The sequence below is a fragment of the Cricetulus griseus genome, chromosome 4, assembly GCF_003668045.3.
Source record: "Cricetulus griseus strain 17A/GY chromosome 4, alternate assembly CriGri-PICRH-1.0, whole genome shotgun sequence".
Taxonomy (NCBI): Eukaryota; Metazoa; Chordata; class Mammalia; order Rodentia; family Cricetidae; genus Cricetulus; species Cricetulus griseus.
In genome coordinates this window covers 184,643,837-184,715,925 of record NC_048597.1, presented here as the reverse complement: position 1 = coordinate 184,715,925, position 72,089 = coordinate 184,643,837, and the positions used below count along the sequence as shown (strand labels likewise).

General features: G+C 43.1%; 1 pseudogene; it reads left to right on the top strand.

Annotated features, from left to right (window-relative positions):
• Positions 1–31,699: 31,699 nt before the first annotated feature.
• On the top strand, positions 31,700–32,375 carry LOC103160970 (annotated as a pseudogene).
• The last annotated feature ends 39,714 nt before the right edge of the window (positions 32,376–72,089 follow it).

Below are 72,089 nucleotides of genomic sequence, written 5' to 3'. Positions count from 1 at the left end.
AGCCTGGGTGATATTTGCAGCATGCTGCCATTACAAGGCCATAGCTAACCTCATTCTTCATTCTGCTTATTTCTTTTCCTTGCTTTCTAGGGACTAGACAGAACAGCATGAGGCTTGCTACAAGGCAGCAATGATAAAATTGACTTTTGCTAACAGAGAAAGCAATTTTCTACTACAGAATGGTAAATGCATAGGACTCTTCGAACTTTCAGAACAAGGTCCTTCAGTACCTCAAATCCCTCGGAGCCTCCCTTAAACCAGTGTCCAGAGTTTTCATTATAAAATTCACAACTTCAGGCTTCCTGGACACTCAAGTCCTTCTGCTCGCCAGCCAGCAGATAGCTGTAGCGGCTTCCTGTTTTCAATTGACACACAAGTCAAAACAAGATCCCACCTTTGTGACCCGTACTGCCATCTCCAGTTAAAATTAGGAGCTCTGAAGCCAAGCCTCTTTGATTTCATTCCGAACTTGGCATTTGCAAGGCTCTTTCTCTTTGTGTGTGACATTTGGTCTTCCTGTGCCTCAGTTTCCTCATCTGTGAAGTGGGCATAACATGGTAAACAATGCCATAGGTTATTATGGCATTAAGTCAACACATGTCTGGTACCTAGATGGGTGTTGATGAGCATGTCTCTATGCAAGCATTAAACAACAGAGGGTAAGAGCACTCACTGTGGCAAGATTTATGATAGGATGAAGATTTTAAATAAATCTAAATGTCCAGCCATCTCTCCAAATCTAAATGGAGAGATGGCTCAGTGGTTAAAGTGCTTATGCTCTTGCAGAGGACAAGGGTTCAGATCCCAGCACTATGTCTCAGCTCACAGCCAGCTGAAACTCCAGCCCAGAGGACTCCACAGGCTCCTGTACACATGAGGTACACGAATGCTCATGCAGGCAAACATATGTACACATAATCAAATAAATGAATATTTTTACATCTAAATGTCCATTCATTTGACTAAATAATGGACTACTAAAGAGCTGTTTAAAGCAACGGCATGTAGCAGTGTTGTTTAAGGGTGGCAAGAAGTATGGCGCCCATCCTCAGGCTGAGAATGCCATGATGGAGAAAGACTACATCCCTGAGTACTAGTGCTCCATGGTATCATTGTCCATATCTTACTGAAGTCAGAATGGAAGAAATTTGAATATCTAGGGATTTAAAGTTATCTGCCATATGCAATTTCTAACAAAACTACTAAGGGTTGTATTCCAAGAAACAGAAGAATTTTAAATTAATGGAAAATATGTGTGCTGGCTGGTCTTTGACAACTTGACACTAACCTAGACATATCTGAGAAGAGAGAACCTTAATTGAGAAAATTGCCTCTGTAAGATTGGCCTGCAGGTAAGTCTGCCAGGCATTTCCTACATTAAAGAGTGATGTGGGAAGGTCCAGCCCTTGGTGTTTCCACCTCTGGGTGAATGGTCCTGGGATATACAAGAAAGCAGACTGGGCAAGGCATGAGGAGAAAGCCAGCCAGCAGTGTTTCTCCGTGGCCTCTACCTTGAGCTCCTGCTCTGGCTTCCCTCAATGAACTGTAAGCCAGATAAATCCTTTCCTCACATAGATGAATCATTGGGAGATCCAGAACTATTTATAACTAAAGGGTAGTAAAGGCAGAAGGTCCCACAAGTCACTGGAAAATAGAACCTGCTCCAGTCCGGACACCTAAATCTGCTCTTGCAGGCCTCCAGTTCCATTTCCTGTGACTTATGAAGAAATTTGTACATAGAGTACATACACGACTTTATAAAAATCTAGACCCATTTTTTTAATCACCAAGTTATGGAATGCTAAATTGTTGGTTTTATTATGGATTATAATTATTTTTTTTATTTTTTCCCATTGGTTGTATCTGTATCGGCTGCCGTGGTCAAAACTGACTGTGCTAAAAGTCATTTTAAGAAATTGCTAATAACCTGTAAACCCCTTCTGGCATGCCCAAATGTTTATCTTCCAAGTGAGGCTGGATTTTTTCAAGATGGCATTGTATGTCCTATGAGCAACTCCAAGTCTCTGCTAATCTGAAGATTATACATGGTTTGGGAAGATCATTTCCTAAACCTAAATTCAGTCAGGAATTCCGATGGTACAGAATGATGGACTTCCTTGAGAGCATTCCCACCCAGCATCATGAACCAGGCTTCCTGTATACCCAACACCAGCTGATTCTCCTCTCATTCCCCATCTGAGTCCTGCTCCATGCACAAAGGGCCTGAAAAACCCCTGCTAGCATTCTCCACCTAAAACTGAACATTAAGACAAGAACCTCAGGGGGGTGTCTCGATGCCTTTGAAACCGTGATCAAGGGTTGTAATAACTCTAATACCATTAGAGACAGGCAATCAACCACTCATTACTTTGTACTGAAAAGCCACTCTGTATCTCATAAACATTCGTAGTTGGTGCATCAATTAGAATAGAAAGAATTCGGCAGCCATGTTCCCATTGTCTCCTAAGGATTCCACTCTGAACAGCTTTATTATTGTGCAGAGAGATGCTCTTTTGGGTCCCACTGGAAAGATCTGAATCCTCTGAAAAACACTTCTCATATTACATCTCAAAAAGACTATTTTAGTGGAGCCGGAGCCTAACTCTTTCTTTGTTCAGAGTTAGCTTTATAATTGTCGATCTGAATTCTTATTCTCCTCCCTTACTTCTTACACTTCCACAGTCTTCTCCAAGGAGGACATGGTGGTGCACCTGTAATGACAGCATTCAGGAGACTAAGGCCAAAGGATTCGGTCATAGTGGCTACCCTAGGATACCAGGTAGGACCTTCTCAAAACCATAACAAAAAAAGCACAGATTCTCAGGACTGCATCAGATTTTCTTTGAAAGATGTGCCTCTGTGTGTGAGTGTGTGTGTGTGTGTGTGTGTGTGTGTGTGTGTGTGTGTGTGTGTGTTCCACATGTGTATGGATGCCCACAGAGGCCAGAAAAGGCATTTGATCACCTGGAGCTGGAGATACAGATGGTTGTGAAAGACTCCCAGAGGCTCAGGCCCCCAGGATCTCAGGACCTCGATGACACCAATCACCAGGCGGAGTTGAAAGCTTGATGCAAACAGCATGAGGCTTTATTGCAGTTGTTTAACGAGCTAACCCCATGTTAGCTCGGGCCTTTCATCCACCCACCATGGCAGATGGCTAGGAAAGACGGCGAGAAGCCACGACATAGAGATCTTATAGAGCAGCATAAGGGGAGTGTCTAGGGTACGCACAGGCTCAGGATTGGTGTGCCTCCAGACTTGCCCTGTGTTGATTGGTCAACTGGTTGTTATGGTCCATAGGCCCTCCCAGGGTGATTGCTATGCTCTGTGTGTCATTGCTGTGCACTTGTCCGTAAAGCACACCCAGAGCCATAAAGCATAGCACCACCAGCTAACTTCTGATTGGTTCCTTGCCACAAGGCAGGCATCTGACCTCCTAGTGACCAGGACAAGGTCAGGCAAGCATGTGCTAGGCTGTTATGGCTGACAAAATGGGGAGCTGGTCCTTTCATTTGAGAGCCGCTGGGTGTGGAAGCTGACTACTGAAGTCAGATCCTCTGTAAGCAAAGCAAGCACTCTTAACCTCTGAGCCATCTCTTTAGCCTCAAGACCTGTTTCTAATTTACTTGTGTCGGGAAAGTTTCTACAGGTGATGGAAACATCCTTGATGGGCAACCGGCAGTTTGAAGGATGGGATTTTAAAGTAAAGGCAAAGAAAGACAGAGCTATAAATTCCAAAGTATTCATGTAATAGCACTAGGGTATACTGGACTCGGAGAGGATGTGAAGAAAAGGGAACATGCCTCCATTGCTGGTGGGAGTGTAAACTTGTACAGCCACTTTGGAAATCAGTATGGCAGTTCCTCAGAAAAATGGGAGTCAGTCTACCTCAAGATCCAGCAATTCCACTTTGGGGCATATACCCAAAAGATGCACATTCATACCACAAAAACATCTGTTCAACTATGCTCATAGCAGCATTGTTTGTAATAGCCAGAACTCGGAAGCAACCTAGATGCCCCTCAACTGAAGAATGGATAGAGTAAATACACAATGGAGTACTACTCTGCGGGGGGTGGGGGGGGAGAGACAATGACATCTTAAAATTCACAGGCAAATGGATGGAACTAGAAGAAACCATCCTGAGCGAGGTAACCCAGTCACAAAAAGATAAACATGGTATGTACTCACTCATATATGGAGATTAGACATAAAACAAAGGGTTACCAGCAATCCACAACCCCAGAACCTCATACTTGGAATTAGCAACAGAGTCCAAAACCTTCATAAAAAAAAAAAAAAACAGACCCCGAAGAGGTCTTGCAGGACTACTGCCATGAGTCAAAATGTGGGAACAAGCTGCAGTCCGGGCACACAAGCTGCCCTTCTCACTGCTGGCCCAGCTTGGTGCAGTGGAAGAACATGTTTTATTAGTATAGAGTAGGGAGAGGAGGTGTGTGCAGGCTTGTCTGGAAGAAATATGGTGAGAAAGGAAATGGGTCAGGTGTGTCTGCTTTTAAAGGTCTTTTAGTGCATTTGTATGGGGGCTTACTTAGCTATGCCGTGCATACGAATGGGTTACGTGGCTCCAGAGACACTCCAAATATCATTCTAATGACAAAACGAGGCTACTTGTGTTAGACCCCCGAAAACTCAAGTATCCGGGGTCTCAGGCCAGGTTCGCAGTCACCCCAATCACCAGGCGGATTCGAGAGCTTGCTGCAAACTGCATGAGGCTTTATTGTAATTTAACGAGCTAACCCCATGTTAGCTCGGGTCTTTCACCCACCCGCCATGGCGGACGGCTAGAAAAGACGGCTCCTTGGGTCTCCCAAAAGATCTTTTTTTTTTTTTTTTTTTTTTTTGGTTTTTTCGAGACAGGGTTTCTCTGTGGCTTTGGAGGCTGCCTGGAACTAGCTCTTGTAGACCAGGCTGGTCTCGAACTCACAGAGATCCGCCTGCCTCTGCCTCCTGAGTGCTGGGATTAAAGGCGTGCGCCACCAACGCCCGGCCTCCCAAAAGATCTTATAGGGCAGCGTAAGGGGAGTGTCTAGGGGTACGCACAGGCTTACGCACAGGCTCACGATTGGTGTGCTTCCAGGCTTGGAGGGCTTGCCCTGTGTTGATTGGTCAACTGGTTGTTATGGCCCATAGGCCCTCCCAGGGTGGTTGCTATGCTCTCTACGTCATTGTCGTGCGCTTGTCCGTAAAGCACACCCAGGGTCGTAAAGCATAGCGCCACCAGCTAACTTCTGATTGGTTCCTTGTCACAAGACAGGCATCTGACCTCTAAGTGACTAAGGTTCCTTGTCACAAGACAGGCATCTGACCTCTAAGTGACCAAGGCAGGTTTATGGCAAGCACGTGTTCGGCTGTTATGGCTGCCAAAAGGGAAGCCGGTTCCTTCACTTGACAATTACACAGAGGGTAAGAAAAGCTCACCACAGGCTGGCACACCTGCTCACTCCCTTGGTGTACTGCTTGAGTCCCCGAAAAAAAATGCTATCGACTTAAGTCTGATGGGTGAGCTCCATCTTTCTCTGTTTGTGAAACCATCACCCTCGAATTTGGGCTTGACAAGAAAAGACATAGATGCTTTGGTTTTTGAAAGGAGATTGAAGGATAAACCCAGGGTGAAGATGAAAGCTGGCAAAATTCAGCAGAACTGGGTAATGTAATATGAATAATAAAAACCTAGAGACAGATATTGGGGTTCAAGCTGAAAGATCAGAGAAGCAAAGCAGCTGGCCACTAGCTCTTACCTCTACCACAGGCTGAAAGGGCTGTCCTGTCCTCAGCGTGGCTGGAGAATAAGTCTCTGAGACTGACTTTATTTCTTCCTTTTATACCTCTCAAAGTTTGGGACTAAAGACGTGTAATCCCAAGTGCTGAGATCACCTTTGTGTGAACTGATTCTTTGGGGGACTGGATCAATTTGGTGTGGCCTTGAACTAACAGAGATCCATCTGCCTGTCTTCTGAGTCCTGGGATTAAAGGTGTGTACGTACCACTAGCACCTAGTTCTACGGCTAGCTAGTATGGCTGCTGGGATTAAAAGTGTGTATCACCACTGCCTGGCTCTGTGGCTTGTGGCTAGCTTTGCTTTCTGTACCCTCAGGCAAGCTTTAATAAATCATAGATAATATATCACCATAGGGTAAAGGCCAAAGACAGGCTCTCTGTGGGGAAACATAGTATAAGAGGGGGCTACAAGAGTTTAAGAGCAGAGGTCAGGAAGGACTGGGATATAACAGTGTCTTGTGGACATGACAGGACCGACGCACTTGTGAGATCACAGCAGCTATGCTTGACTGCACAAGACCTGCACAAGATCAGGCCAGTCAACACTCTAGCATGGAGTGGGAAGGGGTTCGTGAGCCCCCATCCCTAGCTGAAGAGCTGTGGATGGTTGATGGCCTCTAGGAAAGAGAAAGGTAGTTTTCATTAAGGCTATGACCCCTGGGAGGTCAGCCACGTTCCAGTGGATGGCCCCACACCCATGAGTACATGGACAGCACTAACTGGACTCAGTGAATTACCTTTTAAGAGGATATGAAGTAGGGAGGAGGAAAGAATATGTAAGAATGTATGTCTCCAGGAGGAGTGGGGATGAAAGTGATCAAAATATATTATGTATGAAATTCTCCTTGGGAGAGCAGGCCCTGCACCTCGCCTGGACAGCACAATAGAGCCAGTCCTGTTGGTGGAGGTGTGGGTGAGCCAGCCCCAAAGTTGTGAGCATGGGAGAGTTGTCCCCATTATTCATCTGTCATGGCAGCATGGGCAAGGGGGAGATACCCTCCCCCACCCACTGCCAAGGCTCCAAAAACAAAACAGTCCACACTTAAAACTCTCCAAACTGAATCCAGCTGTTACAAGGGCAATAATAAAAGCAGACTTGGCTGGAAAACTGAGGAAGTGAGCTAGTCAGGGTGGTGGGTGGCACACAGCTTTAATCCCAGCACTCTGAACAAAAAGGCATGCAGATCTCTGTGACTTAAAAGCCAGCCTGGTCAGGCGTTGGTGGCGCACACCAACCCAGCACTCGGGAGGCAGAGGCAGGTGGATCTCTGTGAGTTCAAGGTCAGCCTGGTCTACAGAGTGAGTTCCAGGACAGCCAGAGATGCTATACAGAGAAACCCTATCTCAAAAAAAGAAAGTGAAAGACCCCCACACACAGGGTGGGACCCCAGAGTGACCACTCGGGAATGCGGCAACCCCAATCACCAGGTGGGGGCGCCGGGGCCCAACTTGTTACTCACAAAGGAGCAGAGCAGCTGGACCCCGAACTAGGGTCTAGGGGCTTCTTATAGGCAAAAACTGCAAACGGGTAGAGTCTGGGGTATGCGAGGGTCACGGTTCTGATTGGCTTGTTCCAGGTGGCCGACTACAATCTCCGGGTACATGGGGTCATGGAATGTTCAGGGCGGTTACTTCTCCATTTCTGGGAATCGTCAGCGGGTGGAACAGTTACCAGAACTAGAGATGCAATAACCCAACGACACCTTCTGGTAAAGGTCATAAGTTCAGGTTCCCATACATCTGTAAAGAAGACATCTCAGGCCAGGGTAGAAACACATTTTAGTCTGGGGCCCTTCTGAAAGGTTCAGGCTTTGATGCTGCTCGGCTCTACAGCCTTAAGAGACATATCCCTCCCCCTGACAACAGTCGGGGCATGCACAGGAAAACTTGCTAAGTCATCGCCACGTCACCGCCAAGCATTACGGCCTCCTGAGGACTCTGGGCATGCGTGGAATCTCAGTGAGCATGCGCAGTCTTCCCTTTAAAAGCTCCAACTTTCCTGCTTCACTCTCTCTCTCTGCTTCCTCTCTTTATGCTCTCTCTCTCTCTCTGCTCACTCCTTCTCTTCTCCCACCTGTGCACTCTCTCTGCCACTCTATGGCTACCGGCCATGGCGGTCAGCCATTACCCCTATTCCTCTTCTCTCCTTAGTCTCCCTACTCTGCTGGGCCATATAATAGACTAGTCAACGTGTCTCATCTTGCAGCTTTCTCTTTTCCTCTTTTTAAATAAAAACATAACACCTTCAAAAGAAAGAAAAGAAGGAAGGAAGGAAGGAAGGAAGGAAGGAAGGAAGGAAGGAAGGGGGAGAGAGAGAGAAGAAGAAGAAGAAAAGAAGAAGAAGGAGGAGGAGAGGAGAAGGAGGAGGAGGAGGAGGAGGAGGAGGAGGAGGAGGAGGAGGAGACAACAAAAGAAAAATGGGAAGGTTGGCCCAAACAACAGTTTCAGGAATATTATAAAATCACAAACAAGTTAAGATGTTCATAATCCACCCAGCATAAAATTCTAGATATTGACCCTGTAAACAAACCTGCACAACTGAAAAGCCATGTGTGGCTGACTGGAAGGAGATGGCAGTGTGCTCACTGGGGACCATCTGAAACACCTCAGTATTTCTTACCTGCTGGAAGAAAAATGCCGAGTTCCCCTCATCAAGGGGGATGTATTCTAAGACTCAGATCAGCCCTCACACTAGCCCCTGAATCTCTGTGTCTTTCTCACAGGGAAATAACATGTGGTGATGAATCTCCTGCCACCATGCATCAGTTCCAGAAGCCAGGTGACTGGGGGTATTGCCATCCATGTGAAACTCCTGGAGCCTTTTTCACTGATGTCCTCAATCAGTCACTGGTGAACATTATTTTTTTTCAAAAATCCAAACCAAAGAAAATGAATGAAGTTTCTGGATGTTGGAACTCTGTATCCATCATAGCAATTAGGGAAAAAATGTCTGGACAGAAAGGCTGGATGTGTCCCTGACCTGCACCCTCCCTCCTTGTAAGGGCAGGACAGCACAAGGTGGCCCGGAGGGGAGAGCGAGGAGCTGCAGAGACACGACATTGCAGCAGGTCAGGCGATACCAGGCAATATTGGCAGGGAAGCATTCCCAGCAGGCTCCTTCCCTGTTGCTTCCTCGGGCTTTCCAGTGAAGGAAAGGAAGCAGTGAAGTCCATGTCTGAAGCCTAGTAACTTTTGTTAAGTTTCCCTCAGGCCACTACCCCATTTAGGAAAAGAAAAATTTCATTTCTTTTCCAACTTTCATTACCACATTAAGACACATGGAGGCTTTAAGTCGGCATGAGGGTTACCCAAAGTGAATTAACTATTTGGAAAAATACAGCTGCTGATAATGAACGCCACAGAATGAGAGAGTTCTGAGATAGAGGCGCGTATCATGGTAACTACCATGACAGAGAGGCACGAAAGCTGTAGACCCATGGGTGTGGCTCCGTGTGCTAGCTAGCTACCGCTCTAAAGCTAGCTCTGAATGGGGCCCAACATGAAATAAAATGTTGCAAGAATTTTGAGTTGTGGTGGGTTTTTTTTGTTGTTGTTTTTTTGTTGTTGTTTTGTTCTAGTTAGGGAACAAGCTTATTTCAAGTCCCTTCTCCCTCTCCCTCCCCTCACCCCCAACCCTCCTCCCCCACCCCCACCCCATCCACTCGCCACTCCCCAGGCAGGGTAGGGCCCTCAACGGGGGCTCTGCAAAGTCCACCAAGACTTCCTATGCTGGTCCTGGGCCCTTCCCCATGTGTCCAGGGCGAGTTGTGGTGTTTTTATGGAACTTTATTTGTACCATCATTGAGCATTAACTTTAGAGATGACAGTGTCATGTGACAAAATAAAAAGGCCAGACACACCTGCTAAGATTACGATGAGCTCCAGATATACAGCTTTTCCCATCTTTTGTGAAACATGGAAAGACGTCAATATGTCTGAAGTTCCAAAACCACCTGAAATTAAAAGACATAGGAAGTAACACCTGATAGGAGGCTGAACAGAGAGAGAAGGTGGGGAGATGATAGACACTTTGAGGAAGTTTATGAGCTAAAATCTATACCTTCCAATATAGAAGGTTGGAATTACTCATTCTTACCAAGTTAGATCTAGCAGGAACCAGCCTGATGGGCTTTCGATTTATTCCCATCTTGTTAATCTCATCATGGATTTTGTTAGAGGAAAACATGGGTAAAACTAAGATTGGTAGCACATGCCTGTCAGCCCAACACATTCCAAGGTAAAGCAGAAAGATTGGGAATTCAAGGCTAGCTTGGGCTATGTACCAAGAGCCTATCTCAAAACCAAACAAAGAAACTAAGATAGGTATAGGTTGGATTAAAATGAGATGAAACATTCCATGGACTAATTATAAAAAGGAGAGTTGCTGGAGAGACGGCTCAGCAGTTAGGAGCATCTGTTGCTTTTACAGGGGATCCAGGTTCTGTCCTCAGAGCCTACATGGTGGTTCATAACTGTAACTCCAGTCTCAAGGGACCTGACACCTCTTCTGACCCATGTGGGCTTCAGCACACATGTGATGCATAAACATATACTCAGTTAACACACATGCATACACATTAGAAAAGAGGAAGAAAGAGGAAGGAACAAGCAAACAGGTTATCAGGTTATCGATGAAATGTCTTGTGGGGACGATTGGGGGGAGGAGGAGGAGGAGGAGGAGGAGGAGGAGAGAGAGGATCTTAGCTTAGCCCAGTCTGGCCTCAAACTCCCCATGTAGCTGAGGATAGTCTAGATCTCATGATTCTCCCAATTCCACCTCCCAAGTGCTAGTTTTACAGGTATCCACCACCATGCCCAGTGAATGCAACACTGGAATCAAACCCAAGGCTTCATGCACACTAGATAAGCACTCTACAAACTGAGCTACACCTCCAGCCCCAAAATGTCATACTTTCTATGTGAAAATAGCTGATGAGTTACCTGGTCTTAAATAACCTAAAACACCCAGTAGAGCCTGGAGAATGAGCTAGGACAATGTCCAAGTGGACATTCTGGTTTCGCTTGTGGGATGAGACGAACTGCTAAGTGGAAGTCATGGACTCAACCTAGTGACACTGTAGCTATTTCCATTAGCAAACGCAGGCAGTACACGATGTGTTGGAAACTAGCTAAATGACTGGCTCTGTGGGACAGTGCTACACATGCGCAGGTGAAATCCTGACTGACACAGTCAGAAGCCTCATCAAAACACACACTTAACATCCATGAAGTACTTCAGCACTTCAAACTGGAGACAAATATGTACTGGATGGATGCTGTTTTGGGGGAGTGGTTGTTTTGCTTTGGAGTCAAGGTCTCATGTAGCCCAGCTGGGCCTTGAACTCTGTAGTCCAGGATAACCTCGAGCATCTGGCACTCCTGCCTCTGCCCCCGCTCCAGTGCTGGCATTCCAGGAGCACCCCACCATGCCTGTTTTCTTTGCTGCTCAAACCCAGTGAGGCTTCTTGCAAAATAGGCAAGCAAACTAAGCTACATCCTCAGCCCCGTGTGGCTTTTGTTAGAATCGTTTTCTCATCAGCTTAAAATATATATGGATTTGAGACTGGTGAAATGGCTCTTTGGTAAAGAGCACTAGGTCTTCTCTGGAGGACCTAGGTTTGAGTCATATCTCCCACATGTTGGCTCACAACCATCTGTAACTCCAGTTTCAAGGAATCTACCACTCTCTTATAGTCTCTTCAGACACCAGAAATACACGTGATGCATAGACATACATACAAGTAAAACAGCCATTCACATAAAAAATTTGGTTATATACATATATTTGTTTTAATTATATATAATATATATATGTTTTAATTGCTTTGAAATAAAGCTTTTTTAAAGGACCTGATCAATTTCAACTTCATTTTATATAGACAGGAAAATAAATGAAAGGAGGATATAGATGATGGATGGATGGATGGATGGATGGATACTAGAGGTGGGTAATAAGATAGCACAGATGGATGATGAATTGACCAGTACTGTTCTGATGAGCTATGTATTAATGGCCTTTACTTCTGGAAACTGTGTCCTGCTCAGTCCCGTCTCCTGTCTATTCCACAAGGGCAAACACCAATAGGAATTTATCGCCATTTGTTTCCTAATGCACTTTCTGACACAGAGGAGAGACAGACAACATTCCTTATGCATCCAAGTTAAATCTGTCACTCCACCCAGGAAAATACAACTGAAAAAAATCCCAGCTCTTTTCAGAGTTCTGCCTGTCTAATCATTACTAGGCCTGCAGACATTTTGAGTTAAAGTGTTGGTGTGAGCCAAACTCCCCCAGGTGTGAGCTCCTGTAACTCAAGTTCATTCCAGAGTAAATTGTACACTACCTTCCAGTTTTTTCAACTGGCATGTATATATCAATTTCCAAAACACACCAAATTAGAAATAAAAATAATACCTCCAGAAACTTGCAATATCCTAAATGTGTATATCTTATCCCCCAAAATAGCAACCTTGTGATGGCTTGGCAGGACGGTTTCAAATACAAAACTAATCTAATAGATAATTCAGTTGGTTGGTTGGTTAGTTGTTTTTTGTTTTTTGGGTTTTTTTTTAGGTTTTGTTTTGTTTTGTTTTGTTTTTTGTTATTTTGTTTTTGTAAAGCACAACAGCATGGTGAAGGTTCCAATTGCCTCCTAGCCCCCAGCGGCCACCTTTCCTTTTCAAGGACATTTTTTTTTTCAAAGCTCCATGCTCTTGGGTGAAGGCTGCTCTCCATTAAATGCTATTGTGGAAGCCACTGGTAAATGATTCACACTCATCTTACCTGCTATTCCAGATTGGGTTGTCTCCCTACAAGTGATGGGGTGGTGAACCTTGCGGGGGGAATGTGGCCCTGCCGATGGCCTGATTTTGAAAGTCTAGTCTTCAGATCTATGAGAGAATAAATACTGTCTGAAGCTACTGAGCTCTGAGCTGTAGCAACCATAGAGAAACAGAGGCTGTGCCGTCCTCTCTATAGCGTGCCAGGAGCCCCTGTGCCATCCTCTCTATACAGTGGCAGGAGCTCCTGGATGCCTTGAAATTGACAGCATCTGAAGAGTTTATTTCTAATGAAACCTGGGCAGGCACAGTTTAAAAATTGCTAATATATCATCCCTCCAGAAGATTCTCTGAAAGCCATCTGTCTACACCTCATCTTTTTTTTTTTTTAACTTTTTTTTCACCTCATCTTTTTAACAGTTTCCTCTGTTAGCACTTGGCAGAACAAGAAAGGCTGCCTTCTTTTTATTAGGCTGGTTTGCGCCTTAGCACAAAACAATACTGAAACATACCTTATCTACATGAGCTCCAAATCAACCCAAAGGGTGTCCCCAAAGCCCCTTTATTCCCTCTTTAAAATAAGAAAGAACTGTTACCCACAATGGTCCTCAGCCCTTAGCTGGTTCCTCCCTTTTTCAAGTCCTGTTGCAGAGCACTCAAGTTCAGTTCCCAGCACCTATGTTGGGCGGCTCACAACCTATTGTAACCCCAGACTCTATCGTACCCAACAACTTCTTCCAACCTCCACAGACACATGCGGTCATGTTCACATACACCCACACAGACATACACACAGAAAGAGATGGCGATAATTAAAAATGAAAACCTTAAAACACAACAATAATTATGACATTCACACCCATATATACAATGGTTAGGCCTGTGCCTTTTTGTGCACACACAGCAAACCAAAATGGATTGCAGACAGTCATTCCTGTCGCCTTTACTCTATATCTACCACATTCCCTTATTGTTAAGACTGGTCACTGAGGCTTCAGAGACAGCTCCATCGGTAAAATGGCTGGCACACAAGCACGATGACCTGAATTGGGTCCCTAAAACCCACGTAAGCCAAGCCTGGTGATACATGCTTGGAATCCCACTGCTGGCTGCTAGAGACATGAAAATCCCTGGAGCTCACTGCCCAGCCAGTGTAACCAACCCACCAGTGAGAGAGCTCAACTCAAAAATTAAGGTAGAGCTTGCTATGGTGGCACATGACTGAAAAGTAGATAGTCTAAAGTTGAGGGGACAGAAGGGGGGTGAAACGGTGGACTGCTGAGTGATGGCTTTGGTGAGAGAGAAGCTGACAAGATTCAGAAATAGCCAGGAGGGTCAGCAGGGTTCAAGAGAGAAGAGGAATCCATGAGGCCAGTGTTTCAATAAGGGGACAGAGTTTAGAAACTCCAAGGCGTCTGACTTGTTTGTTTCTGTTGTAATAAACGCCATGACCAAAACAATTGAGGAAGGACGGGATTTGTTTGGCTTACACACCCATCGCAGTCCATCATTGAGGGAAACTGAGGCAGGAACTCAAACAGGAGCAGAGAAAGGAACCATGGTAGGACACTGCCGACTGGCTTGCTCAGCCTGCTTCCTTATACCCGTCCCCCAGGACCACGCACATGAAGCCTATAGCAGGAGAGTGCTGTACCCAAAGCTTACTCGCCCTCTGCCTGCTGAAATCTGAGGGACGATAAAACATGTTGGTGAGACGGGAGCTCTTCAGAAGCCAGTATGTTTAAAAAGCTTGTCTCCCTCCGATTTTCACTAAAATCCTCTAAACTCAATTCAAGATTGATTTGCTAGAGCTGTTCACACACTCACCTGCCACCCTAGCCCATGGCACCAGACAAGCTGCTCCTTGGGGATTCAGTGGAGAGGAAAAAGCACTGCTCTGCCCCCAATATGTCTATAATTTGACAAGTCAATTTCTCTCCCTCTGCTTTTTTCATCCGTCAAATTGGCAGGATAATTATCGCATGTTACTATAAGACAAACCAACATATTCATGTAACCAGCACAGAGATTTCTGTAACTATTCATTCTCCCTCATGCTGACATGCGTTCTCCTGTGCTCCTGAGTGATGTGTGTTAAAGGCTATGATGCCACGCCACACTAGATGCCATGTCCTTCAGGGAGAAAGCAGCCTCTCAAACCCATACCTAGTGGGTGCAGGGGATAAATGCTCTCTTCAGGGGTCACTCACGTCAGTGGATATTCTAAACATGAAGTTCAGGATATGCAGCTCATACCACTACAGATGAAGCTGGAAAGCCAGCTAGGGTACATCTTCTCGTCTAGTCAACAGCCTTAGTTCTGCTCAAGAACTTTATTCCCATCCCACATCCATTTGCATTGCTAAGCAACTCCACGGAGCCCCAGTGCTATTTCTGGTTCTGGGTTGATAGTCACAGACACCTACAAGGCTACCTCCCACACGCCAGGGTATCTTTGGGTTTCAGTTGTGAGCAGTCATATGCACCACCATGTCACAAGAACAATGCTTTGCATTTGTACAGAAACTGCTACCAACAAACACATAATAAACCTACTCCTCATTAATTTTGTGACGCCTCAAACTATCCCATGAGGTGGCCTCTGGTGCTGTCACTATACAGGGAACTGGTGTCCCTAGGGATGCACACCTGAGGAGGGAGAGAGTAAAGCAAAGACCACTTTCAAGTTTCCCATCCCTTTGCAGCTTAGTCACAACACAGTGTGCCTCAGTTTACCTATTCCTAAAATACATGGCTGGACTAAAATACATGGCTGGGCTCTGTGTTCTGAATCTACAATTGTGTGTGTGCCTATAAATTTGTGTGTATGCCAGTGTGTGTATGTGTACCTTGCCTGTCATTCCCCAGGTCTTGGCCAATGTTTTTCTTGAGACATGATTTCTCACTGGGAACTGAGGCTCACTGATTCACCCCTGTTGGCTACTCAGTGACCTCCAAGAACCTGGCCTGTCTCTCCCTCCCTCCTATGGGATTACATGCATGTACCATATGTTTGACTTTTACACCAGTTCTGGTCTTTGAACTTGGACCCTAACAAATACAAGGTAAACATTTCACTGACTGAGGCACCTCCCGAGTGCTGCAGCCATAACTTTTATGATACTGAACACTTTGTACGCCATGCAGAATTTTAATTTTCTTGCCTCCTAGTGACTCATAGCCTCCCTGTAACTAATTTTGAAACTGGAAGCGAAGAGAAATTGTACTATAAAAACAGATTAACATAAGTAGGAAGTCAGGGAGATAACATTATTCAGAGAGCTCCTGGAAAATTCCACACCAAACAAGGAGATACACTTGATTCAAAACTTTCCTTGTATCTTTCATCCCCACCTTCCTGGTAACCTCCTTACATGATTCCTGAGCACACTTAGAAGAAGTCACACATGAAGGAACAATAGGTATATGTAGCGGAGGCTGAGGGTACTCCCAGCATTTGAAAGTCTAAAGAGTCCTCAGAGACCAAGTAACGAGGAATAGTGCATTGCTTTTGTGACTCTTCTTAAAAATGTTCTCCACAGGTCAGAGAGACATCTCAGCTTTTAAGAAACACTTGGTGCTCTTCCAAATGACCCAGGTTCAACTCCCAGCATGCACATGGTGACTCACAACTGTTTGTAACCCCAGTCCCAGGAGATATGATGACCTCTTGTGACCTTGACAGGTACCAAATGCACATGGTACACATACACACATGCAGGCAAAACATCCATAAACATAAAACATTTTAAATGTGAAAAAGAAGAACTATTTGCGAGGAATTTTCCAGGAAAGAAAAGAAACTATAATTCAGGCTATGCATAAGGAATGTGACCTGGAGACCAGAGCAAAAGACTCCCCTTGCAAGTGGCTGTAGGAACTCTGAAGGAGAGATCTGGTCCAAGCGGCATGTAGGACTAGGGGAACAGCAAGAGGCTGCACACCCGGGCATCTGCAACTTTCCTCATTTGCATATAGGTTAATTCATTTATTTATATCCGGCCTTTTTCTAAAAACAACAGCAACAACAACAAAAAAAGGTATTTAAGGCAGTTCGCAAAAGGGCATACAAGACAGCAAATAGAAGGAACCTTGCAAAAGGAAAAGTTGCACTATTTTTAACAACATTTATTATTATCTATGAGCCCAGGAGATCCTTTCACTTTTGTGTGTCCTCTTCGATTTCTCTCATCTTGGTTTTGTAATTTTCACTTCAGAGGTCAGGAAGACTAATAGGAAAAAAGCAAAACCCCAGAAATAACCCCATGCATTGCAGCCAACTCACTTTCAACCAGCTTGCCAAAAACATATATTAAATAAAGGACAATCTCTTCACTATTTGCTGTCAGGAAAACTAAATATTCATATGCACAAGACAGAAACTTGACTCTTATCTTCCACCCCACTTAGGGAAAAAAAAACTCAAGGGGCTCAAGAGATGTTCAGATATTAAGAGCACTGGCTGCTGCTGCCAACGACTTGGGTTCCCAGCAGCCCTGTGGTGGTTCACACCCTACTGTAACTCTAGTTTCAGGAGATCTGGTGCCCTCTTCTGGCCTCTGTCAGCACTGCACTCATGTGGTACACAAGTCTCTGGCACCCGCCCCCCCACACACACACACACATAAACACACGTACACATAAGTGAATAAATCTTTAAAAATAAAAGAATTTGAAATATTAAAGACCTAAATGTCAGATCTAAAACCATCAGATTAGTAAAAGAAAATGTAAGGAACCACTTCAAACTTTAGTACAGGCAATGTACTTTTTACAAGAGCACAAAAGGACCATGATGCTGTGGATGTGCCCAGTAGAGGAGGACCATGATGCTTTGGATATACTCCTTAAGGGAGGGGCACAACTGCCATACTTGAGCCATTGCTCAGCCAGGGCATCTCTGGGGAAACATAATCCCAACCTTCTCTGGAGTGGATGTGCCTCCTAAGGAGGCTGTGGTTACACTTCTGAAGTCATCTGGTCTAGGTATAATTCCCAAAGGCACCTTTGATTACAATCCTGTCATCTTGCCACCACTCCTTGGCAGCCAGAACTTCCCAGCTCAGGGTACATTGAGTGGTTGTTCATCTAATTTCACTCTCAGCACTGTGATGAACGATGACAGGTGCCTTGGCAAGTGGTTGTGCCAGGTGTGATCATAAACATCTTATCTTTATTCATCAGCCAAGAACCTCGTCCAGGGTTACCTGTCACGGTCAAGGTCGGGAGGTCTGTTCTTGGTATATTAGGGACATTTCATACTATTGTGACACTGAGCTGTGGCTCCACTCTATCTAGAAGCCTTCGACATAGACTGTCTCAAGGAGATAGAGAAAGGGGTGAAATGGTGGACTGGCGAGTAATGGCTTTGGTGAGAGAGAAGCTGACAAGATTCAGAAACAGCCAGGAGGGTCAGCAGAATTCAAGAGAGAAGAGGAATTCATGAGGCCAGTGTTTCAATAAGGGGACAGAGTTTAGAAACTCCAAGGCGTCTGACTTGTTTGTTTCTGCTGTGATAAACGCCATGACCAAAACAATTGAGGAAGGACGGGATTTGTTTGGCTTACACACCCATCACAGTCCATCATTGAGGGGAACTGAAGCAGGAACTCAAACAGGAGCAGAGAAAGGAACCATGGCAGGACACTGCTGACTGGCTTGCTCAGCCTGCTTCCTTATACCCATCCCCCAGGACCACCTGTTCAAATGCCACCCCACATCAGTCATTAGTAAGGCATGCTCACTGGACAGTCTGATGGAGGCAGTTCCTCAGCTGAGATTCCCTCTCCCAAGACACGCCCAGGTTTGTGTCAGGCTGACAAAAACATCAATCAGCACAGCACACGAGGACAGAAGTATTCACGGAGTGTAGGTCATTTCTGAAGTTATCGAGGGTAGTGAGATAGCGCTGAGGGAATCCCAGACAGAACAGAGTGAGGGAGTGACTAAAAGCAGGTGTAAAACAGCTATGATTCTCTCTTACAGCAGCAAATCGAGGAAGTTCAGAGGTGCCAGCCAGTTGTTAGGGAGCGATGTCACTTGAAGGGAATGCTTTGACTTTAGTGCAAATTCAGCTTAATTGAAATAAAAACTTTGTCGTTCCCACCTCAGCAACACTGTCTCATTCTCACATCTAGTTAGTTGCTCCTTGTGCTCCTGTTTCTACCCTTCAACTCATTCCTCTCCCCTTTTCTACTGTCCACATAATAAAGCTCTTTGTCTAGTTTTTTGTTTTAATTTCTGTTTGTGTTATATGCCTGCCTGTGTACATATGTGTGTCTATGTCTGCATCTGCATTGTGTATGTGTATAAGCAAATGTGTGTGTGTGTGTGTGTGTGTGTGTGTGTGTGTGTGTGTGTGTGTGTGTGCAGGTGCTCACAGAGCCCAGAAGAGGGCTTTGGATCCCTAGAGCCAGAGCTGCCGGCAGTTGTACATCACCTGACATCAGTACAGGGAATCAAACTCCTGTCCTTTGGAAGAGTAGCAAGCTCCCCTAACTGCTGAGCCATCTTTCTGGCCCCTTCACATTTTTTTAATTTTATTTATTTATACAACATTCTGCTTCCATGTATATCTGCACACCAGAAGAGGGCACCAGATCTCATAAGGGATGGTTGTGAGCCACCATGTGGTTGCTGGGAATTAAACTCAGGACCTCTGGAAGAGCAGACGGTACTCTTAACCTCTGAGCCATCTCTCCAGCCCCCGCTTCACATTTTTTCCTAGTTTTTTTTTTTATTTAGAGAATACTTTATTAGTTTTTGTAATCAAACCCACGTAGATAAGACCTTACATATTTAATATAGTGTGTCACCCCTGTACAAATGGAAAAAAATTAAGTTCAACATTTCTAGACCAATATGGCTGTTAATTTCTGTACAATGCCAACTCAACACGGTAAACTGGGATACTTTTTTCCAAAGTTGACACAGCTAAAGTTTCCAAAAATTCAAATTTTATGTATATATGTGTGTGTGTGTGTGTGTGTGTGTGTGTGTGTGTGGAGAGAGAGAGAGAGAGAGAGAGAGAGAGAGAGAGAGAGAGAGAGACCAATAATAGAAGTATGTTATGCATCAATAGCAGCAACAGCTTTTCCAGGTTCTGCAGTCATTTGAACAAAATTGTAGAGACATCCAGCACACTACATTAAAATAAAAAAAAGTAAAAAACAAAATCCCAGAAAACAGCACAGTTCTGTTACTCTTGTGGTACCTGGCACCATTTTTTTCTTAATTAGCTTCTCAGTCATCATCTGGAAGGAAACCATTCTGAGCAACATCATTAAAAACAGCTCTGATAAAGTATGGTCACTACTATGTATCATAAAGCAGGTCCACATATGAGTGAGTATATATCATGTTTGTCTTTTTGTGATTGGGTCCTCACTCAGAATAGTTTCTTCTAGTTCCATCCATTTTTCCTGCAAATTTCAAGATTCCATTGCCTTTTTTTCTGAAGAGTAGTACTCCATTGTGTAAATGTACCACATTTTCTCTATCCATTCTTTGGTTGAGGGGCATCTAAACTGCTTCCAGTTTCTGGCTATTACAAATCCTGCTGCTGTGAACATGGTTGAACAGATGTCCTTGTTATAACAATGTGCTTCTTTTGGGTATATGCCTAGGAGTGGAATTGCTGGATCTTGTGGTAGACTCATTCCCATTTTCTAGAGGAGTCACCATACTGATTTCCAAAGTGGCTGTACAAGTTGGCACTCCACCAGCAGTAGAAGAGTGTTCCCCTTTCTCCACATCCTCTCCAGCATAAACTGTCATTGGCATTTTTGATTTTAGCCAATCTGAGAGGAGTAAGATGGTATCTCAGAGTTGCTTTGATTTGCATTTCCCTGATGGCTAAGGATGTTGAAAGCTTTCTTATGTGTCTTTCAGCCATTTTAGATTCCTCTATTGAGAATTGTCTATTTAGTTGTGTACCTCATTTTTTAATTGGATTATTTGGTGTTTTGGAGACTAGCTTCTTGAGTTCTTTGTATATTTTGGAGATCAGCCCCCTGTCAGATGTGAGGTTGGTGAATATTTTTCCCAGTATGTGGGCTGCCATTTTGTCTTGCTGACTATGTTCTTTGCCTTACAGAAGCTTCTCGGTTTCAGGAGGTCCCATTTATCAATTGTTGATTTCAGTGTCTGTGCTACTGGTGTTATGTTCAGGAATCGGTCTCCTGTACCGATTAATTCAAGGGTATTTCCCACTTTATCTTCTAGTAGGTTCAGTGTGGCTGGGTTTATATTGAAGTCTTTGATCCATTTTGACTTAAGTGTTGTGCACGGTGGTCTATCTGTAGTCTTCTACATATTTGCATCCAGTTATGCCAGCACCATTTGTTGAAGATGTTCTCTTTGTTCCAGCGTATAAACTTGGATTGTTTGTCAAAAATCAGGTGTTCATAGGTGTGTGGGTTAATATCAAGGTTTTCAACTCTATTCCATTGGTCTATTTTTGTGCCAATACCAAGCTGTTTTCAGGACTAGAGCTCTGTAATAGAGCTTAAAGTCCCCCTTCACATTTTTTAACAGAGCTTTTGTTATAGTATCCACCCAGTTATAGACAAGGTAGACACCCAGTCCCCAGGCCTTGCATATGGCAGCTCAAAGTCCTTAGAACAATTGCATGAGGCTCTAGAAAGCATAGCTTAACTGCAATCATGCATTGTATCATCTCACAAGCAAAACAATTCCACCAACCACATTTGCTAATGCAAATCACTCTAAGGCAGCATTTGTCAACCTGTGAGCTATGGCCCCTTTAGGGTTGAAAGACTCTTTCACAGGGATTAGAGATCAGATATCCTGCATATCTGACATTTGCCTTACTATTCATAATAGTAGCAAAATTACAGTTATGAGGTAGTAAAAAAATAATTTTATGGTTGGGAGTCACCACAACACAAGGAACTGTATTAAAGGGTCACAGCATTAGGAAGGTTGAGAACCACTGATCTGAGGACTTCCAGGATAACAAAACTACTTCCAAGGACAGAAGCTGAAAGCCCTTTGGTGTAGCACAGGACAGACCTCTTATTAGGGGACCCCTTTACCATAATACAGCATTGGGCCTTTTATTAGGAAGTCCTTTACTGTGTAACACAAGATGAGACTTTGCTGGGGAAGCACTTTGCTGTAACACAGGATGGGCATTTGCTGGGGAAGTCCTCTACTGTAACACAGGATGGGACTTTGCTGGAGGAGTCCTTTACTGTAACACAGGATGGGATTTTGCTGGGGAAGTACTTTGCTGTAACACAGGAATAGACACTTGCTTCATTTCTCCCAGCGTACTATTGACCTGGAAAACGCTGCAACTGAGAGAACAAATTTGTTCTTGGTAGAAAATGACTCTCTAGGACAGTGGTTCTGAAAGTTTAATGGCCATGACATTTACTTTTCTAGCTTATTAAAAATGCATTTTCTAAGTGCCTAGCTCTCAGACTGTGGCTCTCTGGGCTGAGTCCAGAATCTATCTGTTCTTAAGCCTTTTCATCACTCCAGAAAACTTGGCAGAGGTGGACCAAACCACACCATGCAGATGTCACTCTATGGAAGGGCCAGCTCAGGTTAGGACTGAGGACGGCTAGGAGTCATCTGAGGAGCCATAGTTCAGATCATTAGTGAAATAAGACCAAAAGAAAAATCCTCTAAAGTAAAATAGCTTCTAAAGAGAACAAAACTGAAAACTATAAATTAACACTTAAACATCTTCATTTTTTGTTTGTTTGTTTTCATGGTACTTACTGAGAAACTGGTGGGGGTTTTTTAGTTTGTTTGGTTTGGTTGGTTGGTTGGTTGGTTGGTTGGTTGGTTTGGTTATGAGGAGTTTTTTCCCCCAAATTATGGGTTATTGTTGGTTAGGGGGGTTGTTTTGGGGGTTTTTTCTATTTGTTTTGTTTTTAAGGCAGGTTCCATGTAGCTTAAGCTGGCATGGATCTCACTATATAGCCCAGAAAGACTTTGAACTTCTAATCCTCCTGCCTCTACTTCCCCAGTGCTGGGCTGCCAAACTGTCTGCCAGGTCTATGCAGTGATGGGGATCAAACACCAGGTTTCCTTTGTGCTAGGGAAGCCCTCTACCTACTAACCTACATTCCCATCCTGACTTTGTCCAGTCATAAGTGGGAAGTACTGTTGGAGAGTGTGATTGGAAAAGCACCTCCAGTCCAATCAAATTAGACTACTTATGTTTATTGTTCCAATAATATTGCAGAAAAGTAGGCATGGCCCTATTCTTCCTAACTGGGATGTTCAGACAAAGCCAAAGGGAGAGGCTGATTTCAACTCTATGAGCTCTGTAAAACAGATTTGGAAAGGTTTGCCTTTATTTATGTTTTAAGCCAAAGCGGAAGAAGCCATCTTTCCACTCAAAATGGAGCCAAAAGGCAGAGGCAACTCTGGTCCCCAGTAGTATCCTGAGCACATGTCAGCTCTGACTCTCCTATCAGAAATATTGCACCTAAGAATATCAACCCTAAACTTAAAGTCCGTTTTTCAGATTTGTTACCAATAACACAGTCATGACATGGTATGATAACATCTGATCTTTCTTCTTGGGATTCACATGAGTAATTCATAGTGGTGAGAAGATCTTGCCTATGGGTTTCCAGAGAACAAAATCAGTTCTGATTATTGAGAGAAAAAAAGCATCATCTGGTGTTTTCTGAGAGCTGAGTGTCAGGATGTTTACCGTCCTCCACCATGAAGTTCTGAGACTATCACACAAAAAAAATAAAACAGCAAACACCATAAAGCAGGGAGGACTCATTATAAACAAGGGTGTCTTAGTAGCTCTGCCTGATAAGTGGGTTTGTTACATTGCTAGGCAGTGGTTGCATTGATGATATCATCCCTATATAAAATAACTTGGCAGTAAATATGATGACAGAGGTCCCAATTGAAGACCTATGCCCAAAGAAGGCTGATTAGCCTACAGATGTTTAAGTGCTTAACAGTGTTTTATTAACACGCCAAAAAAAACTATATAAACTGTGCTTATCAACTTGATAAGCTACAGACAATCATTAATTTACCACAGGAAACACTCAAAACCGTCTCTCAAGGATCCCTAATTAAGAAAGAACATTGCTTTTATGATTAATGGAATAAAGCATCCATCCACTCATACATGTGTTGCAAAGCCAAGTTTCTCAGCAGTGTGTGTAAGATCAAGCTGAACTGCCCAAGAAAGCTAGCAGCATTCAGATGACGTCACAAAGGCCTGTTGTTATGAAGCTCAGTGATGGATGCATTTAATAAAGGTACAATGTGTTTGCATCTTGAGCAGCGTGTGGCTCCTTCTGAGAGGAATCTGGGCTTTCATTACCCTCATTCTCCCTAGAATGCTAAAGGCTTATCCCTTGTCCCACTTTTATCCCCACTGGGAAAGTGATACCACAACCTGGAGTGATGGGGTAGACTAGAGACAGAGATGCTGTGTTCCCACCTCCAGGGTATGAAAGGCTGTAAGAGTCAGGGACCATTTGTGCCTCTCACACACAATGAGAGGAGGTATCTTTCCCTGCTCTTACTCACCAGGGAGGAAGAAAAGATCTTGGAGCAGAAACAAGTGAGAAGGGCAGGTGCCTGAGCCACTCACTGTCTGTGGCAGTCAGATCGTCTCCCCACTCTTCCTGCCCTCAGCTCCCTTGTCAATCTGCCTTCCAGGTCCTGACAATTAGTAGGACACCCTGATGGTGGCTGTGCTTGTTGGCTTTGTCAACTTGACATAAACCTAGACATATCTGGGAAGAGGGGATCTTAATTGAGAAAAAGCCTTTATAAGATTGGCTTGTAAAGCAAGTCTGCCATGATTTTTCTTAATAACTAATGTAGGAGGGCCCAGACAACTTTGGATGGAGCCACCCCTGGGCAGATGGTCCTGAGTTTATAAGAAAGCAAGCTGAGCAAGCCAGGAGTACCAAGTCAGTAAGCAACACTCCTCTATAACCTCTGCATCAGCTCCTACTTCTAGGTTTCTGCCCTGCTTGGGTTCCTGTCCTGACTTCCTTTGATAAAAACTATGTAGTAGATTTTGGGAGGGAGGGACCCCAGCTCACAAAAATATTACAGGAAGGCTTATTATTAATTATGAAAGCTCAGCCTACAGCTTAGGCTTGTCCCACTATCTCTTATAACTTAAATTAACCCATTTCTAGTCATCTACATGCTGCCACACAGCCTGTGGCTTTTACCTCTCCTTCTGTATGTCTTGCTTCCTCTGTGTCTGACTGGCAACTCCACTTTTTTTCCTCTCTGAGTCCTCTCTGTCTCCAGAAGTCCTGCTTAACATCTTCCAGCCTAGCTAATAGCCATTCAGCTCTTTATTAAACCAATCACAGTGACACATCTTCACACAGTGTAAAGGAACATTCCCAATACCTCCCCAAGCTGCTTTTGGTCATGGTGTTTTACCACAGCAATAGAAACTCCAAGGCAGAGACCAAAGAAAGTGAGGCAGAAAACGAAACCACAGCTGCCTCCATTCCTACCTCAGTACCCCTTCCATTTTGACTGTCCCTTGGCTCTTCTGCCATTGAACATTCCTCTCTCTGCATCCCTCACTTGGTTCTAAACATCAACACCTGACTCTGCTTCCCAGCAGCCCAAGATGGCCCAGGAGCCACCTACATGACCAATGTCACAGGCTAAAGTGCTTCCATTAGATTCCCTAGCATGAGTCTGTTTCCTCTGAAGACTCTACTGACTAATTGACTATCCCCATTGCTGTCACCTAAATGAATGAGAGAGGATATTCTTTCTAATATTACACATGGACTCAGCAGATAAAGGCACTTGCTGCCAAGTCTGACTACCAAAGTTAGATCCCCAGAACCCACCTGAGTGAAGAAGAGAACCCATTTTCTAAGCTATATTCTGACTTCCACACTCATACCATGATGTGGTTATACCCACAAACAGACAGACAGACAGACATGCACAGAATACAAACAGGCCAGGAAGTAGAAGTAAAAACAAAACTCAACTTTTTCACTTCAGCAAAGTTTCTCAATCTGTGGCAGTAAAAGGCCATTGTCATTGTCAGTCCCATTAATTAGTAATTACTGTTCTCACTTGTCAAAACAAATGTGGAATTTAACGTCTTGTAACTAAAAATAAGTCAATACCACAACCTTCCATATAGCATTACTCCGAGTTTCTTCCCCTATGCACCTCATTGAAGACGTTATGATTAGTTGATAATCTTCTTCCAAGGAATTGTTTTCCTTATGCCATAATTTTTCACACCACAATATTAATTTTGCCTCTGTGACCATGTAACTCATCTTGAAAATGACTCTATGACACACACACACACTCATTCTACTGTGAGAAGCTGACCAACACATACATTTAAACATGCTCCCACCTAAAACCACCTTCAGAATGGTATATCAGTGCAAACTTTTGTGTCTACATACCTCAAATGGAAAGATAAAGTCAGAATACAGCCATTAATTTCATCCTGCCAGAAAATGTTAAAAAAAAAAAAACGTGAATTCTAAATGAGAAAAGGGATGGGGGACATTGGATTTTTGAGCCAGGGGTCTATACTGAGTATATACACCAGAATTACTCAGAGGTGTGTCCAACCCATGACCTTAGACCACTTACCACTAAGGACAGATGTGACCAAAGCCCAACACTTAAGCACAAACTTGCAACACTGAGTTTTCGCAAGGTTTTTTGGTTTTGTTAGGTTTGGCTTTTGGTTTGGTTTTGTTCCATTTTTGTAACCCTATATAGGTTGTTGGGCGTTAATTTTGTAGATGACATCATGTGACAGTGTCAAAAGGCTGGACACACCTACAAGGTTTGTTACATAACAGATCATTGGAGGCCCCAGGAACCAACAAGCTCTTCAGGCCTCTGTGGGCACTGCAATACTGTACACATACCTACACACAGATACATATGTATCAATTTCTTAAACTCAATAAAGGAATCACAACTAGATATTAAAATAATAAATAAAAATCCTTAAAAACCAAAACATTTTAAGAGCTAAATAAAGAGAAAACAAAGCTGAGATTCAAGCAGGAGAAAAAAGTTATTCAAAACAGAACAATCCAGTACCCCAAGTTATTAACTATCTCCTTTGACACTCTCCCTAACACATCAACCTCCTTCCTTCTCTTAAGAGAAACACCAGCGTTTTGTGGCTGAGGAGAAGGAGGCACAGGGCATAGGGAGTAATGGCTCTTTTCTTATTTGTGGAATGGGTGTGACACTTTCTTTCATGGAATGGGTATGCCCTGTGCTAGCCTGGTAACTACCCTGCTATTTCCCTTCCCTCATGCTAAATTGACAGTGTAGCTGGTTCACTCCTGTCCTGGAAAGTCATGGGCAAAGTTCTCAAGGGTGATAATGTCAACATGTTTCTGAAAGAAAAAAAAAACAGAATGTGATGATTTTCATATACAGAATGTAAGAGACATAAACCTATAAATAACCATCTCCAATTAACCTTCCTCTACCTTCCTTGTCTTTCAAATTGATCTAAGCTCTCCCTCCTCCAGGAACCAATTACAATTGGCACTTGCTTTTCTTCAAATGCACTTTTTCCAGTTTATGCTGCTTCTGCTGGCTTGTTATAACTCATTCCTGCAAATTCATGAGCCAGGCTGGGTTTTCAGTTTAACTAAATTTTACCTGCACTCTTTTAGATCTGCCCAACAATTCATCCTTCAGTCAATGGCATTTAAAGAAAAAAAAAATGTCCAACAAGACAGATTCAGACTAAAGAGTCAGAATTGGAACAAGCCCAAGTCCAATTCTAAGATTTAAGCTAGAGTACGTTTCTGGCATCCTGCAATTCTCTCCAGCTCCTAGAACTGCCTGCTGTTCAGAATCCATTCTCCTTCCCTGTCACCATGTGACTGATAATCTCCATTTCTGCACTATCATCTCATTGCCTCTCAAGTGCCTCATCCACACCAGCTTATGTCCAAATATTTCACATCTTAAGATGTTTGTGGTGCTCTCATTACCTTAGCACTACTGTGAGATCTTTTCCACGTCAGTCATGACAAAGTTAAAGGGTTTCCAACTGTCACCCCCACATCTCCATGGGGAACGTCTCTGAAACATAACAAGCCTGCTGTTCTCCCCTACCACAGAGAAGCAACTCTGGTCAAAATTACCAAATTCTCCCTTCCTGCTAAGACAAAGGAATGTTGTTCAACTGTGAAGAGAAAGGAAATCATGAGACCAATGAACAGTTCTTAGCCCCTGTCTTAGTCTCTTCGGAAGTCTACAGTGCCACCACCTCCTTCCTAAGTATGTCTTTGTCCCGGATGCTATGATACCAGGTTCCTTGTTTCTATTCTGCTTATTATTCCTTCATAGTTCCCTTTCTTGAGCCTTCTTCTGCTGCCTTCTGTCAGTTATTCTTCACCTACTTGTCTTAATTAAAATCCTCTCTTGAGAATATCACAGAGACCCAGACCCCATCTGGGTGTCAAGCATTCCCAAATGTACCTTTCTAACCATGACCTCTCCCCAGATTCAAGCCCAAATGTGCATTTGCAAACCCAGAAGATGCCTGCTTAAAATGTTTTACTATATATTTAATATTTGAAGCTAACGTTTGATATAGCTAAGACACAACACTTGCTTGTCCACCCCAAACCTGAGCCTATGTGAGTTTCCCAAACGTGCTTAGCTAGTGCTCTTGGGCCTTGATTTGTTTCCTTCCATTCATGATCTCATCTCACCTGCCATTCATCAGTCCTCAGTCTGATACTTTAGGGTCTAGCCATGGGACACTAGCTGTACAATGCACAGTACTTCCATCACTAATGCCTGAGGGTGAGATGCCGTCTTTGCACTGATATCATGGCCTCCTACATCACCTCTTTTGGTTTTAATCTTGCTTTCCCTACAGTCCATCCTCTACTCAGTAAATAGATCAAAAATAGGTTAATAAAAGAATATGTCTCCCTTGACTCACTTCCAGCATATGTCATTTGATTACACTTAGAATGGCATCTAACTCTTCACTCTGCCTACATTTCCCTGTGGCGGTCTTTACAGTGTCCCCTAGAATCCATTTGCTAGTTTTCATTGTTAATATCAATTGTACATGGCATTGGGCTACACAGGACATTTCCATACAAGTATACATTATAAACTGTGTACCCCACTGTTTCTCACCTCCCTTAGGCCCTTTCTTCACCCCAGAGAGTTTCACTTCTACTTTCATGTCATACATACATACATACATACATACATACATACATACATGATTTTAGGTATCTATATAAAAATATAGAAGTCACAAATCCTCCAACATATCTTTTCTTCAAATTATAAACTTAAATTAGTATCTGTCAAACTTGAGTGTCAACTGGACGATTCTAAGACAGGAACAGGAAATACAAGAAATGAGCCTAGAACATCTTGTAGTGCCATAAGAAAAGAGGCATTAACACACACATACAACATGTAGTAACATATATACACTATACATATGCAAACACACACATGCACACAACATATATACATACACACATACACACATACACACATACAATATATATTAACAAATAAACACTATACATATGCAAACACACATGCACACAACATATATACATACACACATACACACATACAACATACACCCACACATGCACACATACAACAAACACACAACACAACCTATACATATACACAACACACATACATGCATATGCACATGCCACATATACACACATATGTATACAACATACATGCATGCCACACACACAATAGGTCAAAGGAACAGAGGAGCCAGGTGGAAGAACTCCCAATAACCAATGCTAGAATCATTTAAGCAATAACAGAAAGTAAATGATAGAAAAAGTAAAATTAGATTCTATAACCCAAAGCTTAAAACTTACAAGTCAGCTTATGTAAGTCAATATTGAATAAATTAGTAAATGAGAAGAAACAGACTTTTCATGCAGAGACATTTCAAATGTGCCATGCAGGTTTCCTTCTTAGAAATCTGACACACTCAATTCAAGCCAGGGGATCAAGGTGAATGATATTTGATCACACTGTGAAACTCCGAGACTGTGTTAATAAAATTAACTGTGCATCAGGGAGTTGAGCTAGCAACTAGTTGACAGAAATTAGCCACAGAGAGTCTGGAGGAACCAGGAATATGATAGAAAGACACACAGGAAGGAGTAGGGAGGGACTTAGAAATTCAGTCTTTTTGGTTTGGGACAAGTGGAGAGATATGTCTCTTGCCAGGTCTCCAGTCAAAAAGGAAGGTCAGCTGGTTGCTTCTCAGCTTCTCTGATCTGGCAGGTTTTCACCCCAACATCTGACTTTGAGTCTTTGTTGGTAAATAGAATAGAGACTTAGTTAAAACCTCCATTTGGCAGCCACAGCTGAGCCGGTGATGGCAGGACCAGAAGTCCCACCAGGCCACCGTCTGAGGGGTGGGGTGCTGACTGTGGTGCAGCAGGGTGCAGATGGTAGTTGAAATATCAGAAGATTCAGGTGCAGCTGCTAAGCCAACAGAAAAACAGGTCATCCTCATGAATCCTGGTGACAGACACACCCCTGAAGAAAACAGCATTCAAGATCTGTGCTCTTCCTCATGTAACCACTAACCCTACCCTAATCATGAAATTAATGTTAGAGAAACTCCACTGTGGAGGTTCTTACTACGTTCTCTTCAAAATTATCCAAATCACAAAATCAGGAAAACCTGAGATGCTCTGACATTAAAGAGGAACCTAAGGAGGCATAACTGAGTGCAACTTGTCACCACAGGCAGGATTCTGCAATAGAAAGAAGATATTTGGGCCAGGCGTTGGTGGTGCACGCCTTTAATCCCAGCACTCAGGAGGCAGAGGCAGGTGGATCTCTGTGAGTTTGAGGCCAGCCTGGTCTCCAGAGCGAGTGCCAGGATAGGCTCCAAAGCTACACAGAGAAAACCTGTCTCAAAAAAACAAAAAAGGAAGGAAGGAAAGAAAGAGAAAGAAAAAGAAAGAAAGAAAGAAAGAAAGAAAGAAAGAAAGAAAGAAAGAAAGAAAAAAGAGAAAGAGAAAGAAAAGACATTTGGAAGGAGGAAGTCTAAGGTCTTACCATCATTCTGAATAGACTCTGGAAGCCTATGTCTTCATTTTACATAGAACATATACTTAAGACATCATTAGTGTGCATGAGTGTGTGGACCCCATCCCTACATAGCAGGTAGTTATGTTCCCTGTCCCTACATAGTAATTAGCTATGTTACCCACCTTGGAGGTCACAGCCTATGCCCCAGCCATCCAGCTTCAGCCGCCCATCCCAAATAAGCCAACTAAATAAGCCAATTAATAGTGAGGCATAGGAAAAGGAGATGTATTTAATGTGCCCACACTGGGAAAAGGGACAAAGAGATCCTGCAAAACCCAAACCATCTCCAGGGTCCTGACATAAGGCTAAGGTTTAGGTAGAAGGTAAGAAATATGCATAACTAAGTCGTCTGGCCAAGATGAGAGCCTGCCCACTGGCTCAGCTCCAAATCTCTCCTCTAAGGTCAAATGACTAGCTGTAAATCTTTCCCAGGGGAGCCAGGCTCCTTCTCTGGCTGTCTCAAGGGTTTCAAACTTTTCTTCTCCAGCATGAAAATCCTAGGGAAACCTATTTTTTTTTTCTTTTGAGATTGGTGTTTCAACAGTCTGAGAGCCAAAGAGAGGGGATGCAAGTGTTCCTTGAGAATATATTCATTCCTGCCACATGGCCTGTAGCAGTTAATCAGCCAGTTAGTTGGTTAGTTATTTAATTAGTTAGTAGTACCAGGAGGGACTCTTTTTTTCTCTTTCTATTTTTTTAGGTAGATAAACTTATTTATTTTTATGTAAAGAATTAAATCTTTTTTCCTTATTTTTTTATTAGTTCAAATTAGGAACAAGCTTGCTTCACATGTCAATCCCTTCTCCCTCTCTCCCTCCCCTCCCTCCCCCCAACCTCCCACCTGCCCCCACCCCATCCACCCTCCACTCCCCAGGCAGGGTAGGGTCCTTGACGGTGGTGACTCCTCTTTCTTTTTTTTATTTGAATTAGAAACAAGATAGTTGGCAGTACATTGAGCTCCATAGAGACAGCGCCGGGGCAAGCGTGAGCTGGACGGGCACTGGGCGACTCTGTGCCTCGCGGACGAAAATCAACTAAACATGGGCAAAGGAGATCCTAAGAGGCAAAATGTCCTCATATGCATTCTTTGTGCAAACTTGCCGAGAGGAACACAAGAAGAAGCACCCAGATGCTTCTGTCAACTTCTCAGAGTTCTCGAAGAAGTGCTCAGAAAGGAGGAAGACCATGTCTGCTAAAGAAAAGGGGAAATTTGAGGGCATGGCAAAGGCTGACAAGGCTCGTTATGAAAGAGAAATGAAAACCTACATCCCCCCCAAAGGGGAGACCAAAAAGAAGTTCAAGGACCCCATGCACCCAACAGTCCTCCTTCGGCCTTCTTCATGTTCTGTTCTGAGTATCGCCCAAAAATCAAAGGAGAACACCCAGGCTTGTCCATTGGTGATGCTGCAAAGAAACTGGGAGAGCTGCGGAACAGCACTGCTGCAGATGACAAGCAGCCCTACGAAAAGAAGGCTGCCAAGCCGAAGGAGAAGCACGAAAAGGATATTGCTGCTTACAGAGCTAAAGGAAAACCCGATGCAGCGAAAAAGAGGGTGGTTAAGGCAGAAAAGAGCAAGAAAAAGAAGGAAGAGGAAGATGAGGAGGAGGATGAAGAGGATGAGGAAGAGGAGGAAGAAGAGGAAGACGAAGATGAAGATGATGATGATGAATAAGTTGGTTCTAGCGCAGTTTTTTTTTTTTGTCTATAAAGCATTTAACCCCCTCCCCTGTACACAACTCACTCCTTTTAAAGAAAAAAAATTGAAATGTAAGGCTGTGTAAGATTTGTTTTAAACTGTACAGTGTCTTTTTTTGTATAGTTCACACACTACCGTATGTGTCTTTAGATAGCCCTGTCCTAGTGGTATTTTCAATAGCCGCTAACCTTGCCTGGTACAGTCTGGGGGTTGTAAATTGGCATGGAAATTTAAAGCAGGTTCTTGTTGGTGCACAGCACAAATTTGGGGACAGTAGGTTTTTTTTTTTCTTTCTTTTATTTTTGTTTTTGTTTTGGGTTTTTTTTCCATCTTCAATTGTCTTTGATGCAGCTTATATGAAGATAATTGTTCTATTAACTGAATACCACTCTGTAATTGCAAAAAAAAAAAAAAAAAGTTGCAGCTGTTTTGTTGACATTCTGAATGCTTCTAAGTAAATATATTTTTTTATTAAAAAATGATTGTTTTGCATGTCAATCCCAGTTCCCTCTCCCTCCCCTCTTCCCATTCAACCCCCCACAACTAAAACCCTACCTATCACATGTCCTTTCTGCTCCCCCCAGAGGGTGAGGCAGGAGGAACTCTTTAACTCAGCTACCAATGATACATGAAAGCACATCAGATATCAGACACAGACATCATTGCATGTTCTCGTGCGTTAACACTCAATCAGTTTCAGCCAACCTGAGGCCATGAAAGATGTGGTCAAAGGATGACAGAAAAGAGTTGAGAGACCCCTGCCTTTGAGCTACTAAGTTAGCCCAGCCCTGGAGCCCACACTCCACCAACATTCCTATGTGAGATTAGATATTTCCTTACTGTCTGAGCCAGTCTGAGCCCATGATTTTCAGTGGCTTACAGTTAAGGTCACGTGGAAACAGCCTTTCAGAGCCCATCTCCTTCTGCACAATCATCATCCACCAGCTCGAGCCATCTTGACATCAGCTTTCCCAAATATATGCAGCTTCTCTACATCAGGCTCTATCAAGGACAGTTCTTTACCCTGGTGTTCTGTCCCCAAGACTCCCCATGGCTGCCCACTTCTCACCTGAGCTTAGCTCAAAACATGACCCCCCTCAAAGTCAACTACACAGACTCTCCAGCCCAAGTGTGTTCCATGCTGCCACCCCCAGCTCTGGCCTGCTGCCCACAGCACTCTGGCCTGCCACCCTACTCTGCTTTCTTACAAGAATTTACACTGCCTGGTTCAATTCCCCACAGGCCTCTGCCATTTCACACTCTTGAGAATCATGGCCCTCTCTGTTCCTTGTCAGTTTCCATATCTTGAGTGCCTAGAAATTCGAGGGATGCTTGACAAATGTTTGCTTAACAGATGAATTAACTCAACAGCTAACATATGCCCACTTTAAAATAAATTCACACTTTGTCCAAATGTGAGAATTTCAAGATGATTGACAGCCTATGGTGTAAGGGTATCATCTTAACAACACTCTTAAAAAGGCATCACTCTGTAGGGAACCATATGTTGCATCTATACATAGTGCACTCGGATTCTCAGAAAAAAAAAAAAAAAGATCAAACCAGGTGTCACCAAAACAACAAGAGACAGAAGCCAACAGATAGAAACCAATCCACACACCAAGCTACAGCAATGCCAAGAGCATTGAAAGGAAATGACAACTTTGCAAAGTCACAAGGACCCAGAACAGGAAAAATACCCTGCCCTCAGGAGAGGAAGATTCATATTACCAAGACAAGACAGAGGATCATGCCATGCATTCGTGTCTTTATAAGATGCCATTTGATCTGGATACAGTTGCATATGCCAGTAATTCCAGCACTTGGGAGGCAAAAGGACTGTAGGAAGAGCTCAAGTCCAGGGTACTAGGACATCCTACACTACAGGGTAAAACCCTGTCTCAAATAAAAATAAATGCATAAACGGATGGATGGACGGACGGATGGATGGATGGATGGTTATGAAAGGCCTATGCACAAGGCATCCTGAAGAGAGGGCTACGCTGGCCAACTCAGCTGCCATCTGGGCCCAGATCCAGCACTTTGAGTTGGTCCTCCCCAACATCTATTCCACCTAGGAGCTGCTGGAGTGCATAGAGGAGCCAGTCCCGCAGAACTAGATGTCATTACTAAATAGGGACAGTCCTGGGCACACTGGCCAGCCCACAGCATGGAGCCGCTGTGGCTGCAGTCCTCACTGCCACCCCGCTGGGAGGCAGAAAGTATAGAGCAGTAGTGCTGCTTGCAGGTTATGAGCACAAAGGTTAAGCTCAGCTGAGCCTCGGGGTGGCCAGCATAGGATGGCAGCCTGGAGATCTCAGGGAACCTGCCCCCAGACACCCTGCCAAGTCACAGGATCACCCTGACTTTGTAACAGCAGAATATCTGAGACGAGTCTTAGTGATGGTCCAGTGTTTATGGTGTGTCAGAAACCAGAAACCTTGAACCAGACCAATGACTCATTGCAATGAATATTTTTATGTAAAGCTGTTTGGGCATAATACATGAGACGGAGAGATGGGAAAGTTGAAAGAACACAATGGTGTATGCCCTGTGGTGAGAGGAGGAACTAGAGACACAAAGGTCTGACCATATGCGAGAAGGCTGCAGTAGACAGGGAAACATGTCACTGCCAGTAGAGTTGGCAGGGTGGTGTACAGCAGAGTGGAGCTTGCGCAAACTCAGCCTCCAAACACACTGCCCAGCTGCATGATTGTCCTGGATCTGAGCAATGGCAGGATGTCCTGAGATGAAGAACAGTTTATTTTCTTAATTGGACCTCCTTGAAAGACCGCTATGGTCTGTGCTGCCCCTAGAAACTTGTTGGTATCTGTAGTCCCCACCGCTGTCCCAGGCCATGTTGAAACCTGAGGTTCATGTGGATGTCTATGATCTGTGCTGCCACTGGGGCCATGTGGATGTCCAAAGCCTATGCTACCACTAGAAGCCAGGACGACATTCATAGTCTATGCTACCTACCATAGGAGGCCATATTGGTGTCCATGGTCTGAGTTGACACCGGAGACCTTGTTAATGTGAGTGGCCTATACTGCTGCCTGAGGCCATGTTGATGTCCGTGACCTGTGCTTCCACCAAGGGGCATCACTGAAGGCCATGTGGATGTACGTAGTCTGTGCAGAAGCCATTTATTGATGCTGCCTCTGTTGGCCATGCCTGGGTCTATGGTCCTGCTGCAGCCAGAGGTTATGTTGATGTCCATGGACCATGTTTTATCACTGGAAGTCATGGAGATGTCTGTGGCCTATGCTACTACCTAAATCCATGTTAATGACCTTGGGCTAAGCATTGAGGAACCATAATGGTGTCCAGGCCTATGTTGCCCTGGAGGCCATGTTGATATCCTTGGCCTATGCTGCTGTCTAGAGCTATGCTGGTGCAGTGGAAGATGGCAGTATATATGTCTGTGATCTGTACTGCTACCAGACACCACGCTGAGATCCGTGGCATATGCTGAAGCTAGAGACGATACGGATACCCGTGGTCTGTGCTGTTGCCAGAAACCATGTGAAAGTCCATGATCCATGTTCCTGCTGGCTATAAAGGGCAAGGAAGCAACTTTTGCAGTGGCATTGATGACTGCAGACTCACAATTGACAAAGAGAAAGCTCCTGTGACAACACCTACTCCCCAACCCTTCCCCCTACCCCCACAAAAAAGTAACAGCCTAGTCAGAAAGCCCTTAGAAATCTACGGGACCTCCTGTAGTAGTTCAGTACTTATCCCTAACATAGGTGTGGGTTTTGGGAGCCCATTCCACATAGAGGAATACTCCCTGAGCCAAGACACACGGGGGTGGGCCTAGGCCCTATCCCAAAGGATACGACAGACTCTGATGACCCCCTATGGAAGGCCTCACCATCCAGGGGGAGCAGAAAGGATATGTGATAGGTAGGGTTTTAGTTGGGGGGGGGGTAGGGGAGGACAGGAGGGAGAGGGAACTGGGATTGACATGTAAAACAATCTTGTTTCTAATTCAAATAAATTTAAAAAAAATCAGGAAAAGGAGAGTGAAGTGTCGCTCTCCATGACTGATGACTTCTGTCAAGGATGCAGATGGAGGAAGACTCAGTTCTCTTTAGGGGGCTGGCCACTGGGAATTTGACCATGCTCAAATGAGTATATGGGCAACACCAATTGGACTTTTTCTTTCCTTCCTTCCTTCCTTTTCTTTATTTCTTTGTGGGAAAGGTCACAGAGGTTCGGGAGGATTTGGGAGGACTGGGTAGTGAGTGTGATCTGGGGTGCATGATGTGAAATTCCCAATAATCAATAAAAATATTATGTTGCAAAAAAAGGAATGAATGGCAATGTGTGTTTTGATATAAGTGGTGGAGTGAGGTCACAGCACCACCCCATGCATGAGGTCAAGCCGGCTTCACGAGACAGCAGCAGGGGGGCAGAGGCAGGCTTAGAAGAGAACAGAACATTGGAGAGCTTGTTCCCATTCCACCGATCGTGCATCCTGGGACCAGGAATATCACAGCAGGGGTAGGGAGACCCTTTCCTTCTATAGTGTCTATGAGTTCCCTGAGCTCTGGATGGGTCCTCCATACTGAACTCACTCTCTGTGGTCTGAGGACAGCTGAGCATCCAGAGGAAGCCTTTTGCTTGGTTTCATTTTTTTCTAAAACTTAACCTTCCAGCCCAGGGAGTATTTCCCCAGTCTCCTTCTCTAGAAAGAAATGAAAAGCACCTGCTCACTTTCCAGGAAAACCACAACTTGTAACTGGATGAGAAGGAGCCCTCAAGCAGAGTCTGTGTCATGCTTTTCAGTGCTCAGATTGAGGGCTCCATGCAGAGCTGCTGCACAGTTTCAGGTAGGTTTATGGGCAGAGTGATCAATTGCAAAGAACTTTTAAAACAAGCTTTTAAACTTTAAAACCCATCCTTTGATGAATTTACTTCCAATTTTATTGGTTCCTGGCTCCTAAAAGCACGCCTGCATTGGTCCCTTTGGTCTTCATCTCAGGTTTGTTGATTGACATGCTCTTCATGCCCCATTTCTGCTATTGACATAATTATTGTTTCCTTGTCTTCCAGATTGTTCTACTAAGCCTTAAAAGAGAAGTGGCTTAAAGAGGCAGTGCTAAAGGGATGGCTCAGCAGGTAAGAGCACTTTCTGCTCTTCCAGAGGACCCAAGTTCAGCTCCCAGCATCTACATGGTTGTCCACAACCATCTTTAACTCCAGTTCCAGGGAATACAGTGCCTTCTTCTGGCCTCCATGGGGACCAGGCACACATGCAGATTAATGCAGCCTGATTGGGGGAGGGGGCGGTACTGAATGTCTGAAGAACTACAGAGCAGACCACAGGCAAACTGAAGAAAGGCTTGACTTGCTAACCTTTGATAGAGATTACAAACCTCACAGGGAAATCTGCAATAAGACATCCCAGGTGGCCAGCACGAGCTGACAAAGTCATGATTTTCTACCCACAATTAGTTTCTCTTTGAAAGCATGAAAAGATATCTTTGGGGAGGACTTTAACAGGAAATAAGAAGCTAGTTACATGATGACGTCAAAACCTCAGAGGAAAATAACCATATAACCTTGAATTTTACAGTAACTACCCTAGATAAAAGAGAAGTTACCCCTGTCAAGAATATATATCTGAGGGCTGAGGATGTGGCTCTCTGGTACTGTGCTTGCCTAGCATGCATGAAGCCCATAGGTTTGCCCATGTTTTCATACATAATAAACCACATAAACTGGTCCTGGTGACATGTGCCTATGATCTCAGGACTTGGGAGATGAAGACAGGAGGATCAGAAGTTCAAGGACATCCTCATCTACATTGTGAGTTTAAGGCCAGTTTGGAATACAGAGACCCTATGTCAAAGGGAAGGAAGAGAAGGGCAGGTGAGAGGTGGGGGGGGGAAGGGAAGGGAAGGGAAGGGAAGGGAAGGGAAGGAAAGGGAAGGGAAGGAAGGGAAGGGAAGGGAAGGGAAGGGAAGGGAAGGGAAGGGAAGGGAAGGGAAGGGAAGGGAAGGGAAACATTTTCTTCCCATCTTGTTCAGAGTACTTACCTTAGAAAGCTTTGAATTATAATGCAATCTCTTCTCCTTGAAATACGTGTGTGTGTGTGTGTGTGTGTGTGTGTGTGTGTGTGTGTGTGTGTGTGTGTGTGTGTGTGTGTGTGTTGTGTGTGTGTGTGTAAGACCAAGTTGGCCTTTTGCCTGTTAGCCTTCTGTGTACTTTATGAATATTTTCTCAAGAATCTGGGAGATATCTGCTTGAACTACCAATTTTATTGGTTCCTGGCTCCTAAAAGCATGCCTGCATTGGTCCCTTTGGTCTTCATCTCGGGTTTGTTGATTGACATGCTCTTCGTGCCCCACAAAGAAAGGTGGCATCCTTGTCTCCAGTTTCTGTTGGATGCAGGAGCCTAACTGGAAGGGGCTCTTTGCTTTAAATTACATCAAAAAATGTGATTTGTCTGTTCTCTAACTAAAGTTAATTTGTCAATGCAGATGGCCACTTTTCCTTTCTGGTGAAGTATAAAAATGAATTATGAGTGACAGATGGTACAGTCCAGTCCTCTTACTTGGAGACTGGATATTTATCTTGAGAGTCAGGCTGGATTGTATCTCCTTGACTGTCTATGACTGAGTTGTCTTTCTGTTTTTGCAGTCTCTTGATGAATTCTTATAGTACACACCACATTCTGACGTTTTTGTTGTTGTTGTTTTGCTCTGTTTTTTTTTTTTTTTTTTTGAGACAAGGTTTCTCTGTGTAGCTTTGGAGCCTGTCCTGGCACTCACTCTGTAGACCAGGCTGGTCTCGAACTCACAGAGATACACCTGCCTCTGCCTCCCAAGTGCTGGGATTAAAGGCGTGCACCACCAGTGCCTCACTTCACATTCTGGCTTTATTCTTAGTAATAAAAGACTTTGCTTTCTCTTCACCCTCAGGAGGAAGATTTCTGGGTTGGAAGGAAAATTTGTTTTTAGTGTATTACTCCAATAGGTCCCAGCCAATTTTTCTTGCTGAATCACTAAAAAATAACATCTTCAAACTTCAAAACTTCTTCAAAACACAATTTGTGGGAAATACTTATGACAGGTTATGCCCACTGCAGCTGGAAACTTGAAATACACTCAGGTTGGGGATTTTTGGCAAATATGATGACACTCTAGATATCTCTGTCCTTTCTCTCTCCCTTTCTCTCCCTCCCTCTCTCCCTCACCCTCTCCCTCCCTCTCTTTCTCTCTCTCTCTCTTCCTCTCCCTCTCTCTCTCCCTCTCCCTCCCTCTCTCCCTCTACACCCAACAGGTGCTAGACATGTGTGTCTCTCTCTATGTGTGGGACCCAGAGGTCTATATTGGCTATCTTCCTCTATCACTCTCCACCTTATGTTTTTTTTTTTGCAGATTTTTTAAAATTAGAAACAAGATTGTTTTACATGACAATCCCAGTTCCTTCCCCCCCAGCCCCCCACCCCCGTCTTCCTTACCACCACACCACTCCCAACTAAAACCCTACCTATCACATATCCTTTCTGCACCCCCTGGATGGTGAGGCCTTCCATAGGATGTCATCAGAGTCTATCATGTGTCTTGGCTCAGGGAGTATTCCTCTATGTGGAATGGGCTCCCAAAGTCCACACCTACGCTAGGGATAAGTACTGAACTACCGGGAGGTCCTGTAGATTTCCGAGGTTTCCTCACTGAAACCCATGTTCCTGGGGTCTGCATCAGTCCCATGCTGGTATCCCAGCTATCAGTCTGGGGAGCAAGAGCTCCCGGATGTTCAGGTTAGCTGTTTCTGTTTCAACAGCCTGTTCTGGATCCCTTTGCTCTTCACTCATCATTCTCTGCATCTGGATTCCAGTTCAGTTCAGTTATTAGTTGTGGTTGTGTCTGCTTCTACTTTCACCAGCTGCTGGATGAGAGCTATCAGGTGGCATATAAGTCAGTCATCAATCTCATTATCAGGGGAGGGCATCCTCTGTTGCTTAGATTATTAGGTGGTGTCATCTTTGTAGATCTCCAGACATTTCCCTAGTACCTGATTTCTCTGTAAACCTAAAATGTCTCCCTCTATTATGGTATCTCCATTCTTGTTATCTTCTATTCAACTTTTCTGCTCCCTCATGTCCTCTGCATCCCTCCTCTTCTCCCCCTTCTCATTCTCCCAGCCCCCTCCCCCCTCTTCCCATGCTCCCAATTTGCTCAGGAGATCCTGACCCTTTCTCCTTCTCCAGGGGACCATGTATGTCTCCCTTAGGGACCTTCTTTTTTATTAGTTTCTCTGACAGTGTGGGTTGTAGGCTGGTAATCCTTTACTCTATGTCTAAAATCTTCACATGAGTGAGTACATACCATGCCTGTCTTTTTGTGATTGGGTTTCCTCACTCAGAATAATTTCTTCTAGTTCCATCTATTTTCCTGCAAATTTCAAGATTCCATTGTTTTTTTCCACTGAGTAGTACTCCATTGTGTAAATGTACCACATTTTCTCTATCCATTCTTTGGTTGAGTGGCATCTAAGCTGCTTCCAGTTTCTAGCTATTACAAATAGTGCTGCTATGAACATCGTTGAACAGATGTCCTTGTTGTATGAATGTGCTTCTTTTGGGTATATGCCTAAGAGTGGAATTGCTGGATCTTGTGGTAGACTCATTCCCATTTTCTTGAGGAGTCACATACTGATTTCCAAAGTGGCTGTACAAGTTGGCACTCCCACCAGCAGTGGAGGAGTGTTTCCCTTTCTCCACATCCTCTCCAGCATAAACTGTCATTGGTGTTTTTGATTTTGGCCATTCTGACAGGAGTAAGATGGTATCTCAGAGTTGCTTTGATTTGCATTTCCCTGATGGCTAAGGATGTTGAAAGCTTTCTTATGTGTCTTTCAGCCATTTTAGATTCCTCTATTGAGAATTGTCTATTTAGTTGTGTACCTCATTTTTTAATTGGATTATTTGGTGTTTTGGAGACTAGCTTCTTGAGTTCTTTGTATATTTTGGAGATCAGCCCCCTGTCAGATGTGGGGTTGGTGAATATTTTTCCCAGTCTGTGGGCTGCCGTTTTTTCTTGGTGACTGTATCCTTTGCCTTACAAAGAAACTGAAGCTTCTCAGTTTCAGAAGGTCCCATTTATCAATTGTTGATCTCAGTGTCTGTGCTACTGGTGTAATGTTCAGGAATCGGTCTCCTGTACCAATTAATTCAAGGGTATTTCCCACTTTGTCTTCTAATAGGTTCAGTGTGACTGGGTTTATGTTGAAGTCTTTGATCCATTTTGACTTAAGTTTTGTGCATGGCAATAGGAGATAGGGTCTATCTGCAGTCTTCTACATGTATGTATCCAGTTATGCCAACACCATTTGTTGAAGATGTTCTTTGTTCCATCGTACGAATTTGGATTGTTTGTCAAAAATCAGATGTTCATAGGTGTGTAGGTTAATATCAGGGTTTTCAACTCTATTCCATTGGTCTACCTGTCTATTTTTGTGCCAATATCAAGCTGTTTTCAGGACTATAGCTCTGTAATAGAGCTTAAAGTCAGGCATGGTGCTGCCTCCAGAAGTTCCTTTATTGTACAGGGTTGTTTTGGCTATCCTGGGTCTTTTGTTTCTCCATATAAAGTTGACACTTGTTCTACCAAGGTCTGTGAAGAATTGTGTTGGGATTTTGATGGGGATTGCATTGAATCTGTAGATTGCTTTTGGCAAGATTGCCATTTTTACTATGTTGATCCTACCTGTCCAAGAGCATGGTAGGTCTTTCCATTTTCCTGTATCTTCTTTAATTTCTTTCTTTAGAGACTCAAAATTCTTATAGTACAGGTCTTTCACTGTTTTGGTTAGTGTTACTCCAAGGTATTTTATGTTGTTTGTGGTAATTGTAAAGGGTGATGTTTCTCTGATTTCTTTCTCTACCATTGTCTCATCAGTATATAGTAGGGCTACAGATTTTTTTTTTTTGAGTTAATCTTGTATCCTGACACTTTGCTGAAGGTGTTTATCAGCTGTAGGAGTTCCGTGGTAGTTTTTCGGGTCACTATCATATCATCTGCAGATAGTGAGAGTTTGACTTCTTCCTTTCCGATTTGTATTCCCTTGATCTCCTTTTGTTGTCTTATTGCTCTAGCTAGAAGTTCAAGAACAATATTGAAGAGGTATGGAGAGAGTGGACAGCCTTGTCTTGTCCCCAATTTTACAGGAATTGCATTAGGTTTTTCTCCATTTAATTTGATGTTGGCTGTTGGCTTGCTATATATTGCTTTTATTATGTTGAGGTATGTTCCTGTTATCCCTGATTTCTCCAAGACATTTATCATGAAGGGGTGTTGGATTTTGTCAAAGGCTTTTTTGGCATCTAGTGAAATGATCATGTGGGTTTTTTCCCCTCAGTCTGTTTATATGGTGGATTACATTGATGGATTTTAGTCTGTTGAACCATACTTGCATCCCTGGCATGAAGCCTACTTGATCATGTTGGGTGATTTCTCTGATGTGTTCTTGGATTCGATATGCCAGTATTTTATTGAGAATTTTTGCATCAATGTTCATGAGGAATATTGGTCTGTAGTTCTCTTTCTTAGTTTTGTCTTTGTGTCTTGGGTATCAAGGTTATTGAAGCCTCATAAAAAGAGTTTGGTAATGACCCCTCTATTGTGTGGAATACTTTGAGGAGAATTGGTATTAGCTGTACCTTGAATTTCTGGTAGAATTCTGCACTGAAGCCATCTGGCCCTGGGCTTTTTTTTTGGTTGGGAAACTTCTGATGATTGCTTCAATTTCATTAGGGGGTCAAAGGTCTATTTAAGTTACTTATCTATTCTTGATTTAATTTTGGTAAGTAAAATCTATCAAGAAAATTGTCCATTTCCTTTAGATTTTCGATTTTGAGGAATATAGATTTTCGAAGCATGACCTGATGATTTTCTGGATTTCCTCTGTGTCTGTTGTTATGGCCCCCTTTTCATTCCTGATTTTATTAATTTTCATGTTCACTTTCTGCTGTTTGGTAAGTTTGGATAAAGGTATCTTATTGATTTTCTTGAAGAACCAACTCTGTTTCATTGATTCTTTGTATTGTTCTCCTAGTTTCCATTTTATTGATTTCAGCCCTCAATTTGATTGGCTTCTTTGTGTTCTAAAGCTTTCAGTTGTGCTGTTAATTCTCTAGTGTGATTATTCTCCTGTTTCTTCATGTGGGCACTTAGCTCTATGAACTTTCCTCTTAGCACTGCTTTCAAAGTGTGCTATAGGTTTGATTATGTTGTGTCTGCATTCTCATTTAATTCTAGGAAATCTTTAACATCTTTTTTTATTTCTTCCTGGACCCAGGAATTGTGCAATTGGGTGTTACTTAATTTCCATGAGTTTGTAGGTTTTCTGTAATTCGTGTTGCTGTTGAATTCTATCTTTAAAGCATAGTGGTCTGATAATACACAGGGGGTTATTTCAATTTTTTGTACCTGTTGAGGTTTGCTATGTTGCCAAGTATGTGGTCAATTTTAGAGAAGCTTCCATGTGGCATTGAGAAGAAGGTAAATTGTTTTGTATTTGAATGGAATGTTCTATAGATATCTGTTTAGTCCAATTGCACCATAACTTCTATTAGTTCCTTTGTTTCTTTATTAAGTTTCTGTCTGGTATTCCTGTCCAGTGGTGAGAGTGGGGTGTTGAAGTCTCCCACTATAAGTGTGTGTGGTTTTATGTGTGATTTGAGTTTTAGTAATGTTTCTTTTACAAACGTGGATGCATTTGTATTTGGGGCATAAATGTTCAGAATTGAGACTTCATCCTGATGGATTTCTCCTGTGATGAGTAGGAAGTGACCTCCTTCATCTCTTTTGATTGTATTTAGTTTAAAGTCCAATGTGTTGGATATTAGGATTGCTACACCCGCTTGTTTCTTGGGTTCATTTGATTGGAAAATCTTTTCCCAACCTTTAATTCCTAGGTACCATCTGTCTTTGAAGTTGAGGTATGAAGTTCTTGTATGCAGCAGAAGGAAGGATTCTGTCTTCTTGTCCATTCTGCTAATCTGTGTCTTTTTATAGGTGAGTTAAGGCCATTAATGTTGAGGGATATAAATGATCATTAATTGTTCATTCTTGTTTGTTTTTGATTTGGTGATGGTGGTGAGATTATGTGTGGGATTCCATCCCTTTTTCCTTTTGGCTGTTGGTAAAGTGGGATTATCTATTGCCTATATTTTTCTGGTTGTAGTTAACTTCCTTGGGTTGCAGTTTTCCTTCCAGAACTTTCTGTAGGGCTGGATTTGTGGTTATGTATTGTTTGAATCTGGTTTTGTCATGGAATATCTTGTTTTCTCCATCTATACTGATTGAATGGGCTGGCATCCATGGTCTCTTGGTGTAGGTAGTATATCTATCCAGGACCTTCTGGCTTTCAGAGTTTCCATGGAAAAGTCAGGTGTGATTCTGATAGGTTTGCCTTCATAGGTTACTTGACCTTTTTCCTTTGCTGCTCTTAATATTTTCTCTTTATTCTGTATGTTGGGTGTTTTGATTATTATGTGGCAAGGAGACCTTTTTTGGTTCAGTCTATTTGGTGTTCTGAGGGCTTCTTGTATTTTCATTGGCATGTCTTTCTTTAGGTTGGGAAAGTTTTCTTCTATGATTTTGTTGAATATGTTTTCTGCGCCTTTGAGTTGGATTTCTTCACCTTCTTCTATACCTATTATTCTTAGGTTTGGACTTTTCATGGTATCCCATATTTCCTGGATATTTTGTGTTAGGGATTTGTTAGACTTAAGATTTTCTTTGGTTGATGAGTCTATTTTTCCTAGTTTATCTTCAACTCCTGAGATTCTCCCTTCCATCTCTTGTATTCTGTTGGTTATGCTTGTGTCTGTGATTCCTGATCATTTACCCAGATTTTCTATTTCCAGCATTCCCTCAGATTGTGCTTTCTTTATTGTCTGTATTTCAGTTTTTAGGTCTTGAACTGTTTCCTTGAGAGATTTGTTTATATCTTGTATTTTTTGATTTGTTTTTTCTTCCATTTCTTTAAGGGATTTTCTCATGTCCTCTTTGAGGTCCTCTATCATTTTCATGAAGATGTTTTTAAGGTCATTCTCTTCTGCTTCATCTGCATTGTGATGATCAGGTCTTGCTGGTGCATGGATCCTAGTCTCTGATGGTGTCATATTGGGTTTTCTGTTGTTGAATGTGCTTTTACATTGTCCTTTTCTCATCCTTTCTTCTGGTGGGTGTACCAGGAGTCTCTTCTCCCAGTGAGTATGGGAGCAAGGTTTCCTTCTGGTAGATACAAACAGTTCCAATACTCTGATGTCTGTCCTCTTGTCATGGATGGAGGTGGCACTGTTACTGAGGCCTTGGCAGTGTCAGGTTGTTTTTGATCCCACCGCTCAGTTTGGATCCGGTGAGCAGACCCCTGTCGTCAGATGTTTCCGAGCAGGGCTGCTTAACCCACCTTATGTTTTAAGACAGGGTCTCTCACTAAACCTGAGTCCACTGATTACAGTAGACTGGCTCACCAGGGAGCCCAAGAAGCCCTTTGTCTCTGCCTCATTGGCATTGGGATTATAGGCAAATGCTGGACCCTGATTCTTATACATGTGTAGCAAGCTCTTGACCAACTAACCCATCCTCCAGGCCCTGAAGCTGACATTTTTAATGATGAGTTTGTTACATTCAACTGAAATTTGAAAGAATCTTTTTGTTTGATCCTAAGTAAGTAAAGGTCAGAAGTGAATTTAAGTTGAGTTTTCTCCTCTAATGGAGAAAAAAATAAGTGACTTAAAAAAAAATGTTGGAATGGCAACTGGAAATTCATAAATGAAAAGAAAAGTAATATTTTATGTATTTCCACAGGTGTGCTTGAATGCTAAACACCTGTGGTCCATATGATAGAACAGCCTCTGTGTACTACTGAATCCATCATCTTTCTAAAACACAACATTGCATTAGCACTCATTGAAACCATGGAAACCATTTGGCAATACATCTCTCACCACAACCCAATTGCAATCAACCTTTGTCGGATACTTATTTGCTGGTAGAAATGATGTATTTCCCAAGAGAGAGAGAGAAAAAACTGATGAGCCTGGGAACCACAGGTGGCCATTCCAACACACAGGCAACAGCAAGAACAAAGATGGCCATGTGGTGAAGGGTCATACCCTGTGCGTCACTCACTGAGAGTTACAGAAGCCTCAATTCCCTGTTGTTGGTAACCAGCATGCTTTAGGAATACTGAGAGCTAAACAAGATTGTCAGAGATGTCACTGCTCTTCAAAGATAAAAAATGTGGATGGCATGTAGTTTTGTGTCACAAGCCCTCTTGATATTCTTTGACCTCTCTTCAAGTCTTTAACCCATTTTATAGCAATATGATTATCAATTCTAAGTTGTTTTCTTGATGCTGACATGTGAGGAGTTTCTTGTGTGTTTGGATATTAACTCCCTAGTGAATACATGGTTTGCACAGACTATCTCCATTCCATAGCAAGCCAACTTCAATCAGGAGTGATTACTAGGTGCTGTGAGGAGGAAGATCCTGAGGTGGCACCAGGAGCTCAGGAGTAGGGAAAGGCAACCCATTAGCCACACACTTGGACTTCCTGTCAACAAGCTCCTATAGCATTGAATGTCCTGGGTAGACCCAATGACAAAGTATAGGACATCTGCTCTACAAGAGAAAGCCCAGAATAGGGACTGTAAAGTCATTGCTGGGAAAGCATGGAGACCTGAGTTCAGATCTCCAGATTGTCTAGGCTATTCATGTCTGTGTTTTTGAACTGGAATCTAGATATCCAGAGTTAAGAAGTTCAAGATGTTTCTTGGTATAAATATCTGGTCTTGTCTTTTTTGGGTGGATGTTCCATTCTTTGGTTGCTGTTGCCTCCTTGAGATCCTAGGCAAGTATGGTGGCTATGAGGTACTTTATTGTGCTTCTGAGAGTCAGTGGGTAGCATAAATGAATGGAGTCAGGCAAGGGGGGAAAGCTAAAAGGGACCATGGGAAATAACCAGGAGTGACCCGTCCCTCGAGTCTAGTCATTCAGGGTTCCGAAGGGGGGCTGCCTGAAAGAGTCATGGGCGAGAGAAGGGAAGGAGACCAAGCACGCAAAAGAGGGGACCAGAGTCCATCTATGCAATTGTCAAGGTCTCGATTTATTGGGGCTCAGTGTGGGCTTATATAGCCCTGCAACAAGGAAATTGGGTAAGCGGGGGAATAGCAGGAAGGAACGTCTGGTATTTGCTGGGGCTGGGACATTCTTGCGGTGTCTTCGAAACAGCAGGCAGAAAGCCCCACGCCTTTTCTCGGAACAGCAGTCGCTAGCAGTCCCGCTTGGCCAAATGTATCTAATTATGGGTCACATGAGGCTCACAGGGTTGGGCTTTGAGCAGCAAACTTTAAAGGTCATAAAAAGCTTACAAAAAGTGGGCTTTAAACCCCATAGTTTAGGGCCCATGGCCCCTTACATCTCCCCCTTATTTTTTCCTTAACAAAGGAGGGAGGTGAGCACTAGGCCACAGGTAGCATTCTTAGGGGGGTCTTTGTTCATGACCATCTCTGTCTTAGGTTAGTTCGACCTTGCCACCTCACTGACTTTACCTGTCTTCGGGTGATAAAAACCCGCCATCCAGGGGTCCCATGTCTTAGGTTAGTCTAGGAGGGAAGGAAGTTGCCCGTCATGGAGGCGGCCATTTGTACCCGGGGCTACCAGTGTTGCATGCCTAGGGATGGCAAGTATGGCTCTAAAGCCTGTGACTAGACCTTTAATAGTTTAGAAAAATTAAGCCTCTCTTGATGGCCCAAGGGGTTGCTTAGTTCGCTCTGCTCATCACGCTGCTCGTCACCTGGGTTCTGGATCCAATGATACTGTATGGAGACAAAATCTTTAGAAAGGGATGAGTCTATTTGACCTTTTATAAAGCGAGTTATTCTTTGGAAGGCCCATGCGCCAAAAGAAATCAGCAGCAATAATCCTATAAGCAGTCCCAGGAGGGACGGTAGCAAATAGAAAGCCAGGGGGAGGTTGAAAACCAATTTTTATACCAGGACTCTTGTTGTTCTCTTTGTTTCTTTCTATCCTCTAGATTTTTCTTTATTTTATTTTTTATATTATCTCATATTAACCCAGTTTTATCTTTATAAAAACAGCATTCCTCTTTAAGAGCTGCACGGAGGCTGCCTTCTTTAAGAAAGACCAGGTCAAGACCTCTCCTATTTTGCAACACCACCTCAGATAGAGAGACCAATAAGTCTTTTAAGTTTTGTAATCCTGTTTGTAATTCCTTTATATCTTTATCCACTGCCATAGACAATTGTACATATTGCTGTTTGGAAGTTATCAGGGAAGCTAATCCTGTCCCGGCTCCAGCTGCCCCTAAGCCCAGCACCACAGCTAAGGTGATGGCTGAAATGGGCTCCCTCTTGTGACAGGGCCTTTCCTCCCAGCTAGGGAGCAGCTCCTCTGGGGCATGTACCGTTAGGAGGGGCAAAAGCCGTACCAAAACGCAATAATCTTTACTCTCTAGAAACTGAAAGGTGGGAATAAAGGTGGTGAGTCCCTGAGAGCAAGCAAAATAAGTTCCGTCAGGTGCAGCTACATAGGTAGACGACTGACTGATAATAATAGTTTGGTTGCACATTGACTGTAAGGGTTCTGGGAAATGGAGTTCCAGTCCTCTAAAACAGAGGTCTTTGCCTGAGACCTGGCTTAAAGTCACGTCCTCATGATTCACGGAATGCCATCTTAGTGAGGAAGTCTCATTAGTGAAGATAAAATTTTCAAAAGTCAGCATGCCCTCATGGAAGGGCGGCCGAGGGGAAAAGCAAATCCAGCATTCCTGATAGTGAGAATTATTAAGGGACTGTAAGGCTAAAGCAGAAGCATTTACCATGGATTTTAAGGCCTGAGAATTCCAGTCCTTTAGGACTGTGGGGTTTTTTAATTGTCGTCAGGCAGCTCAGAATCTAATGCCTCTAGGCGATGGTAGTGGATCAAAACAGATTTTTTGAGGGTGGCGTCAATCTGAGACCTAATGAATCTTGGTTAGTTTTTGAAAAGGTAAAGGTGACAATTTAAGTAATCAATCCAGTAGAACAAGCAAGGTAGGAATTAGTAAGTGCCTGCAATTCCCTGATCAAGGGGAAGGGTGGAAGACTAGCAGATCCAACAGTCCTCCATAAGGGAGTGGCTGGCTTGATGAGGGGCCTGAATAGTAGGGTTAACTAAGGCAGGGGTTCCCTAGTCTGGAGAGGCCCCTAAGGCTAAAGCACATAAGTCAACTATCAGGGGGGAATAGGAGGGGGTGGTCGAAATAGTTGTGAAGCATTGGCAGCATCACTGGCTCGGTTGAGGATCACCCAGGTGTAGTTGTAGATCTGATAAGGGCTTCCAGCGGTGACGGCAATCGAAGGTGATAAACGCCCAAGTAGCCAGAAAGACAGCATTTTCTATCTAGAATTAAGCAGAATTAAAAGGCTTCTCAGGGGCTTTCCCTGGGTGGATTAGAAAGGCATTTAGACAATCATCTAGCATTATTGGCCTGAGTATTAAAATCCATGCATGTCCTTTTCCCCAAATGAGGACCGGATCTGGTCCGTGCATTTGTAAGTTAGGGGATCTTTCCATAAGGCTTGAGCATAATTTTGAGCCATTCATGGATGCCAGAGGCGATCCAAGGCTGATTTTCCTGTAGCATCATACAGGAGGAAATTTAGCACAGACAATGCATGGCATAGAACTCCTCCTCCTTAGGCAACCTGGTGGCTGCCCGCTCTCTGGAGGTCATCATATTGATGCCGAACTTAGTGCGGACACCCAATCAACATAGCCCACTACAACCCAGAACTCCTGGACTCAAGCGATCCTCCTGTCTCAGCCTCCCGAGTAACTGGGACCGCCACCAACGCCGGGCTTGTGCATCCAGCGCTGCCCGAGCTGCAGGCAGGTCCACGAGCGCTGTTATTGGTAAAAATTAACATAGTATATTTTTATAGGACTGCTTTTTACAATTTTGGAAGTACAAAAGGATGTATAGTGCAAATTTTAACAGTTCATGAGCTAGAAACTGATTATCAATTCTTTCTGAAAACTGAGCAAGGGCAATCGCCCATGACTCATTGTTCTGAAACCATCAATTAAACTGTTGCTTAGAGTAGGAGACACGTATCATACTTGGTTTTCTCCTAAAATACTTTCTAAAATCTATATGGCATTTCTGTACCATGTAGGCTAATGCTTTAAAATAAGGGTTTAAAATATTTAGGCTGGTAAGACGGGTAGGCACAACCATAGCTAATTATAGAACTTGTCTACCTTTCTAGTTAGCTGTTTGGGTATATCTGGATCATTATCTCCTTATAGAATTTTACTTAAAGGATTTAAATCATCATTAGATGTCCCCCAAAATAAAGTACTTAACCAATGAATATTTTATAACAATTTCTAAAAAACTCATTTAAAGATTTTTAAAGTATCTTTTTTAATTGTTATCTATTAAGCCTTAATTTCTTTAGAATATAACATATGTCTTTAACAATTCTCTAGATTTATTTAGAGTTTTTGAGTAGCCTTTTCTAATCTAACCTTCGAGGCTGACAAGCTGATAAGATCTCATTTGCATGTTAGCTCACCTGCCAAGCTGTGAATCTAACAGGTTGGCTCTTTTTTGAGGCTTCTCACAAACCCTTCTCAAAATCATGCATCAACCCTTATTTTCTAGATGTCCTTTTTTAACCATAAAAATCTAGGATTATCTGTATCCTCTCATCTGCCAAATTTTACAGAATCATCCATAGATTTTTCATGTTTCTAAGCTAATGCTATAGGCTTTTGCTAACTTTTTAATTGACTGTCTCCTAGGGCTCAAATCATAATTTCTCCTGTTAAGACATTGACTGACTGACTGGATGCTCTTTTTGACCATATTAAAGTGATTTTGATATTTTTAAACAATATCCAAGGCAATATAAATATCTCTAATCATATCCAAGGCAATTTAGGCATTTCCATTTATCCGCATTCATAAATTCACAATCACATGATGCATCCAGGTGTGGCCACACCGTTCATTCATAACTTGCATACGTCTCACATTTCTCCTTTTGCCTAGGTTATGGTCAGTTTGCAGAAAAGAAAAATCCCTAATTGAAATTTTAACATAGTAGCTTATAGTCAATCATTGAAATATGAGCATCCAAAATTTGAACAATTCTAAGCTTAAATATGTTGCCTTTTCTTTTCTATAAGTCTCAAAAACAGTCTGGCTGTTTCAATAGCATTTATATATATTAATTAGCCATCAACCATGGTGGCTTCTCCCAAGGCTGTAAGTTGTAGAGGTTTAGTAGATGGAGTGGCTCCTACAGGCAGGCTGCTCAATGACTAAGAGTAACTCTGAAGTGGCTGGAGAGATAGATAAGTGGTTAAGAGCACTGGCTGCTCTTCCAGAGGACCCAGGTTCAATTCTAAGCACCACATGATAGCTCACAACTGTCTACAACTTGTGTTCCAGGGGATCTGACACACTCACACAGATGTACATGCAGGCAAGACACCAATGCACATAAAATACAATTTTTTTTTTTTTTTTACAAAAGAGTAAGTCTGGAAAGATTGGAATGGGAGACAGGAAGAATTGTGAAAATTGCATACCTCTATCCAGCTCAGTGTGACCACAGAGGGTCCCTGGTAGAAGTGCCTCTGCCCATCAAAGTCTGACAGAGAAACAGAGATGGGCTAGAAGAGAAGGCAGAGAGGGTCATCGGGAAAGAGATAATCTGGTTCCACACTAAGAGGTGGACTCCCCAGGGAATGGCTCCCACAGACAAGCTAAAGTAGGATGAAAGAGTAGGTCTGAGAGACAAGAATGACAGGGCTAGGAGGACCCTGAGCCACACCAAGGAGCCTTCCTTGAGTATTTTATTGTCGGGAATTTGGTCATAGCAGTGAGAAAAGTAGCTAACACTCCCAAAAAACAACAAGTGTCCCTCCAAAGGACCATTTCTTCTATGCTTTGAGTTCAACCAGACCCTCAGTTGTAACCTCTCCCGATTCCTCATCTCCTATTCCCAAATGTTGCAGAACATAAAGGAAATAGGTATTCCTACAAACTTTTATGACTAGGTTTCCTCTTCACTCTTAAGCCTGACAAAAATCGAACACTCATGATATTATGCTTGTGTTTTACAACCTGTGAAATGGAGTTTAGTGGCCAACACTGGAGACCTGGAGGGACCTATCCTTCCCTGTGTCGGAGTTCACAAGCTCTCCAGATCCATCATAGCTTGTTAGCAAGCTGAGTGCTTGTGATGCTTTAGACTTTACAATATCCATTCTTCCAGGTTGCTCTGAAACACAGCACTATGGAACTCTTATCATAATGCCACATGCAGAACATGCCAGAAGAAATTGTCTGATAGTTCACTGTTTATAACTGAATTTCACCATGGCCTTGTCAGAGGAGCAGCAGGTGGCAATTGAAGTTCAAGGTGTCAGCCCACCAGGAGGAGTCTCTCTGGTGGGTCAATCTCCATCAAGCAAGGCCCCAAGACGACAGACCCCAGAATGTCTTTTACTTCTGCTGTGCCTTTACATGTTTGTTGCTGTTTTCTTTCTCTGGTATCAGGCACGTTTGAATGGGTGTGGGGGGGGTTCCCCCCTGCCTGTAATATAATATAGTATGTTTTATATCTCGTGGAAACATCTGGTTCTACTGGGCATTTCTATGTGTATTATTATGAAGATGATTTCTCCCTAAGCTGTGCTGTCTAATTGATAATAATAATGTGAGCTAATACAGAGTTTTGATGAATAAAAATAAATACAAGGGAATGCTACACAGCCAGGGCCTGTGAGTTTCACCTAAGGAGCTGCATAGACCAGAGCCCAGGTTAATGATTAAGGAAAACAAGTGAGTCCCCAAGAGTCAGGCTTGCTCTAATTCTCTTAATGCTGAATGATCCAGTCACAGGTTTCAGTGTGCATCATTAGTTGAAACAAAGCTTTAAAATAACTTCAGGTTAGATCAAATGTTTTGATAATAGCTTTGAGATGAAAACTCCAGAAAACAATCTAAAGTTCACAGGGGACACATAGCTGAGGACAAAAATACAAAGCAGTGCAATTGTTACTAGATGACGTATTTTCCTTACTAGGGTTGGATGATGATTAAAGGTGATGATTAATTTCTTATACCCATTTCTGCCCTCAATCTTCTGATATAAGAACTAAGAATGACTGGGTATGTACCTTAAAGATTTAAAATAGAGCTAACTGATTCTTTTATATATATGTAAAAGTTTACATAAAGTAATTGGCCCTTTCTTTCTAACTCCAAACTGCATCCTGCCAGTAAAAGACCTGACTAAAAAGAATACCTTGCTTGTCTACATGGTTAATCTATAACAAGTTGCTTGGGTATGAATTTAAGTGGGTTCCTGAGATAATTTGATTTTTACCTGAATACATAAAATGTTTAACCATGTAAGAGAGATGAAAAACGTGTTTTTAACTGTATTCATTATAATCTTTTACTTAAAAAATAGAACGTAGCCACATTGTAATCCCTATATTGCCTGAAAAGCTGTAGAAAAAAAGTATACAGTAGAAAAAATTATACAGTAGAAAGAACACAGAACAGAAAAAATAGAGAATAAGGAAGGAAACCATCAAGAGAGAGTGTGCATGTCTTTTGCCCCTAATCCCCTCAGAGAAAAAAGTCTAGTACATGCTGACGCTGTGTATTTCCCTTTGATGACATTGCCACTGGCAGAATTTATTCCTTATTTCATTCTCCTCTGTTTGCATAGATTAACCCTACAATATCAGTACATGTAATGTCATCAATACCCACCTAATATCAAGCACTGAACATCCTCCTGGAAGATAAATGCTTTTAATATCTTACAACATGTTTCCAACCAAACTAGTTTTCTCCTTGTTATGAGGCCTTCTCAGAGTGGACAAATTTCACCCAGAACCTAACAAGAGGCAGACTCACAGCATGGTATTCTCCAAGATACAGCAGACCACAATGTGGGGCCTTCTATGAGACTACAGCAACTTTGCCTCAGAACATCTGCCTTCCCAAGCCTGACCTGCAAGGATGGAGTGGCTGCAGGAAAGGATTACAGGGAGGGGCTGGGAAGATGACCAAATTGGTAAATGCTTTTGTACAGACTTTCAAAAACCAGGCCTAGTGTCATGTTCTTGGAATTATAGCACGGGAGGCAGACAGGAGACTCCCTAGGGCTTGCTGGCTAGTCTTACCCAGTCGTGAGCTCTAAGTTCAGTGAGAGGCCTCAAATCAAAAAGCAAAGTGGAGAGCAACATAAGACAATGTCAACTCCTGATCTCTGCACACAGACACATACACACACACACACACACACACACACACACACACACACACACACACACACAGGAGGGGGCAGTTATAAGACAGCTCTTCTACAGCTACTCACAGCCAGAAAGCCAATGAAGTCTTTGATCTCTCTCATCTTTCAACCTCCCTTTGAAATCAAGAGACAAGAAAATAGCTTAGAAACCAGAACAGTCAAGAAAGTTATTTCTTTCTTTCTCTCACTCTTGTAACCCATTAAAAGAAAACCCAGATCTTTTACTCCAGAATGATATGTTACACTGTGGGAAACTTATGGCTATTTACTTCTGGTGCCATGTATTTAAAAAATGGTCCCTGATCCATCCACTCTGTGCCTGTACATCCTGAGAAGCAGAAAACACTAAGATGTTTAATAACTCTAAATAGATGCTGAAGAAAAACTGACGTGAGCACCATGAGAAAGCTGCTAACAGAAATAACATCAAGGCTTACGTGAAGGGTCACTGATGGTCTCTGCCAATTTTGAGTGACAACTGTGGGAACAGCAAAAGGAGCAGGGGAAAAACCCTGCCCCAAGGAAAAATGGCAGCACAGGCCAGAAACTGTCTAAGAGACAAAAGCATATTGTGAATATGTTCAAGCAATGGGCTCTACGAGGTGGCCATTGAGGTCACAACACAGAGACACAAACACAGGATGCTATGAACTCCTTGTGAGACCCACAGGCAAATGGCAGAGTCAATGCCAAGGCATCTGGATTGACCCAATCCAAGCTAGTCACTGTTTGTCACAAGTGAACTCACTTGTACAAGGTGACCATGGTAGGACACAGTATTTAACTATTTGTTGTGTTAAGGTTATTAGCCACACTTCCAGTCCTAAAGACATATGACTGGCCCTCTGAGACTGACAGAAACCCACAACTGACTGGAGCCCTCAAATGGAGCCCAAAGCATGCCACAACACCTGAGTGAGGAGAATGTCTCTGTCCCAGGCAAGCCTGACAGGTAAAGCCCCAGGTTCTCACCAGAGTTAATCCTGCCTTTCCCTTCCTTAAAGACAGAGGTTGGCAAGCTAAAGGTGCATAGATATCAACTCCAACTATCTGTGGGCATGCAGCCACACCCTCTGCTACTGACCATCAGAGGCTCACCTCACTGCAATGTCAGGTGGGGATGGGGGCCCTTGGTTCACCTTCCATGTCACTTACAGTCTTTCTCCTCCTTGCCTCTCCTCCTTTCCTTCTGAAGGCTAATGTCTGCCTACAATGCTAACTCCAGAGAGCATCTTTGTCACCATCTAATCCACCAGTCCAGAGCCACGCTCCCACTAGAAGTTCATCCAAGTTTTGTTGGAGAGTTTAGGGGAATTTTGTTGTCATTGTTAGCATTAGACTTTTGGAAGCAAAATAAATTATATTCTTCCTGCCTAGAGAAAGAGTTATGAGAAGGCTCAGCAATTGAGAGCACATTCTGCTTTCCCAGAGGACCAGAGCTCAGTTCCCAACTCCCATACTACCTGTAATTCCACCTGGAACTCCAGCTCCGGGCAATCTAATGCCCTCTTCTGGCCTCCTCAAGGCACTTGCACTCACATACAGAGACATACACAGACTTTATTATTGAATCAGAATGTCCCCATAGGTCCCATATTTGAATACTTAGTCCTAGTTGGTGGCACTGTCTGGAGAGGTTTAGAAGGTAGAGTCTTGTAGAGGAAGTATGTCACTGAGTACAGGCTTTCAGTACAGGCATATTTTAACAATATGTGCCACTTTTAAGTTCACTAGCCCGGCTTCAAGCTTAGGGTAAGGGATGTGAGCTTCCCACTCAAGTCACCGTATCTGTTCCTTGTTGACACATCTCTGTGCCCACCATGGACTCCTTTATCATGATGCTTTAGCACAGCAACAGAAAAATAATAGACACGTATAATTTAAAATAATTTAAAAGGAGCTATGATTCTCCCCTTTCCTCCATTCTCTTTCTTGAAATAATCAATGTTAATATTTCAAGCCTTCCATACTTTTCCAAAGGTATCTTTCTTTAAAAAGAAAAAAAAAACTACTGTTACAATAAAATTGAAAGTTAAAATATTTAATATCTAATACTCAGAACACATTAATTTACTCAAGAATTTTTTTTAAAACCTCTGTTTCAAGTACTGTACTAGCTGCTGAAGAATGAACTTAAAATACCTGAATAGCAAATATTATCTGTCATTTCCTTTGATGGGGTGGTTAATGAGAACCCCATTCTCAATAAAATGATAAGAATTCAGTGGGAAGTAGCAGGAAGTCAAATCAAGGATGGGAGGCATTAATGCTGGGAGGGCTGTGAAACAGTTAAGGCAGTCATTCCCTAGATCTGAACTAAAATCAGTTCTCAACACAGGAGAAAGTCACAGCCCAGTGAGCGCCTCCGTATGCTCCTAGGTGGTCGTTTAATCACACTCATCAAGGAGTGTGGTTCCCATTCCTCAGGGAGGTGCTGGGTGACGCATGACTCTTCCTGACAAAATGTGGACAGATGCCTAGTTACCCCAGATAGGGAGTTGATAGCAAACTTAAGAAGTGACTCCACGCAAGTGGATTAATGGGTTCACTAGACTCACAGGAGCATGCACAAGTGGTCACCCATGGATACATGGGGGAGGGGTTACTCACAGGGGCAAGGGGGAAGGGTTATTTACAGGATCATGGGTCATGGGTTACTTCCAAGAGCATGGAGGAGAGATAACTGACAGGTGCGTGGGTGACCCAAAACAACTATATTACTGACAAGTCTCACCGAGCATAGGTGACAACCTCCCGAAAGCTGCATTAGTGGAGTCCCCAACACAGTCACCCTTCTGCCTCCTCTACAGTCTAGCACCTCCCATGATCATGTACAGTGAGGAAGGCTTGCATGTATCCAGGAGTAGGGTGTGGCTGGAGTTTCACGTGTCTCATGACAGCCCACTTTCTAGGAGGGGTTGTTAATATCCCTTGATCTTTAATAGTCACACAGGTGACCGCTGCTGCTCTGATGTCAAGGCAAGCAATAACCATGTCACACTCAAGGACAGTTTCACAACAGTGAAGTTGCTCTCTTTGTACCCTAGAAGGTAGGAAACACTGCAGCTCCAGAGTGAGAGACAAATTGCAAAGCAGAGACTTTAACCAACTTGGATTTCGGATGGTGCCAGAGAAGAGAGGTCCTACAAGCAAGATGACATAACTTGGTGCAGAGGGGTGAGATGCTGAGGAAGAGCACGTGACCAAGGTTCTGCCTGAGTGAGTGGGTGAGAGGGACAGTTGCTATTCACTGATAAGAAAGAACAGAAGTTCACCAGGCAGGGGAGAGGGCTAGTGAGGTCAGCTAGAAACAAGATGTGTCTGAGATGCCATGTGGAGGGAAGAGTTCCCTGGGCTCACACACCAAGTTTGACCTCATCTATGGGAAAAATTAGTTCAAAACCAATCCTCCATCATAGCCACCTTTTCTCCCAGGGGACATTTAGTAGTGCCCACAAGATACATAACCAAGGAGATGCTAAGATGCTGCCGGCACTGTGGGAGAGGGACAGAGAGTCAACTGACATCCTATGATACACAAAATATCACCTCCCAGCAAAGAGTTAAACAAGCACACACTGTCAGCAGTGATAGGGTCAAGCTCTCTGCCCTGGACTACATGCTGCTCTGGTCCCACCTGATGACACTCTAAAGCATCACTCCATTTTATGTAAGTACACTCTAAAAGGTCAGAATATCAATGAATACAAAATGTCCAAGGGACCAAAGTTTAAATTTCTCAATGCCTGACATTCAAAGAATATCAATAATACAAAGAAACAGGGAAACAGAATGTATAGGAAATTTTAAAAAATCAACCAATTAAAAGCAATTAGGAAATAGTCATACTCTATTAGGGTGTTAATAGGACAAGTGAGTGTCCATATAAGCAAACAGAGAGATGAGGATGGGGAATACAGGGAAAGATGTCCACTAGATGACAATACCAAAAGCTAAAGAAAACCTTAGCAGAACCTCTCAGGGCCCTCTGAGGAAACCTTGACCTGCCAACAACCTGATTTTTTTTTTATTCCTGTTCATTCAAGTGTGAAGGGAAAACTTTGTGTTTGCATTTCTGTTGTGTTAAGCCAGTTTCTTGTGGTCACGTGTTACGACAACCTTACAAAACCCACCTCTACAGGTTCTGTCAGAACCAGCCTGGCACACACGCAAATGCACACACCACCTGAGAACAGAAAAGTGTTGCAGCTGAAAAGGTGTGTTTAATGGGCTCTGAACTCACTCCACCTGCCCACCCCCTCAATGTCTTAGAGATGAATCCAGACAGAAGGAGACTTGTCCTAGATTATAGTCATTTCTTATCCACCATCCCCACGCCATCCTGACCTAAAACCCACTAAGCCGGAGCACTAGGGAAATAGTTCAGAGGAGAGCTAAAATGTCTAGAAAATAATCCTGTTTATTCAAAGCTCCCCTTCAGTGTAGCAGAAGGTCCAAGCTGACAAAGCTCCTAGGTGGAGTGTCGATCACTCAAAGAAAACGATGTCCTTTGTCACACAGAACTTGTGCACCTGTAGGCAATGGTCAGAGGCTCACAGGAGGAGAGAGGACCACAGTGGCCTCGGGTCCACCCCACACATACTGTAATCCCTACCAGTATGCAGTATGAGAGCATGAAGCCCTGTAATTCTGAAATGGAATTCAGCCATGTACTCTAAGCATGTGATGGCAAAAACCTAGAGAGCAGAGCAGAAACACGTGGAAAGACAGAAAAGGGAGGTCAGGAAGAGGGGTTATGGGGCCTGACAGCAACTCCGCTGTCCTAATTAGTAGCCATCTATTTCATACCCAGATGTTCAGTAAAATATTACATCTCCCAGGTCTCTCTCTCTCTCTCTTTCTCTCTCTCTCTCTCTCTCTCTGTGTGTGTGTGTGTGTGTGTGTGTGTGTGTGTGTGTGTGTGTGTGTCTGTGTGTGTGTGTGTGTGTGTGTGTGTGTGTCTGTGTGTGTGTGTGTGTGTCTGTGTGTGTGTGTGTGTCTGTGTGTGTGTGTGTGTGTGTGTGTGTGTGTGTGTGTGTGTGTGTGTGTGTGTGTCTGTGTCTGTGTGTGTGTGTCTAAATGCCTGGCTTCAGGATTCCTAGGTACAGATGGAGTGAGACAAGCCCAGGTCTACAGTGGCAGCAGCCACTTGGAGCTGGTCCTTGTCTGGTCTATTTTTAGCAGCAGTGTGCCATGACTCTGCACTCTCCTCTATATAACTGACAGCAGTGTGTTCCTCTGGGATCTATAACTACAGCTTTCTGGACAAATAACGAAGCATTTCTAGGCTGCTGAGACATTCAAACGCTACATGTTATTTTCCAGAATTTAAGAGGCAAAAGGGAAGGGAAAGATTTGATATATCAACACTGACTCTTCTTGGGGACTTTTAACCAGTCCCTGCAGACACCATAAAGCCTGAGAGCTAAGTAAACAGATGCCAACATAGAGCATAACTGTGATTAATATTTTCTACCATTAGTAAAAGCTGAAAATAATGCTGAGTTTGGCATGAATGCAGTGTAGATGTCCATTTGAAGCTATAGAGCAGGTGGCTCTTAACCGAAGTAAATTAAGTGATACTAATGCCCTCTTCAAAGGTGTCTTTACCTTTAAATATGAGATATCACAGATGTCATAATAATTAATAAGAGACAATAAGATATTATAAGGTCACTAAGAGTTAATAGATGTCCTGGAAACTCTAGTTATTCCTGTTTTAAAATGAAAAAAAAAAAAAAAGACTACAGACAAGTTCGAGAACACTTAGAATGTTAAATCTGGTGTGTTGGGGGAAGGGAAGAGTCTTTGATTCAATTAACCAATGAAAAATCATAATGATTAGAGATTACCCTTAATAGTCATGGGCTGGAGCTGGAGAGATGGCTCAACTGTTAAGCATGCTTGTTTAATCTAAGCTCAATTCCCAGTGGGGCCCCGGATCAGACAAAGACAGACAGCAGGTGTTTTTGCAGGAGTAGGTTTCTTTTTTTTCAAATTAGTCATTTAAACTTCTTTTTTTCCATTTTTTATTTGAATTAGAAACAAGATTGTTTTACATATTAATCCCAGTTCCCTCTCCCTTCCCTGCCCACCCCCAACTAACACTCTACCTATCCCATACCCTTTCTGCTCCCCAGGGAGGGTGAGACCTTCCATAGGGGTCTTCAGATCCTTTGAGATAAGGCCTAGGCCCACCCTCCTTGTGTCCAGGCTCAGGGAGTATCCCTCTATGTGGAATTGGCTCCCAAAGTTTATTCCTATGCTAGGGATAAGTACTGATCTACTACAAAAGGCCCCAGAGATTTCCCAAGTCTCCTCACTAACGACCACATTCATAGGGTCTGGATCAGTCCCATGCTGGTTTCCCAGCTATCAGTCTGGGAACAAGAGTTCCCCCTTGTTCAGGTCAGCTGTTTCTGTGGGTTTCAACAGCCTGGACCCCTTTGCTCATCACTGCAAGAGTGGGTTTTAAGGAGAAAGGAGGAAGTCTCTGCTAGGGTGATTGGCTGGTAAGTTCTGGTTAGACAGGTGAGTTGTTAAGTCCTGATTGGACAGGTTAGCCAGTGTAGCCAAATAATGAATTTTAGTTGCTGGACCTTGTTGTTTTGATATTTGGACCTTGGTGATCAGTCTCTCAGGAACAAGTCAGTGGCCAAATAAGGGAACAGACCTTGGGGGCTAGCTTTAGGAATGTAATCTAATGGTTTAGCAAGGGAGAGAGGGGGAGAAATGTCAAAACCTGTCTGCAATGCCTGGGCCCTTCACCCAGTACCCACATCAGAAGGAGGCTCATAACCATGTTTGGCTCCATGTTTGACCTAATGCCCTCTTTTGGACTCTGTGGTACCTGCACTGCTGTAGCAGATAGGCATAAATAAAAATCTTAAAAATAATAATAATAAAGTAAATCTCATCATGTGTCAAAACATACCTGAACCTCAATAACATTGTGCTAAACGAAATAAGGCAGTAATCTAAACACAAATATTCTCAGGTGTGGTAGCCCTGGGGAGGCTGAGGCAGAAGCACCAGATCAAGGACCAATCTATAGGCAAATCAATGGGGTGTTGTCCTGATTAATGATTGGTATGGAAGTGCTCTTGGTTCACTGTGGGTGGTGGCAACCCTGCAGGTGGTCCTGAGTTGTAAAGAAAGCAAGCAGAATGAGCCAGAGGAGAAGAAAGCCAGAAAGCCAGGAAGCAGAGTTCCTCCCTGATCTCTGATCCTGCTTCCAGGTTCCTGCTTGAATTCCTGCCCTGACTGATGGAACATGACATGAAAATTATAAGCTGAAATACACCCTTTCCTCCCCAAGTTACATTTGGCCATCGTGTTTTATAATAGCAATGGAAAGCTAATTAAGCATTTATCTGGAGTGGAGAGACATTTGTGTCTCCCCAGGAAGTCCCACAACAGTGGGACAATTCTGAGGCATGTTTGCTGTCTTCTCTATGGTCCATGGTGAGAACCTATTCACTAACACACCATATATTGACTTCCTCCCTTACCTGTCTCATTACCCAACTCACTGGTGGTGCTCCCTGGGCCAGCCAAACAACTTACATACAATTCTTTATCACTGTATTTGCTATGGTGAGAGATCAAGCAAAAAACAACAACAACAACAAAAAGCATATTAGGGATGATGTCTGCCAAAACAATGTGTTATGCAACCCCTAAGTGTCCACAGAGCTGATCTGGAGCTCTGAGGGGATGAAGGAGAAAACATTAGCATGTCAGAAGAGCTTTAGAAACTACCCCAGGCAATTTTAATTCTGTCTTATGTCCATCATGATGCCTTAAAATGTTTCCAAAAAGCAAAATATAACACAATAAAGTTGCCTCTGTAAAATGCAAAACTTGGGAAACCAGACAGTCTGGTTTTTCTCTGGGGCTCTTCTTAGCTCTAACATTTGGAGCATCTATCAACACTTCTGAAAAGTTCAAGCTCAAGAGAATGGTCTACATTCATTTTTGTTTTGCCATTCTTAAGCAGAGTTGGAGTTTATCAAAACCAGTTTTCAAGATTTATTTTTTTTATTTCTCTCTTACATGGGTGTTTTGTCTGCATGTGCATAAGTGCACTGCATTCATGCCTGGTACCCAGAGTCCTTAAGAAGGTAGAGTTCCCTGGGAGCCAGAGTTATAAATGTAAACAGTCATGAGAATTATGGAACTAAACCTGGGTCTTCTGGAAGAATAGCAAGTGCTCTTCACTGCTGAACCATCTCCCCAACCCCCTATTAAAAAACATTTTTAATATGGATCCTAATAAGTATAGAGGTTAACAGAAAGATGGGAGCATCAGAAAGGGGTAAGACATACCCATGGGTCCCCTACATTTAGCTTTTTCTATAAACTGTGACAACAGAAGTAATAGAAACTACTGAAACTGGAAGGTTTCCCAGCAAATTAGAAATGCACCCATTTGGGCCCATTGAGACCCCCATGCTTGGCTTAAACACCACAGCCTGGAAAGCATCCCTCCCTTCTAGAAGGTGGGATCTTTGCTCAAAGGACCTATTTCCCTGCAGTCGCCCGAGGCTTAAACTCAGATAAAGGGTTTGAGAAGAAACTCATACCCTCTCCTTTTCCCCCAGTAGAAACAAGCCAAGTACAGGACATTTAGCCTGGAACCTGGAGCCACTGGTAACTTCCCACTGGCGAGCTGGCTTTCCCATAGCATCTCATTGATTCAGTAAGGCATGTTTGCGTCTAACAAACTGGATCGTGTTTGGCTTGGCTGCAGGGTACATCCTTATGGATAAAAATATTTAATAATTACCATCCCTGCTCTCCAGGACTCACAGTCTGGCTACTGGCTGCTCAGTTCCCCCAGCTCTGATCCCATTAAGTTCTTGTCTCCTGACCAGATCAGTTACCACACACAAGAACACTCCCTGTCAGCCACAGTCCAATGCACAGAAGCGTCTCCCTTCTCCCTCTTCCTTTGTGCCTGCCTCTTCCCAACTCCTGAACCAAGTTCAATGCACCATGCGGAATTCTGCCATGGGCCAAGTCCCCTCTGCCTCTGTCTCCCTAAGGGCTCCTCTGATTTGGCCAACACAGATTCGTTCTCAAGTAAGAGCCACTTTTTGTCTAAGGCAAGCAAGTCTGCCATTTCCAGGCTGTTTTTAAGGATTTCTTGATGACTGCTGTGTAGTAGTATTGAACACGAGTTGTGTTCTATATTGATCCCTAGGATGCTGTCGAGGTTTGCTGTAATCCATAATTAAAGAAGAAGGTCTCAAAAGCCCATCTCTGAGCACTAATCCCCAGTTGCTTCCACGAGGCCTTTTGTACAACCAAACACCTTACAACAGTCTAAAGTTAGACTTTAACCTTTTCACCATTTCTACCAAAATAGAAAAATTACGTTCAAAAAGCCACTAGTAATTTGAAATAACCTTTCACAGTTATATGCCCTTGGGTTTGTCTTATGAATGTTGCAGATTGACAGTGAAAAGTCATCTTTGGAATATCACTTTCTCTTTATCCTGCATTTTAGATAATTGTTTCCTGTGGGTTTTTTTTTTTTTTTAAATGATAGTCTGTTTAAACTCAGCAACCCTGACAGAAAGAACACTGATTATATATTAAGGAAAGGTTGAGCAGAAGTACACAATTTGACACGCACCAGAGGAAGAAGTTGGATAGAATTTAAAAACACCATCTCTCACTTCTCTGGTCCATGAACCCACTTTGGGCTACATAGATCTATACTCAAGCTATGCACCAAGTGCCCCTGGGCTGGCTCCTTTTGCTGTCTTGGAACATGTGGCAGTCTCTCACTGTTAGTCCTTCTTTACATTCTCTTCCCACAATCCCCCGTACATTTTCATCTCGATGCACCCCCATTTCTGCATATATACCTATTCAGGTAGGCGGGTACACATTCATGTGGGGGCATGTGTACATGTATGAATATGTATATGGAAGCCAAAGGACAACCTCAGATATCATTCCTCAGGTACTGCCCATCTTTTTTATTTCTGACAGGGTCTCTCCATGGCCTGGATCTCATCAAGTAGATCAGACTGGCTAGCCAACAAGCCCCAAGGATCCGCCTGCCCCTGTATCGCCAGCAATGTAAAAGCATGGACCACCACACCCAGCTTTTTTTTTTTTTTTTAATATTCTGGTCCTCATGCTGGCAAGGCAAGAACTTCGACTTGGCCATCTCTTCAGCCTCTGCCCTATTCTTTCTCAATACACCTTAAAACCATGGCACTGCAAAGTGGGGAGATGGGGGAGGGAGCTACGAGAAGGAGAAGGGGAGAAGAGGAAGGATGCAGAGGTCATGAGGGAGCAGAAAGGCTGAGTCAGGTGTAGATTAGAAGAAAGGATATGCAATAGCTAAGGTTTTAGTTGGGGGATGGTAGGGGAGGAAGGGAGGGAGAAGGGAACTGGGATTGTCATGTAAATCAATCTTGTTTGTAATTAAAAAAAAAAAGAAAGAAAAAGAAAGTCTCTGTGGCTTATCTCTTCAGCTCCACTGAATTTACAATCACTGTGTATGTCTTTGAGGGAGTCTCCAAAAAGGTCTAACCAAGCAGGGAAGACACACCTTGAATGTGGGAAGTACCATCCCAAAATAGGTGAATAAAAGAAAAGTGGGCTGAGGAGATGCTCCGCAGCTAAGAGCACTTGCAGAGGACCTGGGTTCGAGTCCCAGCACCCACATGTAGGCTCACAATCATCCAAAGATCCGCTTCTAAGAAATCCGATGCCCTCTTCTGACCTCCTCAAGCACAAGGCACACAAATAGTATACACACAGACATACAGGCAAAACCCTCATACACACAAAAAATAAATTTTAAAAAGAAAAAAAAAAAGTGGACATGCTTTGAAATCCCATAGGTAAGGCACCTGAAACTAACCAACAGAGAGCTTCCCTCCCCCATCCTCACGGGGTCCTTCAGGGCTTCCTTTGTGCATTCAATGTGCCTCACATACATCCCTATTTGTCTCACTGAGCTTTAATTATTTAAATTAGTTTACAAAGGTCTCCGAATGCTACCTGCCATATGGCAAGCCTTGTGCAATCAGCTGTCACTCTTCCCATCTCTGATAACAGTACCATTGTCATCTGTGGGCACATCTCTCCTCTGACACTTGGAGATTCTCAAGGGCTGGGGTTGTCTCTTTCATTTCCATCTGCCCAATATACAACAAGACCTCAAAAGCATTACTAAAGAACCAGTGACATGGCTCAGCAGGCAGAGGTGCTTGCCCCAAAGCCTGCCTACCTGATTTCAATCCCTGGGATTGCACATGATAGAAAGAACCGACTTCCCCAAGATAGTTCCACACACCCTGGCATTTGAAAACATAAGAATGCAAATGTGTGTGCACATGCAAACACACTCACATACACACACACACACACACACACACACACACACAAACAGAGAGAGAGAGAGAGAAAGAGTGAGAGAGAGAGAGAGTTATTGAAAGGGCAGCTCCATTTCTCAACCCTAGGCATAGAGCTGAATCTGACCTTGTCAAGCTTATTCACTTTGAACCTTGGATTGCCCTGTCTCTCGGCCACCTCAGTCAGTTGGGTGCTGTAACCATTGCTAGTGAAATCATCTGGAATAATTGATATTACCGGAAATAAATAGTACACAAGAAGCCCATGCCAACACGCCAGCAGCGCTCACCATCAATGGATGGGGGAGGGGTCGTTCATTTTCACAGTTCACTGTTAGCACGTCTGCAGTGCCATTTAGTAACTTTATTTCCAACAGAAAATAGTTGGCTGCCAAAATCATGTCATCTTTTCCCCCAGATCAATTGTGCTTGAGGAAATGAATTATGTGTGCCAAACCAATATGCACAATGAATTTAATTAGCAAAGAAATTTCTCTTCATAATACTAATCTTGTTTTACGGCAGAATATGTCAATATATGCTATAATTTTACCTGAATCAATTCTCTAGTGAATGTATTGCCCTTATTTCTGTTTGTTTGCTGTTTGTTTGTTTGTTTGTTTGTAATAGGTTTTCTCTGTGTAGCCCTGGCTGTCCTGGAGTTCACTATGTAGACCAGGCTGGTCTCGAACTCAGGTGGATCTGCCTACCTCTGCCTCCTAAGTGCTGCAACTAAAGGTGTGCACCACCACCACCTGACATTGTTTCTCAATTCAACTCTGCAGAGATACTTTTGAATAGCTATTCTGGGGGGGGGAATATAAGTGATTCAAAACATATTTACATGAATTATGAACCTGAGTCAGCATCCCAACTGGAAATGCAGTCTGAATGCCTACGTAAAGGCAAAGGTCGTCTATGTGGGCCACGAAAATGGCTGATCAGATAGTGGTTTTTGTCACCAAGCCTGATAACCTGAATTTTACTCTTGTGGTAGAAGGAAAGAATTGACTCAACGAAGCAATGAAGTTGTCCCCTGGCCTCCACTCTTCCCACATGCACTCATATATAGAAACAAAATCAATACATGTCAAACAGATCACCTATCTTGACACTTGTCAAAGAAACTTCATGTTTTTATCTACCTTCTAAGTCCCTAAATAAGTAAGGAGAAAGGGAGAGCCAGGGTTATAAACCAGTAAAGTAAGTCATCTCTACCTGCAGTCGCTTCATAAAGAGCCACTTTAAACTCTTCTAGGCTCTCCTTGCCTACCCAAGGATCCAGTCTACACACTGGTGCCCCTTGAGCCAGGCCACACATTTCCCAGAAACATGGCCAGAGAATATCTGAGTTCTCGGGACACTGGTGAGAGGGAGCTTTCAAGTTCTGGCTTTTGAGTAGCCAAGTCAACCCCAGGGAGAATGTCATGGGCCCATGTGCCTGAGATAGTTTCATCTTTCAAGAGCATAGAGATGCTAAATATGCCTTATGATCATTTCAACTTACATCTGAGTCTTTAACTGTTGGAGAAATGTGAAAGTCTGCAGAGAACTATTCCTAATACACAGACATCAGACCATATTCACATACTCCAGAGCCTAATCTATCTCTGAGCAGCCACTGAATAAATTGTGTTTGGACTCAGGATTTCCAACATATAGAACTTGCCAACTTTACCACAACCCTTCTCCGTTCATGTTAGAAGATCACCCATCCATTCATGTTAGAAGATGTCTAGTCATCAGCAATGAGAGATGTCACCCCTCTCTCTCCCTGAAGCTCACTGATTTCCTCTATAAATAATATAAACAAACCATTCTGGGTTAGAGATGGCTCGTGGAGAGTACCCAGGTTCCATTCCCAGCACCAACATGGAAGTTCACAATCATCTGTAACTCCAGTTCCAGGGGATCTGATGCCTTCTTCTGGCTTCTGTAGATACCAGGCACACATGTGGTGCACATATACACATACAGTCAAACACTCATACACATAAAATAATTTTTAAAAACAGATACAGACAGACAGATGATAGAGTATATGTGTATACCAAGAAAATATCCCTGAACTACTGTATTTCTCCCAAGGGATCTATGATTTTTGGTGTGTGTTTCTTGTTGGTTGGGTGGCTTTGTTTTGTTGTTGTTGATTGGGTTTTGCTTTGAGACAGGGTCTCATTATGTGTAGTCCAAGCTAGCTTGGAACTCCCTATTTAGTCCATGCTAACTTCAAATCCACAGCAATCCACTTGGCTCAACCTCCCAAGTGCTAGGAGTACAGACCTGTACTCTGGGATATGATCTATAGACACAGATCTCAGAGTAGCTACTCAGCTACTCAGAGTAGCTTTAGCTGGAAAGCCCCTTTCCTCCGAGCCTGTTCAGTTAGGTGGATCCCAAAACTAGTGAAACTGTTTCTATGAGAATGTTTTCCAGACTCTGTTCAAGGGCCAACTATCAAAAACCATGCACTTTGAGAGATAGAACTGCCAGAAGACTCAGGGGACAGCATAGAGGAGGTAACAACAGATGTTTTCAGAAGCGTATGAAATGGGAATCCTTGCAGGGAATAGCGCCACACCCACAATGAGTGCCAGCAGCAAGAAGAGTGGCAGGATGCCCTCAGGCAACTTCCAATATGTGATTGGTATAGGAATGGGCAAATGTCAGTTGCACATTGCATTTGGTAGACTCACTGTTTTTTGTTTTGTTTTGTTGTGTTGTTTTTTTCAACACAGGGTTTCTCTGTGAAGCCATGGCTGTCCTGGAACTCAATCTGTAGACCAGGCTGGCCTTGAACTCAGAGAACTGTCCTGCCTCTGCCTCCCAAGTGCTGGGATTAAAGGCATGGGCCACCACCGCCAAGCTGATAGGCTCATTTATAGCCATATGTGAAGCACATCTTTGAAACTGTAAAATATCTGTAGAAATACTTCAAAGAGTTAAGTCAGTGTCCAGAAAGGCTTTACGAAATCATTGTAAGGAGCTGGAGAGATGAATCAGTGGTTAAGAGTTCTTCCTGATCTTACAGAGGATCCATATTTGGTTTTCAGCACCAATATTGGGTGGTTATAAACACAGTTTATAACCGAAAATTCGACAGATCTGACCACCTCTTTTATCCTCTATGGGCACCCATACACCCACAGCATACATCCACACAAACGTGTATACACATAAATAAAATATAATATACATTATACAATATTTGTATTTAATTGTAATTATGGATGATAAACTTCAATGTCTGATATAAATATATATCATATAAGAACAAGCCTAAGGAGGCATTCACATTACACATAAATTTGAGCATCTCTTAATGGACCTCACCCACAAGGATGACAATGTCCTCTTCTACACTTAGCAAGGGCACTCAAAAAAAACAAAACAAAACACAAAAAACCAAACAGCTCTGAACATTATAAACAGGACTCTAAATATTTCTATCAGCATAAGAACACAGCCCCATATCACATGATGTGATCATTTGATATATATGCTGTAACTTCTCAACGACCAGAATAGACACTTCAGTTATTCCTGATTGCAATTAATAAAGTGATGGACTCAAAGAAGAGGCCATAATTCACAGGCCCAATCTCAAGTGGCACCTTGGGGTTTCTTTGGCACTCAAAGCAGATCTATTCTCTCTCTGTCTATCACAGCTTAGGGATAATATGTCATGGGATCGTTAGCAAAGCATAAATAATTCAGAAGGACAGGTCTCTGGGGATAGGATGGGAGAATTAAGTTTGACTTTATTTTAAGACAAGTCATAAAAGCTGCTTCAGATCTGCCAAGGTAGATGACAAATCCATTTAAAATACAATAGTCAATCCAGGAGGGTTTTTTATAGCTAACAAGTTGATATAACCTCAGAGCCCCTGCCAAAAAAAAAAAAAAAAACAAGTATTTTCTTTGGGGATAGAAAGTAAAAGAGAATGAGAGAAACTGGAATCAGAGTGAAAGGGGAAACTCTGCTAGTGACCTCATATGGAATAAGCATGGCCTAAATCCACAGGTGGAAAGTTAGTTCAATGGGGTCACATTAACAGTGTTATTTAAAAAAATAAAAACAATGTCTTCCCAAATAATCTGACGTTGTTACACTGTAGCATTCATTGTTGCTATGATGAAATATCCCCCATTTTACAAACTTCCCAGTGTCCTGGATGAACTGTGGTTGTGAACTCCCTTAGTTCTTCAAGTCCAGAAAACAAAGAAGGTCTTAGCAAATAGACACATAATTAGGAAAGATACACAATTGAGTTTAAAATAACTGTGCCTAAGATCCCAACAAGAATAATTAAGGTAAGGGTAGCCTTGGCCACAAGCAGCCATCATCAGATTGCTTGTCATGGTTTCCAGAAAGTGAGACAAATTCTTCCACAGTTGTTCCAAGCAAACATTCAGACTTGCTGAACACGTCTGGGACTAGCACGGGGTGTAATGACGATCGTCCCTCACACTGATCCAGCTGCCAGAGCAGGAATCAATACATATTACAGCAGTGATTTGCTAAACTTCCTATCTGAAAAAGAGAAATCAGCTCCTATTTAGGCAAAGGAACCAAATATCCATCACTCTCCAAAACGAGTTTTTGAGATGGATATTCAAGTCCCAAAGAAAGTCAACATTGGCGAAATTAGGTTGAAAAATGATCTCAGAAAGTAGGGCAACCAAGTTACTTGGGAGGCTCAAGTCATTCTTTCTGCACTGGCAGAGCCTGAAGTGACAGAAGGGACAGTGTCCAGAAACAGTGTCACAGTCAAGTATCAGCCCTCAGATGGGAGCTGCTTTGTGCTCAGAGAAAAGCACCATCTGCTAGTACCACCTCATCTCCATATTCCTCTCCAGACTTACCCACACATGCAAAAGTCCATCTCTCTCTTCCTCCAAGAAACATGAAGTCCCTGTTATTAGGATTGAAATATTTGATTCCCCTCAATTCTATATATTAACTAACATTCCCAAGTGATGAAAATTTAAAAACTAGGTATTTGGCGAGTAGCAAATTCCTGAGGCCTCGTCCCTCACAAATGGTATTAGCTCCCCCAGTAACCCAACTTCCTTTCATCTTCCAAGGCTTGCTTCCTCTTCCTCTTCCTTCTCCTCCTCCTCCTCCCAGCAGCACCCCAGGCTGGGGACTCAGTCTTCATGGTCTTGGGGAACACTTAAAATATGAATTGTAAAGCTCTCTCTTAAACCCTGACTGGATCCATGAGTATATTGAGCCCTGAGAATCCCACAGCCAGCAGTCTTCCTACCTCCCCTATCTGGACCAATCCATCCATCTGCTTTTCCTCCCCATTATTCAACAGCCTGAGTCCAAAAGGAAGAGTTGGAAACTTAGCTTTCACTTGCAACTACCAACACTTGCTATTAAGTGAAAGGAATTGTAAAATGGATTGGAGCATAGGAATGATCAAGATTTGCAGGTGAGGGAACAGAAACCAGGGAGAGAAAATAACTTGCAAAGGTTTTAGAGATCATCAGAGCAGGGTTAGAGCCAGCTCCCCAGGCTCCTGGATCCTGACCTGGGCTTAGTACTCTTTCCTTGAAGCACATCACCTCTGCAGCCAGTCACTCACTCATGCATGCCACACACAGGGGGAATTATATACCACATGAGTGTCCCTTAAGATATCAGAACACAGCCGGGCATTGGTGGCACACGCCTTTAACCCCAGCACTTGGGAGGCAGAGGCAGGTGGATCTCTGTGAGTTTGAGACCACCCTGTTCTACAAGAGCTAGTTCCAGGACAGCCTCCAAAGCCACAGAGAAACCCTGTCTCGAAAAGCAAAAAGAAAAAAAAATAGATATCAGAACACATTACTTGGTTTTGGTTCATTTTTATCAAGATTTTCCTTAATTGGGGAGTACCCTTCAACATCAACAATACAAATATCAAAAAGAACCTATAATAATTGATAAT